This window comes from Arachis ipaensis, chromosome B6, assembly GCF_059453495.1.
Source record: "Arachis ipaensis isolate K30076 ecotype BB chromosome B6, ASM5945349v1, whole genome shotgun sequence".
Lineage (NCBI taxonomy): Eukaryota > Viridiplantae > Streptophyta > Magnoliopsida > Fabales > Fabaceae > Arachis > Arachis ipaensis.
In genome coordinates, this window is record NC_142441.1 from 123191059 (window position 1) to 123243287 (window position 52229).

The 52229-nt window shown below is 34.3% G+C and overlaps 4 protein-coding genes and 1 pseudogene across 7 annotated transcripts; 3 read left to right on the forward strand and 2 right to left on the reverse strand.

Moving 5' to 3' along the window:
• Window positions 1–403: 403 nt before the first annotated feature.
• LOC107647236 (arogenate dehydrogenase 1, chloroplastic-like) lies at window positions 404–4502 on the reverse strand (annotated as a pseudogene).
• An 18681-nt stretch (window positions 4503–23183) lies between these two features.
• LOC107647237 (protein LATERAL BRANCHING OXIDOREDUCTASE 1-like) lies at window positions 23184–30127 on the forward strand. The gene is made up of 3 exons (XM_016351339.3): window positions 23184–23428; window positions 23892–24219; window positions 29853–30127. Exons 1-3 carry the CDS (start codon window positions 23196–23198, stop codon window positions 30105–30107), a joined length of 816 nt encoding a protein of 271 aa, XP_016206825.2. The 5' UTR covers window positions 23184–23195; the 3' UTR covers window positions 30108–30127.
• Window positions 30128–38944: 8817 nt separating this feature from the next.
• LOC148562567 (uncharacterized) lies at window positions 38945–39542 on the forward strand. The gene is made up of 2 exons (XM_088489966.1): window positions 38945–39224; window positions 39385–39542. Exons 1-2 carry the CDS (start codon window positions 38945–38947, stop codon window positions 39540–39542), a joined length of 438 nt encoding a protein of 145 aa, XP_088346092.1.
• Window positions 39543–40614: 1072 nt separating this feature from the next.
• Window positions 40615–41814, reverse strand: LOC148562568 (uncharacterized). Its single transcript, XM_088490919.1, has 2 exons — window positions 41433–41814; window positions 40615–41213 (listed from the first exon to the last, which is right to left on the reverse strand). The coding sequence occupies exons 1-2, from the start codon at window positions 41812–41814 to the stop codon at window positions 40615–40617; spliced, it is 981 nt and encodes a 326-aa protein (XP_088347045.1).
• A 2474-nt stretch (window positions 41815–44288) lies between these two features.
• On the forward strand, window positions 44289–49124 carry LOC107604808 (co-chaperone protein p23-2). 4 transcript variants are annotated; one of them, XR_002349147.2, is made up of 7 exons: window positions 44447–44599; window positions 44866–45049; window positions 45804–45963; window positions 47321–47349; window positions 47433–47481; window positions 48235–48331; window positions 48546–49124. XR_002349147.2 is itself a non-coding variant. In XM_016306502.3 (6 exons), the coding sequence occupies exons 1-6, from the start codon at window positions 44400–44402 to the stop codon at window positions 48264–48266; spliced, it is 459 nt and encodes a 152-aa protein (XP_016161988.1). In that variant the 5' UTR covers window positions 44289–44399; the 3' UTR covers window positions 48267–48530. The 4 variants fall into 4 exon arrangements, 2 of the variants coding, with proteins under 2 accessions (XP_016161988.1, XP_020960425.1); XR_015886133.1 differs by having other exon boundaries at window positions 48700–49124; XM_016306502.3 differs by lacking the exons at window positions 44447–44599; window positions 48546–49124 and adding an exon at window positions 44289–44404 and having other exon boundaries at window positions 48235–48530.
• Window positions 49125–52229: the final 3105 nt, after the last annotated feature.

Genomic DNA, 52229 nt, shown 5'->3' on the forward strand with positions numbered 1-52229 from the left:
ATCTTGAGGCACTGGAGATAGTGAACTCCTTAGTTCTTGTAGTCAAAGTGCTGAGCGACGTCGATGGCATGCACTCAGAGTGGTTTGTAGGTGGAGGAAGATCAATAGTGATTCGATTTGTACAGTAGTGAGAATGTGGATGGGAGGAGAGAGTGACAGTTGAGGATACGGCAGACAGTGTAATCTGTAGAGTGATTGAATTGGGGCTGAAGGATTGAAGGTTGCAATGCAAAGCATGATTGCTTCGGCGGTGGTTCTGACTGGTTACCTGTGGCCGGTTTTCTGAAAATTGATCTAGATGACGTCATTTAATTTGTGTTTCGGCTTAAGCGGTTGCGACAGAGTTTAGAGAGCTGGCGCCGGCGAGACAACGGCTGCGCGACAGAGGTAGAGGGAAGGAAGTTCAAACGATGGTTGCGTGATGGAGCGGAAGGAAGTTCGTATTAATCGGCGTCAACTCCAGCTTCAACCCTTGAAGAATCCTTCCAACGGTATGAGTAATGAACTTCGAACTGGTGGCGTAAAGGTTGTGATCCTCGCAATTCATCTCCACCATGCAGTAACCTTCTCTGGCAAACGCATTGCAAAACTTCTCACGACGAGAAACACTGTGCTCTTCGTTGAGGGTACGAACCTTCTCGAACACGAAGGGGAGGCCGGTCCATCCGTCAAGTGCAGACTCAGGTCTAAACATCGGGTTAGTGCAGAGGATGTCAAAATCAGAGGGGAGGAGCTCAAGAAGGAGCTTCTTGGGGAATTCTTTGACGGAGAGGACATTAACAAAGAGAGTGTTGCACTTGAGGCGTTGGAGAGGGAGCGCGATGAGCATGCGCTCGATTTAGATTATGGAGGAGCAAAGGAGGATCACTTCGGGATGCTCCTTGCTTAGTTCGTCGAGTTTTGGAAGAGCGATACGCCAAGCTTTCTAGCTGCGGCATAGTGGTCGGAGCGTTAGTGGGCGAGGACAGTGTGGCCCTGCCTGACTAATGTGGCTGCAAGGAACTGTGCGAAGTTGCCAAAAATGTCAAAAAACCCATAACATCGCAATATTCTTGATTCTTCGTTCCTAATTCTAACTTTGTCATAAACAAGAGGAAGTTCTTTGCAGCCATTCTTTCCACTCTCCGGTCCAAATATGGGATGTGTGCAGAGAACATCAAAATCAGGAGGCAAGTGTTGAAGGAAGAGATTTCTAGAAAACTATTTGACGGATAGTACATCAGCAAATAATGTAGTTCTCTTCAACCTTTGGAAAGGTAATGATTTAAGAACTTTAACCATAGAAAGGATGAAAATGCAGAGTAAGATCACTTCTGGATGCTGCTTAAAAATATCATCTGCGTCACTGAAATATGAAACCCCCAACTCCTAGCCACATTAGAGTAGTCTGATCTAGAATACGCCAAAACTTCATGAGCTTGACTAACTATAGTTTTCGCAAGGAACTGACCAAAGTTTCCAAAACCAACTATTGCAATCTTGAGCTTTGTGTTCTCATCAGACGGACTAGAATTGTTTGAAGCAAAACCACTTAGAAGAGCAACATCATTGGATATGCATTATTAGTATCATTACTCATTAATCATTATTATGTATTAACATTTTTCCCATCATAAGAACAAAATCTTCCAAATTCAAAATGATTAAGTTGCATGCTCTCAATGTCAGCAAACACAAGCACTCTCTAAAACATCAATCGCAAATATTCACACAATGTAGCAAAAAGACCTGAGAATTTTTTTCAAGTACCAAATATCAAATACCTGGAATGCAACAATGTAGATCTATTATGAGCTCGCCAGAGCAGTGCATGGATGTTATTTCCATCCAACTACTGCAACCTTTTACCGTTCTTCATCAACTGATTCCTGACCACGTGATGCATCCGCGCAATGAGCTACTTCCTGAGATCCCAAAACGTCAAATCAAGCTTCTCCAACACCTCCAAAAAATTCTTATTAAACATGAACAAACCATAATACAAATCAAAGATATATCCAACAGTGTTCTCCACCAATCCCAACAAACTTTTGTACCCTTTCGTATTAATCGGCATCGACTCCAGCATCAACCTTTCAAGAATCCTTCCAACAATATGAGTAATGAATTGCAAACTAGTGGTGTAATGGTCGTGATCCTCACAACTCATCTCCCCAATCCTGCAACCTTCTCTGGCAAACCCATTGAGGACATTCTCACCACGAGAAACACGTTGTTCCTCGTCAAAGATACGAACATTCTCGAAGACGTATGAGAGGCCGGTCCATCCGTTAGGTGCGGACTCAAGTCTAAACATCGGGTGAGTGAAGAGGACGTCGAAATCGGAGGGGTGGAGCTCAAGGAGCAGTTTCTTGGAAAATTCTTTGACAGTGGCTTCGAGGTTGCGACGCTGGCTTCGAGGTTGCGACGGCGACGGTAGTAAGGCGGTGGCTGGACGGAGAAGGACAAGGAGAATGGTTGAGGCTGAGTGACGAGGGTAAAGACTGAAGAATGGCTTTGGCTATTGCGCGCTAGGGACTTAGGGTTTTTGGGTTCCCATCTTAGCCTAAATGATAATAATCTAAATATTTTAATTAAAGACAAGAAAAAAATTTTACTTGGGAGCAATAGATGATAATAATTTTTCAAATAATAATAAAAATTTATTTTTTATATACTTGTATAAATAAATATGTTCCAAGAATTTGGTTACATGGTGTGATCCTTTTATGAGAGCCACAAGCAAGGTCTTTGGTGGCAACCTCATGTTCAGTTCTCCATCTCCAACCCACAATACATGGTTTGTATATTATGCTACTCACTACTCTCTCTTACGAAACTAAATAATTTCCATTGCTTATTATTTTTTCTAAAAATGGAGAAATTCATGCTCAGAGCACACAGCTCAACCTGCTTCCTTCCACTTCCACACACACCAAACTCAATCAACAGAATCTCTCATCATCTTTTGCGCTTCCAATTCTATTCCTCACATTCAGGCTCAAGCTCAGGTTTAGGCTCAAGCCCAGGTTCAGGCTTAGGCCTAGAGTAGCAATAGCATCATCATCATCATCCAGCTCTAAGTCTAAAGTTTTCAATGGCCTTCGAGTTGACAACATTGGACGACGACAACAGGAACAGGAAGCTCCTCCTATTTTGGCTTTTGAGGATGTCTCCAAAATCGTTGGAATTTGGCCACCTTAAAAGAATATTCTAAGAATTTCTTTATTTCTTTGATTTAAACTTTAAAAAGTTTATTACATAATATATATAATATAATGCTTTTTCTTGCAAGGTTAAATTAGCCAAAGACATAAATCTTATTAAAGAAGGACAAAACGTATATTAACAAAATTAGATCACCAATTATACTAACTAGTTACTCCTTTACTCTTTTATTGATACATGCCTCAAATATTCGTAATATAAAAAGTTTAAATATTATTTAATTGGTATTAGTTTATATTTCTAAATATTAAAATATTTAATTTAATTTTATATATTTTTATTTATGTTTATTTAGTTATTAAATTGAACTTTATGTTAGTAGACTTAGATTTTTCTTATTTTATTTTGTTTTAATAAAAGATTATAAATATTTTTTAAACTATTGTAGTCAACATAAAGAGATTAAAGGAGTGCTAATTTGGCACTTATCTAATTTTTAAGTGTTAATTTAGCATTCTTTTAATCTCTGAGTGCTAATTTGACACTTCTGAAATCTCTCTATATTAACTATAATAGTTTGGAAGATATTTATAACTTTTTATTAAGTTATTATGAAGCATAGATACTTCGCTGAGTTAACGTATCCGTGTGTCGGACACATTTCGAACACGACACTCGTCTGACACACGTGTCTGTTGTATCCAACCGTGTCTTAATAAAAAATAAAAAATTCTTTTTTAGACACGCTTAAACATACCAAAATACCATCACGTGTCAGTGTGACCAATCTTATTCAACATGTATTCTTAAAATAAATTTAGAAATAGTATATATTATTATTTATTAAAACAAAAAATATTTTAAATACTTTATATAATTAAAATAAGACTTTAAAAATAATTAAAAAATTAATTTATATTTTAATATCAATAAAATATTAAAATATCATTACGATTAATCTAAAAAATATTTTATATTTTATATGTACGCTAGTTTTCGTGTCTTATAAGATTTTAAAATTTGCGTATCGGCGTATCCCATGTCGTGTCGTGTCCCGTGTACGTGTCTGTACATCATAGTTAAGTTAAAATAAAAAAAATTAAATTCGCTAACATAAAATTAAATCTAATAACTAAATAAATAAAAATTAAAATATATAAAATTAAATTAAATATCTTAATATTTAAAAATATAACCTAATAATTACTAACTAATATTTAAACTTTTATATTATCAACGTTTGAAATACGTATCATCTATTTATTGTTGTCATAGTCAGTCCACTATATAAATGTTTGTAAAACGTAACCATCTACCATATATCTTAATCTGTATACGTATAAATAATTTTGTTGAATTAAATAACATCAATAGTGCTGGTAATACTATACACTTTTCAAAAGATTTTGTGAAGCCAATCAATCAACGTAAAGTATACAAAGTTGAGGATAATAGATACTATACGTATACAATAATTGCTTCGCTTAATCAGGTGTTTTGAGCGGTTATATGAAGCAGATAATCTTTTTACAGATAGTATGTACAAATAGTGGCCAATAAAAGTTGCTGTACCTTTTAAGCATATAGTCGTGTGTGTTTTTATTTTATATGTATTGAGATATATATATAGTCGTGTGTGTGTTTTTATTTTATATTTTATATGTTTTTATTTGGTTTAATTATTCTGTTGGTCTTATAATTTTGTAAAATTTTTAATTAGGTTTTATACTTTTTTTTAATTGGGTCTTTGCACCAAATTTTTTTTCAATTAAGTCCATCTTAGTAGTAATTGGCTCAATTGTATAGCGATCCAACTAAAAAAAAAAATTGGTACAGGAACTCAAATAAAAAAAATGTAGAGATTCAATTAAAAAAAATTTTGGTGCAAGAACTCAATTAGAAGGAAAAAAAGTATAGAGACCTAATTAAAAATTTCACGAAACTATAGAGACCAATAGAGTAATTAAACCTTTTTATTTTATTTTATACACTATATTGGGAAAAATAGAAAATCCAAATGTGGTGGAATTAATTAATCACTTCGATTTTTATATATAGTTGGACCACATATACAATTGACACTTTTTAATTTTGATACGGAGCGCGAAATGGTGTAGGACGGCGATATGGGGTGCATGTGTGCTATACGCGAGTGTGGTGTCAGGATCAAAAAAATCGAACAGTCCAATTTAAGGATAGGTAATCGGACGATCCGATTAGAGTGGCACAAATCGGACCATCTGATTTGCGTCCTCCAGGCCACGTGTCGCGCATGCGTCCCCCCAATAGCGGTGCCCCTTATACGAATATGTTCTTTTGCTGAGCCCACTCTCTCCCTTCGAAGTCATTTTCTTCCTTACCACTCAGTCACTATTTTCTCTCTTTTTCTTCATCTTCACTACGTTAATTTCTTCTTCTTTTGCAGTAAAAAAAAATTACAATGCCAAAGAAACAAAAATATAAAGATGTTAATCGTTTTGAACTTCATATTATTAATTATCTCTGTCATTCTGATTATGTAAATTTATTTTTTAAATTTTTTTATATTTTAGAATTATTATTATTATTTTTAAAAATTTAGAAATATATGTTTAAATAATATACATGTGGCTGTGTTTGTTATTATTGTTAGAAATTTAGGAATATATGTTTAAAGAATAGCTAAAAAAATATATATATATATATATATATATATATAGTTAGTGAATATTTTAATCAATAATAATGTTTGAATTAGACTAATATGATTGATTAGTTAAAAATATATGTTTAGAATTTTTTGTAATAATTTTAGAAATTATATGTTTAGAGTTATATTAATTGTTGTATAATTGTTTGTAATAATTTTGGGAATTATGGTTAATAATTAGGTTTTATAAAATATAATATATTATATTACTCCGGTAATAATTAGTTATTTATTGTTAAATATTTAAATTGATACAAATATATTATTGTAGTTGAAGTTTTAATAAGTGGAATATAATTAGTTAAATAAGAATTAAATTTATTTAGTTATTAGTTATTAGTTATTGTTAATAGTTAGTTAATAATTATGATTTTTGGTGATATAGGAATTATTATTATCCGTTAAACTATGAATATATAAATAAATAATTATGTAAAAAACAATTGAATGAAAATTTAGGAAACCGTTGAATTATTAATATTTTGGAGTTAAATTATTAGTATTATTAATAATTTTGTTTATTCTGGATATAAACAGTTGAATTAGCATTAGTCTAATAAATTAGTTACTATTATTAGGAAATTATTAACTTTTAGTAGTGAATTAGTAATTATTATTAATTTATTAATAATTTGTTATATTTTTGTAGAGTTTACAGAATTTGACATGTAACCACCTATTGTCTCTGAATTGGTACAATCATGCTGTGGAGGAGCATTTATGGTTCACTGATTTTTATCATGTTTTCCAAATTGAAATAGTTCAATGCCAGAAAGCACTGGTAAATGCTCTAGTCGAGAGGTGGCACCCAGACACACACACATTTCACCTTCCGGTTGGTGAATGTGTTGTGACACTAGAAGATGTGGCTTTGATTCTTGGTCTTTCGACAAACGGTCTTCTAATGACAGGAGTGACTATAAGTAGTCACAAAGCTTTAGAGGCTGAGTGTTTGCACCATTTTAGGGTTGCACCGAGAAAGTCAGACTATAGAGGAAGCTGTGTAAAATTGACGTGGCTTCGGAATTTAAAAGAACGTTTACAGTGCGTTGACGAAAACAGTATTCAGAGGTACGTGAAGTGCCACATTATGTTGTTATTTGGTACGATCTTGTTTGGAGACAAGTCTGGGACAGTTGTGCATTGGAAGTTTCTGCCTTTGCTTCGTGATTTTGGCAGTATCGGACAGTATAGTTGGGGATTGGCATACCTAGCACACATGTACAGAGCGTTATGCAGGGCTTCTCGTTTTGACTGCAAGGAAATCGACGATCCACTAACACTTCTGCTAGCTTGGGCTTGGCTCCGTCTACCACACTTGCGCCGGTTCCTAGGGAACCCCATAGTTTTTTGCTTGCAAACAGGTGACATTATCGACTTACATCATAAATTCATATTTAGAATCCAATTATGTTGATGAAATAAATTATATTAGGTGGCATAACTGGGACCGTGGAGACAGACGATGTAGGTATCTTAGTCTTGCTCACTTTAGGAAGTCATTTGATGATCTTCAGGAATGTCAGGTTTGTTTTCATTAAAGGAGTAATTCAGTCACTTGTCACCTCTTGTGGTGTAAGAAAATGATGAGGGTAATCCAACAATTAGGGATAATGACAACCAAGAGTAGGAGAATGATGAGCCACAGTCACCGCCACCCCAACCTCAACCTCTAGAAGAACAACCACAGTCTTCGATTCCATATGTACCTCAAACACAGTTTACCCCGTCTTACCCATTACATCAGCAGTATTGGAGTACTCAAAACACAGGAGAAGGAGCTTCATTTAGCCAGTTATTTGGGTTTATGGATGTAGATCTAAGCCGATCACAATCTAGCCATCAGCCTGATATGATAATGGGTAGGTATTCCTTGGACGCGAGGCATCCATGCCGCATTTCCTCGGGTACTTCTGGAGGGGTAGTATCTGGAGACTCTAGTAGGAGTGACGGTGGTCGAAGAATTCTTAACAGCCAAAACCTACGACGTGTTTCAATGGGTCTAATTAAAGAAAATACTAAGGCAATTGAGCAAGAGACTGATGACTATCTAGTAGATGAACCAAATGACGAGGACGATAGATATGAGGATATGGATGATGATCAAGAATCCGACGACGATGATTCTGATCATAGTGATGATGCAGGTACAGATTTTCTTTTTTCGTTGTTTGATTGCTACTATTAGATTCATAATTAGAGGTTATGTTGATTGCTATTATTAGATTCATGTTTGGAGGTGCTGTTGATTACTATTATTAGATTCATGTTTAGATGGTCTGTTTAATAAATTATGTACAGGTGAGGCACGAACTCCAAATGAGACAGACAAAGGTTACAATCTTAGGGTTGATCTGCCACGTTGTAGTGCTAATCGATTCACACCATCCGTGTTCAAAAAGGCTGCCAAGAAGTGCAAGAGTTTTGTGAAAGATATAAAGTGGTCCATGAGAAAGTAGTAGTTGTGTACTTAACAAGTTATGTGTATCACTTAACTTTTCCATGTATCATTTAAGTTTTGTTTGTATCATTACTATGTTTGTGATAGAGTACTTAATAAAGTCACAAATGTCATAGAGTGATTTTACAAAATGCAATGTTTCAAATATCATAGAGTGTTTGGATAAAACATAAAGTCACAAATGTCATAGAGTAAGCAGGATAAAGATTCATCAAGTACTTGGATAAAATGTAAAATACATAACTCTAATGAGTATTATTGTCGGCACTTGCACCTCCTGATTGATGGCATCTACTACGGCTGTGGCCCTCGGCCCCACATTGCCTACACCACCTTGGACCACGTAACATTCACGTGTCCATCTTGTTCAAGAAACGCGTCATCCTTGGGCGACCTTTGGTAACTCGTCTCAGGAATGGATTTGGTACGAATCGAGACCCGTTGTAAGCAGGCCATGTAATAGGATTTCCCAGTGGCCTAAACCTAGCTCGGTATACTCGTTAAACTTGGTCCATCTTATAAACATCATGAACATACACTTGTCAATCTAGCCGTTGATTCGCACAATATACAAACACATGTCGACATGGAGGGCTGTGCACTATCCTCCTTAGCATCAATTGTAAATTCCTTGACGGAATTCTCCACAATTCTGGATTCCCATGGAGGTTCAGCATCTCCTAAATCTTCAACCAATTCTGTCTTCGATAATTTCAGCTTCCTCCACTTGTTCCAGTACAAAATCATGCTCCTTACTGTCCATTGGAGTTCCTAGTATCTCCTTCATGCTGCGTTCTTCATTAGATTGCCCACATGAAGCCATAGGGGTTCCTTGAGTGTCCGAACGTCGGGAAGGTAATCAATTGATTGCTTGCTCCAGTTGGTGAAGGGTTGCATGAAATTTTTCGTTGTCGACGGAGGTCGACGGCATACTCCATTCCACTTGGCATCTCACACACTTTAAAGACCTCATTCAGCCTGCCGAAGCAATTAACCTGGATGTTTCCTAATGCAAGTTGATTTGCGTGCAATTTGGAAGTCACAAGATCAGAAAAAACATGTCTAGCATTAATCCGAGCCTCCGCCTCGACTCTTTTTTGGGTGAACAAACTCATTAAGCCTATAGAATGTTGCTTTGACAAGTGTAGTGATAGGGAGATTGCGTGCACCCTTCAAGACTTATTTGATGTATTTCACTAGGTTCGTGGTCATGTGACTCCATCGGTAACCACCGTCGAATGCCAATGCATACTGTCCGCGGGGGATTCGGTTTAATCAGTTAATGTAAGTCTCGCCCCGTTCTCGTAAATGCTAATTGTGCTCAAATCCAGCTTCGAATGATCCTAAGAAATGGTGGCTCTAGTACAAGTGTGATTACCATTATACCTCCTTATAACCCAACAATACTTTCTGCTGATCATGCTAACCCTGATCAACCAATCACAACCTGATCCATACTGTGTACATTTGGCATAAAATGTCAACGGCTCGGACTCATACACCCGGTAGTCTACACCTCTTTGGATGGTATAAACTTTCATCATCATAATAACAGCTTCCCTGGAACTGAATTCCATTCCCACGGTAAATTCATCATCTGCGACAATAGGTATTTCTACCACGACGACAGCCATACGATAAATATTTAATAAATAAATATTTAATAAGTGAAATTAAAAGTAAATCAACATCACTACATCAATATTAATATAAATTAACTTTACATCAAGTTATTATCTCAATTTTAACAAAATAAAAACATAAACATATAAACACATAAATAAATACTAATTAATAAATACTAATTAATATTTAACTAAATCAATAACTAACTAAAAAGATTATTATCTTAAATTTAACTAAATAAAAACATAAACAAATACTAATTAAGTATATTTTCACATGTCACGTAACTATTTGGTCCATCGATCAATGTAAATTATTACAAAATTCTAATCCTTCGTATAAATTTAGGCAATTACGTACCTGCATTCATATATTCCGAAAACTTCAGAGCATGCATGGCTTCCAAATCTAAAGCTCGCATGAAAGATGGCTCCTCAAACGGATGTTCATTTGCGAGTGCATTTGTCACGTCTGTCACATTTGGAGCCATACTGCCGTCACTTTGATCTTCGTCTCTGTCTGGACCAAAAACTTTGTAATTGCTTTCAAACTCTTCCTCACTGTCACTATTGTAATCTTCCCGTTCAATATTTCGGTCAGCTTCAAATTGTTCGAACTCAATATACAACTCAATGAACGATATTTGAGTGCGACTTTCAATGTACATTGAAAACATCTCTTGCATGCTCGCTTCATCAGTTACATATTTAGTTTGAAATTGAACGAATCCACCAAATACCGGTATAGAATATCTGTATAAAATACATGATATTTTTCTTGACACTGCAGAACCTATATTCTCACAAATCATACCTTTTAGTTCTTCGAATGAGATTGTGAATGAAATAATAATATCTAACGGATTTTTACAAAAAAATTTTACTCCTTCATATGTTTGTAACAAAATCTGATCGAAATAATATAATTTTAGTAGGACTCTATCATCTATTTTTCTCACTCATATGAATATAAACTTCACTATCAAATTTTTTTACTTCATACAAAATAACAGATATAGAGAAGCTGAGGAAAGAAGAAGAAAAGAAGAAGAAAAGAGGAAGGAGAGGAGATCTAAGAACCCCTCTACGAGTTACACACACTTATATATAGCAAATTGGACCCACCGATTTGTATTCACAGATTCAAATAACACATATAATAATCAAATCGGACAATCCGATTTGATTTTCGCGAAATAAAAAAAATTAATCTATATGAAAATCGGACGGTCCGATTACCTTCGCCAAAATTCAAATTTTTCCTCTCACACAAATCGAACCATCTGATAGTGGGCTTAATTTTTTTTACAAAGAAATCGCATGGTCCGATTTCTTCATCCTTTGTTTCAGAAAAAGTTGTCCCACATCCATGTCTAACACCCACGTTTTTCATAACAACGCACAACACACACATGTTTCTCATATCCAAAAAAATGAGCCATACAATTGAATTTGTTTCTGAATGGCGGAATTAAATTGAATTTTAAGGAGATTAAAAAATTAATTCATTTCTATGGACTTTTCATGTAATCTGTTTTTCTTTATCTAATACTATAAACTGAATATAAAACTCATTGCTGCTTTTTACTTTCACATCAGTACTATCTTTTCATGCTAAGGCTAGTCCATCAGTTAATCCTCTAAGTTCTATACAATACACTTAATCATAGCCACATTCCTTTAACTTTCTCACCACAAATGAGGTTTGGTTTTTCGTTTCGCAAGGAAAAATCATATCGGGAGAGTGAGATTTTCTAATATCTTGTATCATGTGAACTATCAGGAGTTTTTCTAAACTCCGACTCTTTCATACGAGCATTTTCATGGCTCGTGGGGTGCCTTTTGTACATAATCACCTTCTTCCCAAAAAATTAAAAAAAAGTAAAATAATGCACAACCACAGTACCACGCATGATTCTTAGTTTAATGATATTTTTTTATTTGATAAATAATCATATTATTATTTCAGCAGTCAAATGTTAATTATATTATAACTATCTTAAATCTTGCCAAAAAAATATTGATACAGGTCTAATTGTTAAATTTCACATTATTTTAGAATTTTTTTTTTAAAACAGATTAATTTAAGACCCTTCTAACCACTCCACCTTGATCTATCCGAAAGATTTTAATAACAATGATGTACATATACATAAACTGCTATAGGGTACCAGGGATTAAGCTACCCAATGTTTCTTCATAAACCGCTATACACAACTGCATTTTATGTATGATTGCGTTCTTTCAGAAACTGCTACACCCTCTAAGTAATTCGTTTTATCCTGTAGCGGATTACGTTAAAGTTAGAAACAGTTACACATGCAACGATTTATATAGAATAAAAAAAATTGCAAATATGTTTGTTATTTCAGAAAGTTATAATATGATAAATTTAAAATCCAATTATTTTATTTCAATAATTAGTCCTATTTTTTATGTAAAATGTAAAAACCATAATTTTAACCTTTATTGTAATTTGTTAGATTGCTGCCATCTTCTGAACATGTGTGATTGGAATTGTATGTATTGGATTTTGATTATGTTTTATATTTTTTGGTCATGGTAAATATCTATTTTTTATTTTTTTTATTTTAGTTACTTCTCTTTTTCTATTAAAGAGTTTTTCGTTTTGCTTTTATTTTTATTTTATTTTTTGTTTTAACTTATAATTTTTTTTAGTTTTGTCTTCCAGAATTCAATTAAATTATTTGCTGCTGATGATTATAAGTATGGGTGATAAAACGGGTTGAACCAGTCGGGCCGACCCGCTAAAAAGGTGGGTCGGGCTAGAATTTGGAGCCTGCCGAATTAAAAAAATCTGCCAAATTGGCCAGTTTTAGCGAGGCGGGCCAAGTCGGTCCGCCGGACCGAAAATTTTATTTTTATTTTTTTAATTAAATAAAAGAGTGATTACTATTATAAAATTAATAATTATAGAATTTTCAAACACTTTTGTTTTTGTTTTTATTCTTCTTTTACTTATTAACATTATTTATTTTATTTTACAATTTTGTATATTTGCTTAAATTATGTGACTTATTTTTTAAAATAAAGATGGTTCTATTGACAAATATTATTTTCAACAATTTTATTGAAGTTAAAAATTAAAAAAAAAAGATAATAAAAAAATTATATTATAATTTGACTATTTTTTATCTGTATTTGATTTTTTAATTATTATTTTTTGGTTAATTTTAATAATTTTTTTTAAAAAAAAGTCAAGTGGGATAACCAGTTGACCCGCCAATCCACCATAAAATGGGACGGGCTAATATTTTGAACCATCTTAGTTGGCAAGACGGGCGGCAGGACGGGGCAGGTTAGGGCGGGCCGGCCTGCTTTGCCACCTCTAATTATAAGAGGGAAGAAATAGAGCTAGATTATTTTTTATCATTTTAAAATTACCAAAAGAGTGTATTCTAATCATTAAAATTAAATTTAAATTTTAACATTTTAATTTTTATTAAATAACATTAATCTTAAAAAGAGATTTTTGTCTTTTCAAAATTAATCTTAAAATAATATTTTAATAATTTAAACAACAATAATACTAAAAGAGTATTTTTGTTCCTTAAGTCCCACAAATTTGATCCTGTAGAATCTGACTTATTTTCTTATTTGAGTGAAAGTTACGAAATAAATCAGATTGATTTTTCGATCAAAAGTACTGTATGAAATCTTTGATTTTTGTTTCTCTTTCTCTATTCCTATTTCGTAGGTATAGTGTTTGAATCAATAAAGAACCTTTTTTTCTATATTTGTATAAGTCGATATTATTACATTAATTAACCTTTAAATGAATATTTTAGAATTTTAAAATAAATCTTTAAAAAGGATATTTTATCTTTTTTAAATCCAAATATTTTATCTTTTAACATGGCTTTGCGCAAGAAAACTTCATTTCAATGGCCCAGCAAAAGGTTCAACAACTGAAAAACAATATAAATGCACCAAAAATCCAACGATGAATAGAGTATCAATTTAAGGACATAAATTCAATTTGCTCCGTTCCTACAGAAACGAGGATTTTTTTAAAATAAATAAAATAAATATTTTAATTATGAATATACGTTAATTTAAGAATATTTAAGAATTTTTATTAAATGACTTATTTCGTTCTTGTTTATATTGTAAACAAGATAACTTTGGCCATATCTCATTTACATTATAAACGAAATAAGACACGAACATGTGACAATGTATCACGTTTACAAACATGATACATGAGAAATAGATGTTTAATCATATCTCGTTTACACTGTAAACAAAATACGTGGGAGTAAAAAAGATTTATACAGTAACGAGATACTACTATGAAGCACGGACACTTCGCTGAGTTGTCGTGTCTGCGTGTCAGACATATTTTGGAAACGATACTCACCGACACACGTTTCTGCTGTGTCCAACCGTATCTTAATAAAAAATAAAAAATTTTTCTCCGGACACGCTTGGACACACCTAAATATCATCACGTGTCAGTGTGTCCAGTCTTATTCTTAACATATATTCTTGAAATAAATTTAGATATAGTAATATTATTATTTATTAAAACAAAAAATATTTTAAATACTTGATATAATTAAAATAAGACATTAAAAGTAATTAAAAAAATTAATTTATATTTTAATATCAATAAAATATTAAAATATAATTACAATTTATCTAAAAAATACTTTACATTTTATATGTATGCATGTCCCCATGTCTTATAAGATTTTAAAATTTGCGTATCGGTGTGTCCCATGTCGTGTCATGTCCCGTGTCTGTGTCAATCTCCGTGCATCATAGTGAGTAGGACAAAAATCAACCCCTTATAAAAGGATCAAAAAATCGTTGGTATTCCTCAGAAATCTCTCAATTCTTTTTTCTCTTTCGTTTTCTTCGAAAAACTTAGCAAAAATGTATAGTGGTAGTGGTTTTTTTGTTGTGATGGTGTATCCCAACTATTAGATGAGAAACAATGATAGCAGGGTTATATTTGAGTATGAGAGTCCTGCGTTGTTCCGAACTCGAAGAGCAAATTCATAGTCCGAGTTAAAGAGTATGATATTGACGCACGTCGGTGGTAGTAAGAGAAATGAGGTTGGTAGAGTTGGGTATAGGATACTAGCACCAATGGGGAATGGTGTATTTCGATTTTGCCTATTCTAGTTCGATGGCGATGAACATGTGCGCCTAATATTTGATGTGCACGGTAGAATTATGGTTGAACAAGGAATGGAGCTTTTTGCGGAGTTCGTGATGTTGGTGGTGATGGTGCTAGCAGCTCGAACTTTGTATCGGATGACCCTCCGCTCGCACCACGATCGTTACACTGTGCTAGTCCAGTGCAGGACATGAACGTTGAGGATGAGGAATCTGACGAAGAGTACATTGTCGATAGCCACGAAAGTGGTTCTTCTGACGATGACGACGACGATGAGTTCATACCTGAGACTCATGTTGGTGGATCAGTTTGATACCTGCTGCATGCTCCGCATCCAATTCCAAAGTTATCATCTGTACCCAGTCACTACCATACATTGGATGCAAGTCTAGAAGTCACGCAGGCACCCACCCACCCACCCACTGGTACGCAACGTCCTGCAAAGTGATGGTACACTACCCCATGGCAAGTAAAAAGTGTGGGTCTTCAGACGCCAGCGCCCCACGAATCCAGTGATCAGGGAGTTGTCAAACATAAAGTCCTTGAGCTGCACTGTGTCACCAAATCCAGCCTCCCTCAGGTAAGGGACGATGGCGTCCAGGGGTGCAAGTGTATGACTAACTCACCTAAGTAGTAGCAAACGAGGCCTCTGTTTAAGAGAAAAACTTTTATAAAGATTCGATTCCAAACTAAGTTCATGTCCAAATCTATTCTCACAAATCTAAAATGCAACTCAAATAAACATCACAACATAATAAACAAGATACAAAACCAATCAATACTCAAAAATCCTCTCCGAATTTAAAGAAAATATTAACTAACAAAATATTTAATTAACTAATCAAATAAAAGTAATTACTTATCTAACTTTCACTATAAGTAAATTATACACCTAACTCATGTTACTAACTTGACAACTAACCTAAACTGTGTTACCTCAATATCATCCAGTCTATTCATGTGTTAAAACACTAACTCTATAAAAGTTCTCGAAATAAAATCGCATACACTTATTAATTTAAATAATAAAGACAACACTTACCTCAAAGTCAATAGCTCCCGCAATGTGTCAACTAGCATTGACACGATTGATGATAGGGTCCCGTTCATCCGTGCGTGCATCCTTGCATGTCAGAACATTCGGAGAACTAATAAATATCAACAAAACGGTACAAGAAAGAGAGAAATGAGAAAAATTTGGGAGAAATGTAGGGTCAGGAACGCTGTGAACTAACGACTTCTATTTATAGTCGCTCTCTGGACTTATCTCGTTTACAGTGTAAACTGTAAACGAGATAAGGTTCGTGTTATATCACATTTGTAAACGTGATATGTTGCCAAGTGTTCGTACCTTATCTCATTTATAGTGTAAACGAGATATAACTAAACTTATCTCGTTTATATTGTAAACGAGATAAATCACTTAATAAAAATCCGTAAATATCCTTAAATTAACATATATTTATAATTAAAATATTTATTTTATTTATTTAAAAAAATCCACAAAAACAAAGCATTCATATATAAATTTAAAATTTGTTCAATTTATCTCACCTTGCTAATTAAAAAAATAATTAGATAACAATAATGGATAATTTCATAACTATGCAATTTTCACTATAGTTTAAGATTGACAATGGTCTTAAAATAGAGCAAAGCCATGAAAGAGAGATCAAATTTGGAGAAGAAGAAAATGTGTTTTGTTCAATGGTGAAGAAAATTTAGGATAGAAGATTTTGTTTATTAATATTTTATAAATTATAAAATAATCAATTTTGACAATAAGTTAATTACAAGATGATATTATTATAATTAAATGAGAAAATGATAAATTGATCCTTGACTTTTTAATTTATAGATATTTAATTCTCTGAGAATTTGAAAAATACATTTAAGTCATTGACTTTTTCAAAATCTGAATACTTCGATCTTTGGGTCTGATTTGTCCTATTTAAAAAAAATTTTTACGTGGATATCTGTATCGACAAAGTCAGTATAATGGGAGTCACATTTGATTTTTCCGTTGAGTCTGACAAACTCAAATGAATAATAGGAATCAATGTGTCTAAATTTTGAGAAGGTCAAAAATTTAAATGTATTTTCAAATCTTCAAAAACTTAAATGTATGCGGACGAAAATGTAAAGGACCTCCAAGGTTCTGAAAACCGAACCGGTCATCGAACCGCTCTAGCTACTGGTTCACTGGTTCATAGGTTCAACCGGTTTGACCGTGGTTGAATCGAAAAAACCATTTTATAATAAAATAATAAATAAAATATAAATAAATACATGAAAATATAATTATAGTCTAATGTAAACTTTAAAATATCATTCAAATTAAAAGAACTACATAAACCAGAATGTTATAATCTCATTCAAATACAAATTCAAAAGTCAAAAAACAAAACAACCAATCAAACATAACATAGCAACATCAAAATGATCCAAGTTTGTCATCAATAATCAAAATCCTCCATAACTTGCTGCAGATTTGTGAAGATTCACATATTCGTTTTTCTTGTTAAATTCCAGTAACATAATTAATGACTCACCTTAAGATATCACTTCCGTGCTTCATCCACTCCATACAGTTGAGCTTCACAGAGAAAGCAGCATATGGACTCTTCGGTATCATTCGGATTTTGTGCAACATCTAGCCGAAACTGCTCAGCTCCTTCTTCAAATCTATGACAAAATGGGAATCCAATTCAGTCCCCCTTTTTACAGATTCATAAACAATACATTATAAATATGCAATTTCATGTGAATAGTAATTAAACTCAAATAAATAACAGAAGAGTGTAGAGTGAGTACCTATCAAGGTAGTAAAGGGAGAGGCCCCTTTGCCAAAGATATGGTAACAAACACAATGAGCACAACCAAATTTCATGTAACTTGAACTCAATTTACAATCATTCCAAACCAAAGTGTTGATATAACGCTTTTTTTTTTTCAAAATGCTTATAAACATACACGCCTTTTGACAAGGGTCCAACTCAATTGCCCTGTCAAACTCCACCAGAGACCCTGAAACATCACCCTTCGCAATTTCACAGGCATCAAGTCATATATTCCTTCAACAAAGTGTTCAACTTCACTTACCAATATGCCAAAAGTGTTTATGAATGCTAGCATGAAAACAGAGTTAACCTAATTTTCAATCCAAAACCATAACTTGAGGTTGATAGTAAATAAAGCAAAATCAAAGAGCTACTCAATCAAAGAGTTCACAGTCACAGTTTAGCAGTTCATCATGCAACAGTTATTCAATGATTCAATCAAACAATCATAAGTTCATAACTAAAACATATCAGTTCATAACAGTTTCATATCAGTTCATACTTCCATCAGATTTCAGTTTCACAGTTTCATCAGAGTTCACAGAGTTCACAACTTCACATATCAGTTCATAACAGTTTCAGAGACTCAGAGTTCAGTTCATCAGAATCAGTATCAGATTTCATCACAAAATCATGTTCATAACTAAATTAAAAATTACCTGAAAATGAGGAAATCTATTGCTTTCTCTCAGAGCTCAAAGGACTTCACCGCTTCAACGCTTCAACGCTTCAACCGAACTCTATTGCTTTCTCCTAGAGGCAGAGCTCGACGGACGGACGGAGGTGACTGGTCGAAGTGGCTGAGGGCGCGACGGAGCTGAGTGCGCGATGGAGCTGAGTGCACAATGGAGCTGAGGGCGCGACAATGCTGACTGCGCGAGGTATCTGACGGCGCGACGGACCCAACGGCACCACGGAGCTGACGGCGCAATGGTGCTGACGGCGTGACGGTGCTGAAGGCGCGACGGAGGTGAGTGCGTTCAGGGCTTCAGGCGTTCTCTATGTGGTGGCCTGGTGGGTGTTGTTCTGCTTCTGTGGGATGCTGGAGTGCTGGAGCCTGGACGAAAGTGCGAACTGCAAAGGCAAAAAGGGAATTAGGGTTCCCAAAACGCGCAAAACAGCAGCGTTTGCTGCAAGGGTAAAAAACCGGCCGGGTCCCGGTTCGGTTCGACCCACCGGTAACCGTCCGGTTCGTCGGTTCAACGCCGATTTTCAAATTCTGCGGTTTTCCTTATTATCCGAACCACTTCAGCTTCCGGTTTACGGTTCGACCGGTTCGACCGGCCAGTTCGAACCGGTTTTTAGAACATTGAGGACCTCTTTATCCTTTTTTCTTAAAATATTAATTTTGATTAAATTTAAACAACTCAAATTATTAATTTAATTAGTAATCAGATTAAAATATCAACTAATCAAAAGTTAATGTGTCACATAAGACAAATTATATATTATTTTAAAGATGGTTAAAAATTTATACATTTGCTTCGTTATGACAGTAAATTTATACATATTGGTACGATAAAAATATGGACAAATAAAAATATGATATTGAACTATATTATCCACATCAACATTTTGTTTTCTTTTAAAAAAATATATATCATATCATTACTTTTACAAACATCTTTATAATTTAATAAAAATAAAAAACATCTTTTTATTTAATTTTACAAAAATATTTCATTTAAATTAATTAAATTTTAAAATTTAATTAATTTTAATTTTATATTTTAAATTTCAAATAATTTAAAAACAAAACAAAACAAAAATACATCTAAAAAAATTAAAAAATTATTCTTCATCTCTATAAATTTTTTATTTTTTGATTCTTTCCTTATCCTTCTCTTCTTTTTTACTCTATGTCTATCACATTTCTGCTATTAACATCACTTATTTTAGGGAGACGAACCTTTTAGAATGAGTGGTATAATAATAGAAGTGGGAATAGATGTAACATGAAAGAGAAGAAGAAGATGTAAGAATTCGATAAAAAAAATATTAAAAAATAAAAAAAACAAAAAATATTTTTTTAGATGTTTTTGTTTTATTTTTTAAATTATTTAAAATTTAAAAATATGAAATTAAAATAAATTAAATTTTAAAATTTGATTAATTTAAAAAACTAACTTTTGTCAAACATAAAAAATTTAGATTTTTTATAAAATTAAATAAAAGGATAATTTTTATTTTTTATTAAATTATAAATTTTTTTTGTAAACATAATAATATAATATATATTTTTTTGAAAAAAATTAAATACTGATCTGAATAATATAATTTATTTGTGGTATTTTTATCTGATACGTATAAATTCATAGTCATACGAAGCAAACACCAATAAAAAGTATTTAAAAAAGGATGTTCCGCACTTTTATTTAATGATCTATAAGAAGGCGGCCACCGCTAAGGCTAACGATGGTTTGATATCAATATACGTATTTAGGTAGCGTTTGGTGGAGAGACAGAGACGGAAAGACCGAGACTGAGAGACAGAGACTAAGAGACAGGGGTTGAAATAAATCTCAGTATTCTGTTTAGTGAAAAATGGGAGACAGGAATTGAAACAAGAATGAAACTCTAATTTAATTTACACAAAGGGTAAAATTAGAATTAATTAATTGAAATGAAAGTATTTTAGGTATAAAATGTTATTAAAGTTTCAGTCTCCATCTCTAAAAATTTCAGTCCCCTGTGTCCCTACTTTTTGGAGGTACTGAAATACTGAAATTTTAGAGACAGAGACAGAAATTTTAGTACTAGTCTCTGAACTAACAAATACGATACTGAGTCTCAGTCTCTCAATCTCTGTCTCAGTACTTCAAAACAAACACTTCCTTAAAGAACAATGAATAGTAAAATTCAAATTTAAAAGTTATAAAATTATTATCCGAAGCTATTAGTTTAATTTTTTTGCTATGAAAAAAAAAATAAATATAATATATATAAGGGTTAAGTACTTTTTTCGTCCTTAAGATCTGGGGTGAAATCAAATTCGTTCTCGACCTTTTTTGTTATTAAAATCATCCTTAACGTTACAAAACGTTATAAAATCATCATTTTTTAAATTTTAGACTAAAATACCCTTCATCATCATCTTTTCCATTTATCCTCCTCACTATACCCTTTACCTCAGCCTCCTCTCTACTTCACTCTCTCCACTCAAATCTTCAACAACAACAATACCAACTATTTTTTTTTTAATTTCAAAAGAATTAAACAAAGCCAACACAGAATCAACAATAACAATATATCCAGATACAAAAATCCATCACAACAACACCAACTATTTTTTTTAATGTCAAAAAAATCAAACAAAGTTAACACAGAATCAACAACAATATATTCAAATTCAAAAATCTATTAACAACACTACATTCAAATTCAAGATAGAAAATTCAAAATTCCAATCCTTCAAACTTAGCAGAGAGAACACAGAAAAGAGAGAAAAAAGAGAGAAGAGAAAAACTCAGAGAAGAGGGGTGGTGTTGCTGCCGTCCATCGCCATCGCGGTTGAAGGAAAGAGGAGGAAGAAGCGACGGCATGGAAAGCTACTGCCGTCGCCGTCGCAGCTGTGGCTGAGGAGAGGACAGATCGAGCGAGGGGAAAGAGCAGAGCCCCTCACCACCAGAAGCTCGACGCCAGTGATGGAGCTCGACGCCGATAGAGCAGCTCTCTCTCTCTCTCTCTCTCTCTCTCTCTCTCTCTCTCTCTCTCTCTCTCTCTCTCTCTCTCTCTCTCTCTCTCTCTCTCTCTCTCTCTCTCTCTCTCTCTCTCTCTCTCTCTCTCTCTCTCTCTCTCTCTCTCTCTCTCTCTCTCTCTCTCTCTCCACGACACCGGCGACGGCAGCGGCCGCACTCTACCCCGCAGTTACCTCCCTCTTCTTCCTTTCTTTTTCTTTCTTCTTCCTCTCTGTTTCTCTCTTCTTTTATTCTGTGTCTTTTGATTTCTTTTTTTTTTTGTTTTTCTGTTTTAGGTGGGAAGGATGGGGTAAAGGGTGGGGTGGGGTGGTTTATTTTCTTTTTAATATTTTTTATTTTTATTTAAGAGTAAAATTGTCCGAAAAAAATGTTGTTTATAAACAAAAAGATGATTTTATAACGTTTTGGATGATTTTAATAACAAAAAAAGGTCGGGGACGAATTTGATTTTCACTCCAAACCTTAGAAATGGAAAAAGTACTTAACCTTATATATAATTATATCTATGATATTTAAAATTATATATAGATTATTACTTTTACGAAAGAATAGGTACTGTTTTTTTTTTTCAAAATATGAAACATATTCTATTTTTTAAAAAAAATTAGAGTGCATTTAGTTTATATTTTCGTTTTTTTTTAATATTCAGTTTTTAGGATTTCATAAAAAAAAAGTAAAATTAAGTGATGAAAATAAAAAATAGGATTTTATTATTTTATTTTTTTTTTGTTTACAAAATTTTAAAGACAAAAAATTCTAAAATAAAAAACACAATACAAACTAAACTCACCGTGATTACAACAAAATGATTGTTCACAGGCAATTATTTCATTTCTTAAAAACTTGGCCATGTTTCGAAATGGTGCCCATTACTATTAATAGCCACGTTTTCCAAATATAACATGAAAAGTGTGGCCAAAATTATGAACAAACGCCACCATCACTACTTTTTGGCTACACTTTTTGAACGTGATTTGAAAAAAAAAGGTACCCACAGGTCATATTTCTTGTAGCCTTGTTATAGAAACGGGGAACAATATCACAATTAATGTAAAAAATGTTATTCAAAAATAGGAGTATATACAACTATAAGTCTTTCTACGCTCCAATCAAAACAATTTGAGAATGCTGTAACAATGGTTTTTTAGAAATAAATTTAATTTGGGTAAGGATTTGAAGTTTTAATTCCGTTCTTTAATTATTTTCTTAATGCTTAAATGAGTAAAAATTTAAATATATATGTTATTTTTTTTAAAAAAATGAAAAGATAAAATTTTTTAACTTTCTTTATTTGAAAATTAGGAGCATAATTAGGAGAATGAATTAGAATTTCTAATAACTTTTTTTGTGCAAATTTTATCTTGTTTCCAGTATTTGTTGTTTTAGAATAATATAAAATTTTAAAAATAAAAGATTCTAAAAATAAAAAACTAAACCCATCCCTTTTCATTCTGAAAATGGCAAGTATGATATTCACTTTGATTTGTTCTTTTTTATTTTTTCTTTTGGGTCTAGATGATATTCACGTTTTATTTACGTGTTTAATAGGCCTTGTAATTTTTTGTGGGATTCAGGCAATAAACCATGGAATGTCAAGCTCTTTTCTTGACAAAGTTAGAGAAGTTTCAAAGCAATTTTTTGAACTTCCAAAAGAAGAAAAAATGATATATGCAAGGGAACCAAATGACATGGAAGGATATGGAAGTGATATTATATATTTCAGAGATCAAAAGCTTGATTGGACAGACAGAATATACCTCAAAGTGCAGCCTGAAGAACAGAGAAACTTCAAAGTCTGGCCAGAAAAACCCAATGATTTCAGGTATATTGTATGTAGATAAAAAGTTTAGGTAGATTATCAAAATTTTACTCTCATTCTTGCCTCTCCCAAAGACACCTATACCAACCATAGATAGTGACTCTGAGATAGAAAAAGTAAACCATCATTTCTAGCTATAAAATTTTAAAATGCTGACAAATTTAACTATAAATGAACAAAATTAGTTTTGTATCTACGAAAGATGGTTTTTATGTGATAAAATTGTCCAAACGTTAATTTTATTCATAGGTAGAAATGACAGATTTTCATTTTTTACAGGTACAAAATTAGTTTTGTTTATTCATGATTAGATTTGTCAAATATTCGGAACTTCTATGGATAGAAATGGTAGTTTACTCTACTAAAATTGTTCTTATATACTTTGTTTGGTTGTAATGAGGGATGGGATACAAAATATTTTAGGTAGACATAATTGTCCCTAATTTGAATGGGTGTCATGATGTAGGACAACTGTAATAGAGTATACTGAAAGGCTAAAATTGCTAAACGAAGTGATTTTGAAGGGCATGGCAAAGTCACTGAACTTGGAAGAGTACTGTCTCTTGAAGGAATGCGGAGACAAAGATACAATGCTCTTGAGATTCAACTACTACCCTCCTTGTCCCATGGCGGATCATGTCCTCGGCCTGAAGCCGCACGCCGACGGATCAACTGTTACTTATCTTTTGCAGGATAAAGAAGTTGATGGCCTCCAAGTCCTCAAAGATAATCGTTGGTTCAAAGTTCCCATCATCTCTGATGCTCTCCTAATTAATGTTGGTGATCAAGTAGAGGTAACAACTCGCACATCCTATATTCTTTGTTACTATGAATTAGGCAAAGCTTGTTCATGTTTACTAGTAAGTGATTGAGTTAACATAGGCGGCTGAACATGGGTAGTAGCTAGAGTGTGTGTCCTTAGAGCATCTATCTTTATTTTGGATCTCACAAAATGATACATTCATATTTGTAGGACCAAATGTTATAAATATTAATTTGAGATTATACGTGAAATTTGTTATTCTAATATTTAGTTTCAATTTAATTTACACTTTATATAAGGTGATAAAATTTAAGTAATTCTCTACTAAAGTGAAGCTGTCTCAGCTCTAGTCTCATTTCATTTCATCAATCATCTCTCTCTAATGCAAAGTAAAATTTGTAAATAATCCACTTCCTGTACATGTCAAATTTAAAATTCCAAAAGCACTCTATTAGATTGGAGATGCTCTTGCGTTAAATAGTTTGGTTCTTTCACCAGGATGGTCTCTTGGTATCATGTTTGGTTATAAACTTATAATAGATAGGACTTAAAATGAGAAACTTTTAAAGGGGTAAAGTAGGAATATTATAACAAAAGAATGAAGACATGGCAGAACAATTTCATCAATCGGCTTAAGGGTCAGTTTGGATATGTCCATATGGCTATGTTTGGTTTGAAGAATAGGAAAAGATAAGATATTAAGAATGTGACACAAAAAAATAGAAGAAAAAATAAAAAGTCTAATTTATTTTTATTTTTTTATTCATACAAAATTTAGAAGAAAAAATAAAATGATAAAAAATATAATTATAAAAATTTGATAATGATAATAAAAAAAATGAAAAAATAAATTGTGTTTCTGTTTAGTGTTTTTATGTTATTTCTGTTAGAAAAGACACAATATATACTAATTTAGTATCTCAAGACACAATGTCTCTTTTTATGTCTTACATGTTAAACACGGAATGGACCTTCTCAATTTTTTTTTCTACAATTGAGGAAATAAAGTGTGATCTCTCACCATTAATTTTATAAGTATGACCAAAAATAAATATGAGAGAGAGAGTAATGAATGGTTAGAGATCACACTTTACACTCAATTTTTTTTTAACAATTGAGAGGATCCATTCCCATATCTATATTTCAACATCATATCCTTAGTTATAAACAGACGCTACTTAAGTGACTTTTCTTAACTTTTAATTTATGAAAAGTTACAACATTAATGTTTGATACAATTTTCAAGACTAATATGCGATTTTCTAAAAATTTATTTAGAGTACTCTTATAGAAAAGTTTAAAAAAATGACTTCTTCTGTAATATATAGTTTTTTTATTACTCTTTCTTTAAAATAAGCACTTTTGTGATTAAAAAAAACAAACATAAAATAATTTATATATAAGTTATTTTTAATATAAGTTTTTGTATTTTAAACTTTTTTTTTTCAAAAAGCTTAATCAAATTGTTTATTCAAGCTAGTCTTTCTTCTTTCTCAATTCCGGTTCTCTTGTCTCTTCTGTCTTACAGCAGTACGGTACCCAAATTTTGTTTTTTTAGTGACTTAAGGTAGATTTGGATTGTGTTTTCATTTTTTAGTATTTTCTGTTTTTAAAATTTTATGAATAAAAGAATAAAAAATAAAAACAATAAAATATCATTTTCTATTTTAAAGGTGGGAACTTTGTCTCTCGAAGGGCAGAGCGGTTTGGAGCTCTCCTAGATGAGTGTGGTTTGATTGATTTGGGAGCTCATGGATCCTTGTACACTTAGTTCAGACATATGCAGGGTAATCGGTTCATCTCAAAGAGGCTGGATAGGGTTGTGGCTACTGATGCTTGGTGTTTTCGTTTTCCGGAAAGCTATGTGGAGAATTTGGCGAGGATGCATTCTGACCACTGTCCCATTATGGTGCGATGTCAAGGTAATGATAGAAGAGTCGGGGTAAAATCTTTTCGTTTTCAAGTAGCTTGGTCTTATCACCCAAGTTTTTCGTCAGTGGTCAGGGGTGCTTGGGACAAGGGTAGACCCAATCCTATTCGTTGCCTTTCTCAGGTCAGAGATGATACTTTGGCCTTTAACCGAAATGTCTTTGGGAATATTTTTAAAAGAAAGAGGGAATTGGAGAGGCGTGTGACCAGTATCCAACAAAGAATAGAGAGAGTTGATGCTTTATCCCTTATACAGGAAGAAAGGGAGTTACAGGCTGAATATAGTAATCTGCTTATGCAAGAGGAGTTGTTTTGGTATCAAAAATCCCGAGAGCACTGGGTCAGATTTGGAGATAGGAATACTAAGTTCTTTCATATGCAAACCATTATGCGGAGGAAGCGTAACAAGGTTCAGGGGTTGTTTTTGGAGGATGGAAGATGGAGTACTGATCCGCAAGAACTCGAAGAATGTGCAATTGGATTTTATAGAGATCTTTTTTGTAATGTGGAACATGTAGAACTTGATGTGATGGGGGATCAGGAATTACCTTCTTTATCTCGTGAAGCTATTGAAAGTATCACAAGAAATGTTTCTAAAGAAGAGGTTAGGAAGGTGGTTATGGGCATGAACTCTTTTAAGGCCCCAGGTGCCGATGGTTTTCAGGCTTTTTTCTTCAAGGAATATTGGGAAGTGGTTCGTACAGAGGTATGGAAACTTGTTAAGAAGGCTTTCGCTGGGTTTGATCTGGATAGTACTCTATTTGACACTTTGGTGGTGCTGATTCCTAAAGTTGATAACCCGTCTCGCATGAAAGAGTTTCGTCCTATCAGCCTCTGTAATGTCATATACAAGATTATAACTAAGGTGGTTGTGGAGAGGTTACGACCTTTTCTACAAGATATTATTGGCCCTCAGGGAGGGTTTATTCCTGGAAGGGGTGCCCCAGACAATATCATTGTAGCTCAGGAAGTTCTCCATTTTATGAAGAAAACCAAATCAAAGAAAGGTGTTCTTACTTTAAAATTGACCTAGAAAAGGCTTATGACAGGGTGAGCTGGGAGTTTTTGGAGCAATCTCTCCTAATGCTTGGCTTTCTAAGTACTATTGTTTCTCTTATTATGAAATGTGTAAAGTCTTCCTCCCTTTCTCTAATGTAGAATGGTAACCGGTTGGATGGTTTTCAGCCAAAGAGGGGTTTGAGGCAAGGAGACCCGATGTCTCCTTATTTATTTGTTATTTGTATGGAGAGGTTGAGTTGCCTCATTGCTAGGCAAGTGGAGGTTGGTAGATGGAAACCAGTGACCGTGTCTAGGGGAGGTCCTGTAATCTCCCATATCCTTTTTGCAGACGACCTTATCCTTTTTTGCAAAGCGAAGAAATCTCAAGTGCTTCATGTTTTGGACACTATGGCCACCTTTTGCAGAGCATCTGGTATGAAGGTGAATTTTGACAAATCTCGTGCTATCTGTTCTATGAATGTTTCTAGACAACGCAAGGATCTCTTCACTGGTATTTCTTCTATCCGATTTGCTAATTCTCTGGGAAAATACCTTGGTGTCCCCCTCAAGCATGGCAGAGTTACTAAAGCTGATTTTAATGATGTGGTTGATAAGCTTACTAATAGGCTAGCATCTTGGAAAGGTCGCTTCCTTAATAAAACTGGTCGGATTTGCCTTGCTAAATCAGTTTTATCTTCTATACCTATTTATAGGATGCAAGTAAGCCTTTTTCCATCAGGTGTGTGCTCTAACATTGATAAGATTACTAGAAGTTTCATTTGGTGTGGTAGTCATAATCACCGTGGTCTTCATTTAGCATCTTGGAGAGTTTTGACGACTCCGAAAAAGTTTGGAGGTCTTGCTTTGCGGGAGTTGCAGTTGGTCAATTTTTCTTTATTAGGAAAGCTAGTTTGGCAAATTTTGATGAATCAAGAGAAACTGTGGGTCAAGATTATGCTTCAGAAATACCTCCAGAATAGAAACCTATTTGCAGTTAAAGCAATGGGTTCTTCATCGTATATATGGAAGTCTATTGTGCACTCAGCTTCCGTATTAAAGGAAGGGTTTGTTTGGGAAGTGGGAGCTCTTTCTAAGAATTTTTTGTTTGACTCTTGGTTGCACTCTGGGCCAGTAGGAGCGAGGGTTGAATTTCTTGATATCTATGAGGCTGCTTTGACCATTGAAGATGTTTACCGTGATGGAGTTTGGCATTTGGAGAGGATTTACTCTTTTATTCCTAGGGACTTGAGGGAAGACATTCTTAGTTTAGTACATATTTCGGCTTCTGGTCGTGATTTGGGTTGGAGTTGGGAGCACACTCTTTACTCTGCTAAACAAGGATATTTATGGTTAATTCAGAATAAGTTGAATTGGGATAGGAATATCAATTGGCTTTGGCTTTGGAAGGCGCGGGTCCCTGAAAAGTTGAGGCTCTTAGTGTGGCTTTGCCTTCATGATACTGTACCAACTCAATATTTGCGTTTTCGGCGACATCTCTCCTCCTCATCCTTATGTACACGTTGCAATCAACTTCCGGAGACAATTCTTCATTGTTTTCGGGATTGTGAAGTGGTGCGATCAGTTTGGGTTTCTCTAGGTTTTTCTGATGTGTGTTTCTTTGGCTCTCACGAGGTGCACGATTGGTTCAAGCATGACCTCCTCAATGAAGGTTGTTCCAAATTTGCAGCTATAATATGGTCAATTTGGCAAGACAGAAATATGGGTAATTTTCAGGGAGTTTTTGGATTTGCTGGGTCAATTGCATACAAGGCTCGCAGGTGCATGGTGGATTTTGAATATACAACTCAGAATCGAGTGTGTTGCATCCAGGAATTAAAACCTCTGTCTTGGTCTCCGCCAGAACCTGGTGCTTGGAAGTTAAATTGTGATGAGAATGTGAACTTGGGGGATGATTGTGCTGGTTTTGGGGGGGTAATTCGCGATAGCTCCAGTCAATGGGTAATGGGATGCTCAGGAAATTCCTTTGGATCTAGTGTCATCAAGATGGAGTTGTGGAGTATATGGAAAGGTTTGGCTTGGGCTTGGGAGGCGGGTCTTAAGCTTGTTGTCTGTGAGACAGATTGCGCAGCAGCTTTTGAGCTAGTGACTGGTTGGCAAGTTCCACTCTGGCATCTTGAAAAAGAAGTAATACAACTGATCTTTGACTTGAAGTTAAGAAGGGATTGGGATATTCGTTTTGAGCTTATCCCGAGAGAAGCTAATGTCGTGGCAGATCGGTTGGCAAAGATGGGATCTGGAGGTAGCGGAACTGATGAGGTTCACCTTTGGCACCAGCCACCAGAGGTGGTTTGTCCTCTCTTACTGTTAAGAACCTGATTTCTTTTCTTTTTCTTTTCTGCTCTTTTGTTTTTTTCTCTTGGTTGTTCACAAAAAAAAAACCTCTGATCTCGTTTTTGTTTACAAAATTTTAAAGACAGAAATAGCTGAAAATGATAACAGCCCTTGGCAGTTGGCATCCATAATCAAAAGTATTGAGTCTATCTGCGCTGTTTTGAGACAATAAAAAACGCAGCCTTGATTCTTAGTTGTATAGTAATTTTTTCTTGCTTGGGGTTCTGTCTTGAAGGTCCGAGTCTTTACACCTACATGCTGATGGGGTTTTGTATTGGTAATTTACTTGTTTATGATGATGTACTTGCTTGCCTGTTCAGATTTAAGCCTTCTTGATATTTATAAAGAAAAAGTTTAACATAGTCTGCTGAACATAATGAACAGATCATGAGTAATGGAATATTTCGTAGCCCAATCCACAGAGTAGTTGTAAATGAAGAAAAGGACAGGCTTACTATAGCTATGTTCTTCACTCCGGATTCAGATAAAGAGATTGGACCAATTGAGCAGCTAGTGAACGAGTCAAGGCCAAAATCATACACACCAGTGAAAAATTATACCGATATCTTCTTCCAGTATTACCAGAAAGGAAAAAGAGCAATCGAAGCTTCCAAGATTCCACTATGTGAAGCTGAATAGTTTTCCTAATTTAAGTCTTATATATAAAGAACAATGAAACACAAATTTTGTACCTTTATGGGTCTGCCAATTCAAGGTATGTAAAGTTTGATATTCTTGTATTTGTTTGGAAAGAGTTTTGAGGATGAATGATTTGAATAATGGCTGGATACTTCCTTAATAAATATCTATATTAAAATAATTACTTTATTTAATTCATTGAAAATTAATATTTTTTAATGGATAATTCTAAAATCAAATGTGATTTCTAGAGGATATTTTGACGTGGCTTGTATCAGAAAACTAAATTTTAGGGAGTAAAACTACGCAGGGTTCCATCAGCTAGGAAGCAATTATTCTTCAAAAATAAAGATGGAATTGCTTTAAAATTTGGTTAGAACAAGCGTCTCTAACAATATTGGTGATGAGTTTGTATGTTGGCATGGTTTGGTGTGGCAATGATATTTCCCGGCAACGGAGCTAACAGAGAAGATGAAGTACGGCGCGGTTAGGAGTAGGAGTGGAAAAAGAGGTACAGTTGTATTTTTTTATTTTCACGGTGAGTAATAGTGAGTAATCAAATTAGGGCTAGGTTTGAGTAATGTTCTGAGATTTTTTTTTTTTTTGTGTTATTAGGCTTTTTTGTTGCAACCCACATTGTAGTTAGTAGAGTTGGCTGGTACCCTAATTATTTCCCTAGATTTTCTCAAAAAAAATTAGCTGAAAAGAATGGAAGAAGAACATGGAGGAGAAGAGAAAGTACAGGACCAACTCATCCTGCAACTAACTTAAACAACTTGTTTAAAAATTAATTAAAAAATTAAAAAATAAGATTTTTAATAATTAAGATTAATCAGATTTTGAATAATGAGATTAGGCAACATAACCTCTTTTAAACACATATGAAGAACTTAATAGAGTAACCATTGTGTGAACATTAGGAGCTCTCTTATCGCATAATTCGGCCGTTCTCTAGACATTGTGCCACTTCTACAGTGCGCTGCACTGTCGCTACTGTAGGGAGTCCTCAGGCAAGTTGCGCGTGTGTTCCTTCACGTTGCCGCTGCAGGCAGGGGCAGAGCTACAAATTTTTTTGGGAGGGGCTAACATGAAAAATATAAGTTAAGAAAAAAAAATTTTAAATTAAGAGGGTCAAACTAAAAAATTAGAAATTTAGTATGTACAAATTATTAATTTAGGGGGCCACTGCCCTCCTTTTCATCAATGTAGTTCCGCCACTGGCTGTAGGAAGTTCTTGCGCAAGTTGCATGTCCTCCCTCGCATTGCTGTCCTCCATCGTACCGTGCCTTCGCCCTCGCACCATCGTCCTCTATCGCGTCGTCCTCTCTGCCACCATCATTTTTCTTCTTCTTATTTGATTTAGATGTTTTTTCTATGTAATTTAGATATTTTTTGATATAATTAATTTTTTTTGTCTATTGTGGATATTTTTTCAAATGTATTGAGATTTAGAACGTAGATATTTCTTTTAAAAAAAATTTCAATTAAAAAAAAGAAATATCTACAATCCTTTAAAAATTAATTTAATATAATTTGGATTTTTTTCATGTAATTTAATTTAGATATTTTTTTGTATATTACGAATAGTTTTTTGTTTCTTAATAAAAAATATACAGCCCAACTACACATCTAAGTATATTTTTATCCAAGTCCAACCAAGCAGGCCCAAATTCAACAAAAATCACTTTCATTACACCCGCGTGTACACACGCACATTTCAATAACGCTTCTTCATCTTCGTCTTCGTCTTCGTCTTTGTCTTCATCTTCGTCTTCGCCTTCGTCTTTGTCTTCGCGTTTTTCCTTCTTCTTCGCTTTTTTCCTTCTTTGTCTTCGCCTTCCTTCTTCTTTTCCGCGTTCCTTCTTCTTCTTCATGTGTTTTTCTCTCAATTGTCATTCTTTTATTGTTGTTGTATTTTTTTTTCTCCTTTTAATTGAGGTTCATTTGGATCCAGAAATGAACCGAATTTGGTTCAGATTTAGTGAATACTTAAAGTAGTATCAAGTGAACCTAACTCAATTCATTAATGAACCGAATTCTGTTTAGATTTGAACAAAAAGTGATAAACATTCAAATAGAAAGAAAAGCACATTTCAATTCATTTCTACATGCAAATAAACTCAATTAAACTAAGAGATGAACCGAATTTCTTAAGGAATAACAGATTTGGTGAATACTTAAAAGTAGTATCAAGTGAACCTAACTAAATTCACAAATGAACCGAATTCGGTTCAGATTTGAACAAAAAGTGATAAACATTCAATCAACAAGAAAAACACATTTCAATTCATTTCTGCATGCAAATGAACTCATTTAAACAAAGAGATGAACCGAATTTCTTAAGGAATAAAGATTTGGTAAATACTTAAAAGTAGTATCAAGTGAACCTAACTCAATTCATAAATGAACCAAATTTGATTTAGATTTGAACAAACAGTTAAAAAATTACTTAAAGAATAAAATATTTGGTCAATACTTACCAGTAATATCAAGTGAACCTCAATTAACACACAAATAAACCGAAATTATTTAATGATGGCATCAGAGAAAATCAGAACTAATAAAGTTGTTAGCAAAATGTTAGTGTTATTGGTGATGACGATAACAAAAAAAGAAAATAAAAAGAAGAAAACGTAATATTGGGGAAGAAGGAGGAGGAGGAGAAGGAGGAGGAAGAGGAGGGAAGGAGAAGAACCTGCGTGTGCCAATTTGGAAGAAGAAGAAGAAAAAAATAAGTGAAAAAAATCGCGCAAGCGAAGCCGGGAAACGGACCGCAGCGCAACGACTAGGACTCGTGTAGGAGACTTTGTCGAAAACACGAGGCGGGAGTGCGTCGAAGCATGAATTGACCTAGCGACGTGAACCGATGTAGTAACCAGTCCGAGCCCTAGGTTAGCATTTCAGTTATTCGTATTAACAGCTACTCTAGGAGGAATGTTTTTATGCGGCGCTAACGATTTAATAACTATATTTGTAGCTCCAGAATGTTTCAGTTCACATTTGTGCATTCAAAGGTTATGTGGTCTCTCTCCCCTACTCCACCAAAATTGCAGACATCCTGTTATTTTTCATTTGCATTCTGTTGTTTGAGACCTTGTTCTTTGAAAAGATCGAACGAATGCAGCTATGTTCGACTGATTTTAATTGATTTGAAGAAGAAGAAGGAGGCATATAATTTAAAAAAGAGTAATTACCTAAATCAGTCCTCAAGGATTTTAAAAGCGGACATTTTAGTCCCTAAGAAAAATTAATACATAGATCAATCCCCAAGGTTTTACTCCGGCAGACAAATCAGTCCCCAAAGATTTTAAAAACGAACATTTTAGTCCCCAAGAAAAATTAATGTGCAAATCAATCTCCAACGTTTCTCTTCATTAGACATAACAGTCTTCCGTCCAAAAATAAAATAAAATAAAATTATTATTATTAGATTATTATTATTAATTGCATAATAATATTGTATTATAATTTTTGTATTTTTTGGACGAAAATAATGATAAATTTATTCATTAGATTCTTATGTGTGTGTGTATATATATATATATATAGTCACTTAATATTATATATATATATAGTCACTTAATAATAATAATAATAATAATAATCAATAAAATTATTAGAGATTATTTTACAAGAAATTTAAAGTTAAAATCGTTAGATATTTTTGTATTTAATATAATAAAAAGATGTCCTATTTTAAAAAACATGTTTGTATTAAAAGAAATATGTATTTAATATAAATTTAAATTAACATATTTCTTTTAATACTTGTTTTTTAATACAAATATATATATATTTTTTAAAATATGACATCTTTTGATTATATTAAATACAAAAATATCAAATAGTTTTAATATTGAATTTTATTATTATTATTATTGAGTGACTACATATATATAAGAATTTAGTGAATAAATTTATCATTATTTTTGTCCAAAAAATACAAAAAATTATAGTACAATATTATTGTGCAATTAATAATAATAATTATTATTTTATTTTATTTTATTTTTGGAAGGAGGACTATTTTGTCTAAAGGAGAGAAATGTTAGAGATTGATTTATATATTAATCTTTTTTGAGGACTAAAATGCCTGTTTTTAAAATCCTTGGGGACTGATCTGGGTAATTACTCTGCCGAAAAATGAACTGGAGACTGATCTGTCTACCGGAGTAAAACCTTGGAGATTGATTTGCGTATTAATTTTTTTTTAGGACTAAATCTCCACTTTTAAAATTTTTGGGGACTAATTTGGGTAATTACTCTTTAAAAAATTGTTATAACAACTTAGTTAATTTTAATTAAATATTTTGCTTGAATGTAAAACTTTATTCAAAAGTATATTGTGTATATTTAATAATGGATTTTGAGGTGCAACCCAATTAAAAATGGGCTGAAATTAAATGCACCTTGCTTGGGTTTTTCACTAAAATAAAATAAAAAATTTTATTATTTATCTAAACCCTATCTTTCAACTTTAATTTCCTAAATACGATTTTTTTTATTTAGGGAGAGTTCGCCGGGTTCGTCGCACCCGGCGAACTCCACTTCAATTATTTTCAAAATACACGAAACTCAAATGTTCAAGTCATTATCATGGTATCCAAGGTAGCGTTTGGTCGAGAAACAAAGATGGAAAGACAGAGACTAAGAGACAGAGACTAAGAGACAGATATTAAAATAAATCTCAGTATTATGTTTGGTGCAAAGTGGGAGACAGAAATTAAAATAAGAATAAAATTCTAATTTAATTTGTACAAAGGGTAAAATTAGAATTAATTAATTGAAATGAAGGTATTTAGGTATAAAATGTTATTAAAGTTTCAGTCTCCATCTCTAAAAATTTTAGTTCCTTGTATCTCCACTTTTTGGAAGTATTGAAATACTGAAATTTTGGGACAAAGACAGAAATTTTAGTAAGAGTCTCGGAACCAACAAACATGATAGTGACAGAGACAGAAATTTTAGTACGAGTCTCTGAACCAACAAACATGATAGTGAGTTTCAGTCTTGAGTCTCTGTCTCAATACCTCAAAACAAACGCTACCCAAGAGTAGATAAGAGTACATAAAAATACACAAAAAACAAGGATAACTTTTTTAACATTGTTGGCAGTAAGGACAACCATTTTCATACTCTCTAGAAATTTTCAATAGTTGCCATTATCCATTGTAAAGTTTAAAAATTTGGGTTTTTTTTTTTGAAATAAAATTAAAAAAATTATTATTTTTTCAAACACTATTTTTTAACTTTAATTTTTCAAATACGATTTTTTTTCATAGCAAATTCGTCGCACTATGAAAATGGTAGCAATGTTAAAATTATCTGTATATTTTTATGTATTTCTATGTATTCTTAGATACCATGATAATGGTTTAAAGATTTAAGTTTCGTGTATTTTAAAAATAATTGAAGTGGAATTCACTGAAAATTAGGTGAACTCTATAAAATTTATAGAGTTTGCTTATACTACAACGAACCGCTTTTTAATTTACATATTGTACCGAAGGTGGTGTATGAGAAGGATATGGGGGTGGGAGGTGTGTAACCAAGTTGTGGTGTCAGGGGAAAGGGAGTCGGACCCTCCGATTTCAAGCGACAAAATGCACGGTCCGACTCCAGTGCATGTGCGTCAGGCTGCTGAGGGACTCGGACCCTCCGAGTTGGCTGGGCTTGGACGAATCGCATGGTCCGAGTATGTTCATCAATGGACACGCGTTGCTTCCCCGCCGAGTCCCTAAACGGTTCCCCTCATAAAGACAGAAAGGAATATGACCTCTCTTACCATCCGAAACCGAAACCACACTTCACTCCCACTAACCTTTCACCCTCACAGCCTTCTTCTTTCTTTCTCTGAGTTTCTCTGAGTTTTGCATGGTGGAGGAGCAACAACAATGCCAAAAAAATACAAAGTTAAAGATGTTGATCGATCTGAGTTTCATATTATTCATTATCTCAGTGATCCTGATTATGTAAGTATTTTTTTTAATTTTTTTGAATTTTTTAATATTTATAATGATTAAAATATAAAATTTGAATATTATGATTATTGTTAGACACACAGTTGACGAAGCATATAAATGGAATGATTATGACTAATTTATGAATATTAGTTAGATTATTTTAAAATATTTTTAACAGATTAATAATTATATTTATCATAATAAAAAAATTTTTTATGATTATATTGTTGTTAGACATGCACTTGAAGAATATAAATGGAATGATTATGACTAATTTTTGATTGTTTGTTAGATTTGTTTAAAATTATTTTACAGATTATTAGTTATATAAATCATGATTAGGAAATTTGTTATGATTATGTTGTTGTTAGGCGTGTAGTTGAAGTATATAAATAGAATGGTTATGACTAATTTTTAAATATTTATTAGGTTTGATTTAAATTTTTTTTTACAGATTATGAATTATATATATCATGATAAGGAAATTTTTTATGATTATGTTGTTGTTGTTGTTGTTTAGTTTTGTGTTTTTGGGTGTAGTAGTAAGTAGTAGATAATGTAAATTTTTTATAAATTTATTTATTTTTAGTATAATTATTATTTGTAAGCCAATGTTATTTAAATGTGTTTTTAATAAATTAAGTATAACTGTTATCAATTTTGGTTAAATGTTATTATTATTGTGATAAAGTGTTAATGCTGAGTTGATTAGAAAGGTTATTTTAATTAAGCCATGTTAGATATTTCTTTATGAGAATATTTAAATAATCTTAATTGTAGTAATTATTATTAGCAAGTTAATTATTACCGTTGTTAGAATATGAATGATGGCATATAGAGATTATTAATATTTTGTACTGGAGGAAAAAAAATTTTTAACAAAAGAGTAATTAACGTTCGATATTATTGTGGATGTTGCAATATTGTTGAGATTTATGATTAGGAATATATGTATTTGTAATGAGTTTCATTAGCAGTTATGAATAATTTTGAGGATTAATTAAATAAATTTAGAGGTTACAAGAATTAGTTGTATAAGGATTCAGTCAAGAGATTGATGATGGTAAGTTAGTAATTCTTAATAATTTGAGTAGTAATTTGTTATGTTTTTTTTTTGTAGAAATCAAGAATGTTGACATGTAACCATCCACTTCCTCCGGATCGGTATAACGAAAGGGTGGAGGATCATTTGCGAATTACCGGGTTCTATCATGCATCTCAAATTGGGATAGTGCAGTGTCAAAAAGCATTGGTAAATGCTCAAATTGAACGTTGGCACCCAGAGACACATACGTTTCACCTTCCCATTGGTGAATGTGCTGTGACACTTGAAGATGTAGCTCTGATTCTTGGTCTTCCCACAGATGGTCTTCCAGTCACAGGGATGACAATGAGCAGTTTCGAAGCGTTGGAGGCGGAGTGCTTGATTCAATTTGGAGTTGCACCGCCTAAGTCGGATTGTAGAGGTAGTTGCATAAAACTTACCTGGCTGCGGAATCTAAAAGAAAATTTACAGTTGATTGATGATATCAGTATACAGAGGTATGTGAGGTGCCATATTATGTTGTTGATCGGGACGATCTTGTTTGGGGATAAGTCTGGGGCAGGAGTGCATTGGAAATTTCTACCCTTGCTACGTGATTTTGTTAGTATTGGTCAGTATAGTTGGGGAGCGGCGTGCCTAGCACATCTCTACAGGGCATTATGCCGGGCATCCCGTTTTAACTGCAAGGAAATAGATGGTCCACTAACACTTCTACTCTGTTGGGCTTGGATCAGGCTGCCATATCTATCGCCGCTACCTAGGGAACCTCGAAGTTTTCCGCTAGCAAACAGGTAATAATTTGTTTCAATGTACCCGTATCTTGATAGTTAAGATTCATTTAATGCTAGTTGAGGTAATTGAGTATATCATATTAGGTGGCGGAACTGGGAGCGTGGTGACCGGCGATATAGATATCTGAAGTTAGGTCACTTTAGGAAGGCATTTGACGAACTTCAGGAAGGGCAGGTGTGTTTTAATTAAAGTATTTTTAGTTTTCGGTTTAGGGTCTGAGACATAATTATACAGCATTGTTACTGTAATTGGCGTTCTGGACTGTGATCATGAGGTTCCTTTATTTTTTCCAGTTTGTTTGGGTTGCTTATGTTGTGGATCGCATGGATCCAAACATCATTCCTCCTGAAATCTACATGCAGTCGGTTGTTTAGAGCGCTACAGTTCCGTTGGTATCATTTGAATGTATCGAGTGGCATGCTACAGATAGGTTTAGGCGACAGTTTGGTTTTGTTCAAGGACAACCTAGTCAGGAGCGGAATCTAGAGAAGGCGCATGGAGAAACCCTGAAGGGTCCCAAGAATCTTAATTGGGCCACGGAACCGAGTCATTCAAATTTGGTGATGCATTGGTCAAACAGGTATAACTACGTTCTATCTGAGCTTCCCATGCCTTCACATCATCTACTAGATAGTTACATGCATTGGTACCGATCAAAATATGGGGACCACTTGAACTTGTCAAATCTTGTGGGTCAAGATAATGATGAAGGTGATCAGGATATGGATGAAGGTGATCAGGATTTGGATGAGGATAATCAGGATACCGATGAGGGTAGTCAGGATATGGATCATGACAATGAAGGACAAGAGCCACATTCGCCGCATATATTACCTCCAAACCCGATTCCAGAAGAACAACCTCAGTCCTCAAGCCAGTATGTACCTCAGCCACATTTACCCTCATCATTTCCAATAAGTCAACAATATTGGGGAACCTCACAGTTTGAAACAGGAGAAGGAGGTTCTTTTAGCCAGTTGCTTGGGTTGATGTCTGCAGATCCTGGACTATCACAATATGGACATCAGCCTGAGTTTATGGCAGGTAGGTATTCATTGGATGCGAGGTATCCGGGCCATACCTCATCGGTTGCTTCTGGAGGGTTTGTGTCGGTTGACTCTAGTAGGAGTGACGGTGGACGCGGAGCTTTTTTTAGTCAGAACCCTAACCGTGTTTCAATGGGACTCATTGAGGAAAATGCTAACACACTCGGACAAGAGACAGGTGAGTATCTAGTAGATGACCCGGATGCCGAGGAGGATCATGAGGATGATGAAATAGAGGAGTTCGATGAGGATGAGGAATCTCGTAATGATGGTATTATGTTTTGTATTTTACTTTACATGTTCGATTGCTTACTTATTTTTTGCTCTTAACTGGGATCTCTGTTTGACTTTTAGTTAATGATATGTGGTATATGTCTTGCTTTGATTACCTGATGCACTACATTTAATTGTTTTTTATAAATTGTATACAGGTCAGGCACGCACTCCGGATGAAACATCCAAAGGGTACAATCTGAGGATTGACCCACCACGTCGCAGCGCTAGTCGATACACTCCATCTGTGTTCAAGAAGGCGGCGAAGAAATGCAAGAATTTTGTCAAGGATGTGAAGTGGGCCATGAGAAAGTAGTTGGGGTTTAAATTATTTATTTAAGTTGTAATCACCTGGACTGTGTTTATACTAATTTGTATCTATTGGACAATTTGAATTAGTGAGAAGGACTTTGGTAACATTTATATTGTATGTTTATAGTATTTAAACCCCACGGACCCTACTCAGGTATTATTGATCTTGACTACGTATTAAGCTACAGGTGTTGTATATGTACTGAATGTGAAAATTGGTCCTGACTGGCAGGTTCTGTTAGGAAACATTTGATCCGGACCGGCCGGTTCAACCAGGAGACTTGTGAAAAGGACCGGCCGGTTCAATCATGATAGGTTTTAACCGAACCGGCCGGTTCAATTAGAAAACCTCTGACCCGGACCGGCTGGTTAACTCAGAAAAAACTAAATGAACCGGACTGGTCGGTTCAATTAGAAAACCTCTGACCCGGACCGGCCAGTTCATTTAGATAAAACTGAATGAACCGGACTGGCCGGTTCAACTAGAAAACCTCTGACCCAGACCGGCCGGTTCATTCAGAAAAACTGAATGAACCGGACTGGCCGGTTCAACCAAAAAACCTAATAACCAGACCGGTCAGGTCAACCAGGAAAATTGTGACGCGAACCTGCCGGTTCAACATGTTCGCAGATTATAATATATTGTTGTGATACGTATCCGTTTTATGTTTTAACACATACATCTAGCATACATTAAAATAAGAACAACTGAAGAACGTTACAACATAAAAACCGTTTTGAAATAAAAACATATTAAAAACGTTATACAATATTACACATGTCAGGTCAAGTTACCTCAAAAGGAGAACCCATGCCATACTAGTGACGTTCTACACCTACCACAATGTGACCCTACTGAGCATCTCCGTTGGCATTTGTACCAGCTGACCGACGGCATCTACTACGACTATGTCCCTCGGCTCCACATAGCGTACATCGCCTAGGACGACGTAACATTCGCGTGTCCATCTCATTTAACAAGCGCGTCATCCTCGGGCGCCCTTTCGAGACACGTCTCAGATACGGATTCGGTACGTAGCGAGGACCGTTGTATGCAGGCCATGTCGTCGGGTTACCTAGTGGCCAAATCTTGCTCGGTACACCCGCCGAACTTGGTCCATCTTATACACATCATGCACATACAGTTTCCAATCCAGTCGCTGGTTGGCGCAACATGCGAACACATGTCTGCAGGGGATCCGGTCCACCTGGAACTCTCCACAGTCACATCGAAGGCCACGTAGATCAACTGCAAACTCCAGTCCGCTTGGCATCTCACGCACCTCGAAGACCTCATTCTGCCGGTCAAAGCAACTGACCTGAATGTTTCCTGATGCAAGTTGGTTTGCATGCAACTTCGAGGTCACGACTTCGGAGAACACATGGCCAGCATTAATCCACGCTTCTACCTCCGCTCTTTTTCTGGTGAAAAGCTCGTTCAGCCTGTAGAATGTTGCCTTGACAAGAGCAGTAATGGGAAGATTGCGTGCACCCTTCAACACTGAATTGATGCATTCCACTAGATTCGTTGTCATGTGACCCCATCGGTATCCACCATCAAACGCCAGTGCGTACTGTTCGCGAGGAATTCGGTTTAACCAGTTAGTGTACGCTTCCCCCCGTTCCCGTAATCGCTGGTAACGCACTTCGTACTCCCGCACCGTCCTCGAATATCCTAGAGAATAGCAACAAAAAAAATAGATGAATTATAGATGTCAAAAACAAATATTAATGTTTATTTCTGTTATTAAGTTACTTAAATTTAGTAAATGGTTACCTATGTTGACGACCAATTTTTGGAGGTACGGTGTCTTGAATTTTCACAGAAAATTTGACTCTATATGCTTGATGCAGAACATATGAAAAGCTCTAGGAGGTGACCAGGCTCCGTTACTCCGTTCCACAGCTGCATTGATGGATTCGTGTCGGTCGGATATTAGTCCCACACCATCCCGAGTGACAACATGTTGACGCAAGTTACTAAGGAAAAAGTGCCATGCATCAGAAGTCTCTCCATCGACAATAGCAAACGCAATTGGGACGATGTTGTTGTTGCCATCCTGTGAAACTGCGACTAGTAGACAACCCTTATACTTTCCGTACAAGTGAGTCCCGTCCACCTGGACAAGTGGCTTACAATGTCTGAATGCCTTGATGCAGGGGTAATAACTCCAGAATACTCTATGCAGTACCCGAATATGACTGACCAAGTCATCGCCTTGATATGCAGGCATAGTCTCAAAATGGACAACAGCTGATGGCTCTTTATGACACATGGCCTCAAACCATATAGGCAACGCTTCGTACGATGCCTCCCAACCTCCAAATATTTTTTCTACTGCCCTTTGCTTAGCCAACTAAGCTTTCCGATAACTAATGGTATAGTTAAACTTCGACTGCACTTCTGCAATAACCGATTTTACCTTTAAGGAGGGGTCAGCCTCAACCAATGGCTTTATTGCTTCTGCAATTGTGATGGAGTCTAGCTTCGAATGATCCTGTGAAATGGTGGCTCTGGTACAAGTGTGAGTACCATTATACCTCCTTATAACCCAACAATACTTCCTGCTGATCAGACTAACCCTGATAAGCCAATCACACCCTGACCCATACTGTGTACACTTGGCATAAAATGTCAACGGCTCAGACTCATACACCCGGTAGTCTACGCTTCGTCGTATAGAATACTCTTTTATTGCCTTAATAACAGCTTCCCGGGAACTAAACTCCATCCCAACAGCAAATTCACCATCTGCGACAATAGGAACTTCTGCCAGGACAACCAGCATGGGAAAAATTTCAATAAATACAAATATGTTTCAAAACCCTAATAAATCAATATTCACTGCATCAAGTATGATATAAATCCAACCCTAACATCATGTTACTGTGTAACTTTTATCACAAATACGAACATGAACGTCAGATGTAAAAAACCGGTCCAAACCGATCGGTTCGACCGTCAACCCCGATGAACCAAATACTAACCGGTCCGGTTCTCTAAGTCATTTCGACAAACACACGTTAACTTTCATTTTCAAAATGTAGAGAATTTTATTAATATTTTTTACCCAATACCTATAATGTATAACATAAATAATAATAAAATAGTAACTTCTATGTTCTATATTAGTTTAAAATAACGTTATATGTTTTCCAATGTTAGTAAACACATATTTTGACTTCTATTTTTTTAACTTCTTACTATTTTTTAATTTTTTTTTACATAGGATCTTATAAACCGGTTCAATGTCTAACACATACATGACATCAACGCATGCTAAAATAATGGTTAATAAATACTAATTCAATCATAAATAATTCAATAACTAAATAATCCAAACTATTATTTTTTATAACGTACCTGCAGTCATATATTCCGGATACTCCGGAACATGCATGGCTTCCAAGTCCAGAACTCACATGAATGAAGGCTCCGCAAACAGCATATCGTTTGCGAGTGCATCTGCCACCTCTGTCACATCTGGATCCATAGTTCCGTCACCATGAGCTTCAACTCCATCTGCACCAACACATTCGTAGTTGCTTTCGAACTCTTCTTCACTATCACTATTATAATCTTCCCGTAGAATGTTTCGGTCAGTCTCAGATTGTTCAAACTCAACATACAACTCGATAAACGAGATCTGAGCCCGGTTTTTAATATACATTGAAAACATCTCCTGCATGCTCGCTTCGTTCGTCACATATCTTGTTTGAAATTGGACGAACCGACCAAATACCGGTAACGGATATCTATATAGAACACATGATATTTTTTTTGCCCTCTCAGAATCAATCTTCTCACAGATCAAACCTTTAAGTTCTTCAAACGAAATAATAAAAGGAATAACAACATCTAGTGGATTATCACAAATAAATTTTACTCCTTCAGACGTTTGTAATAAAATCTGACCAAAATAATACACCTTTAGTAGTACTCTGTCACTCATTTTTCCTACTCACAAAAACAAAAATCATAACATTAACTACTAACTTCTGTGATTTAGATCAACTATGGAAGAGATTGAGAAAGACGAAACAGAGGAAGCGGCGCTGAAGAAGGGGAAGAAGACGGTAACCTAACACTAACTCGTTGCACACTTTTATATAGACCCTTTACTCAACTCGGACCATTCGACTAGGTTAACTTCATTCAAAAATATATTAAACAACCAAATCGGACCATGCGTTTTCATAAACCGGTTCTGACATCCCTACCCAAACCGGACGGTCCGACTCCATTCATCTTCAGCTACATGCAACTCGGACCGTCCGAGTTGCCCTTCCAACTCAACCTTATCGGAGGGTCCGTTTTCTCCGCACCAAAAGTTTTTCCCTCCCCACCCCAAATCGGACCGTGCGTTTTCGAGTTTACGAAATTCACAACAAAGAACTCAGACGGTCCGAGTTCTTCTCCCAAAAACTGCCAAAATTCTGTCCCACATATATGTCTAGCCCCCTTGATTCCATATGGATGAAAAGCTCACATTCAGGCTCCATTTCCATAAAATTGAGCCACGACGAACTCTCCTTAGATCCAAAAAGAATTAAAGTTAAAGATTAAGATTTGGGTAAATAATAAAATTTTTTATTTTATTTCAGGAAAAAAACTCACCTTGCTTACCTAACGGAGTTACGACTTACGAAGAGAAAAAGAAACCAAGGTCCAACCGAAGCTGACTCGACCTTGCTTTTTGACGTCACACACAACGAATTATTATAATAATAATATTCCATTTTTGTCACTTCTTCCTTCTTTCTCTGTCTCCGATACACCCACTCCCATTTTCTCTGTTTCACTCACTCTCTCTCTCTCTCTCTCTCTCTCGCTATCACACTCTTCTCTCAACAACGCCAAATGAGGTACTTCTAACTTCCCCCTCTTTCATTTTTTCCACTTTCTGCTCCTCTGCCTGAATCTCATATCACTATTTTTCTTGTTCTTCCTAATATTTTTAACTTTTAGTGAGAAAAAAAAAGTAGAGCTATGTTCAATCCCGGTATTGCTTATTGGACTCATCAGGGTTTTTTCAATGCCCCCATTGTAGTTATTGTTGTGTATGATTATGTTTTATTGTTTATTTATCATAAAAGTAATTTCTTTAGACTTTGTAATGTGGTTGCCCCATTCTTTTTATTCGTAAGAATTAAAAAAAAATCAATTGAAAAAAAAAATAAGAATTTAGGAATGTTATAAACCTATTCTTTGTTGTCAAGAATTTGATTTGTTCAATCATTTAAAAGAAAAGAAATCATAGATGTATATGGTATGATTTTGATTTAGCAATTGAAAAAAGTGATTTGTGTTTTGTGTTTGTATTCAGTCACCATCCTGAAGTACTGTGGGCACAGCGTTCTGACAAGGTTTATCTGACTGTGGCACTGCCTGATGCAAAGGATGTCTCTGTCAAGTGTGAGCCTCATGGTTTGTTTACTTTCTCTGCTTCTGGTGCTCAAGGTGAATCTTACAGCTTCACTTTAGAGCTTTATGGCCCCATTGCACCTGAGGTGAGCTCTTAACTTCTTGTGTTGCATGCTTTGTGTTTATCTAAGTATTAGCACAATGCAGAGATTTAAGGATGGCTATTCTTCACTTGCATTTCGAATTCCGATTATCCGGGACCTCTGTATAGATATACATATCTCTGAGTTTAACAGACGTGTACAACAACTTTTTTAAAATCAAGTGCTGCCAGGGAGATTAAAGTGATTTCTCTATAAGATAGTTGCACGGAAGTTAACTGTTTTAGTCTATGCTGTAGCACATGATTGAATGTCTGTATAAAAATATTTATATTAATAGTACGTAGAATTTATTTTTCAGTGAGATGCGGTGTTGCATACTCCTTTTACACTTTCGAACTGATGTATTTGTTAGCTTCTTTAACCTTATGGATTGTTTTAGATTGATCTTGTTCTTTCAATTAGGAGAACTTGAGATACATGTTATGTTCTTCCAAACAATGATTTTACTTAACAGCTTTTCTGCATAAACCACAGGGTAGTAAAGGGTTGTATAAAAGGGCAGCCAGGTACACAAGCATCCCGCGTTAACTCAGGGTCCAGGGAAGGGCTGTATCCACGGCTTGAACCTGTGACCTTGAGGTCACCAAAGGGTGTTGTTTTGGTGTTTAGGGTTGCAACACATTATATGCTGCTTTTATGGAAACAATAATGCTTTTTGTATTATTCTTTAAATAATATCAAGCTTTTGAAAATTTGGATGGTTTTAGCTTAAAATTTGTTGTGGTGCGGTGTGCAGCGTTGCAGAACTAAAGCTGGTTTAAGAAACATACTATGCTATGTTCAGAAAGCAGAGAAAGGTTGGTGGAAGAGGCTACTGAAGTCAGAAGAGAAACCTGCTCCATACCTGAAGGTTGATTGGCACAGATGGTGTGATGAAGATGATGAAGAGTCAACTTGTAAGATTGCGTAACTTGTCCTAAGATGTATCTGATTGGCATTTGTTCGGTGTTTTAGCTCTAAATCAAAACACGAGAAGAGTTTACATCTTTATGCATCTGTTTATCGTCAACTTGTTTCTAACTTTATAATAATTCATACTCTTTACAATTTTGTCCAAGGTTTTAATTTAAGAAAGCTTTTTTTTAACAAAAATTCCTTTGCACTGGTAACGCAGAAGATCCTAAGTTTTGTGAAATTGTGATAGATTTGTTTTCATCTTGACACATTTGGTTAGAATATTATTTCTTCTTGCTTTTACTGTTCCATTACTTTGCATGTTCAATTCATTTTAGGCATCTAAAAACTTGTCCAACTTTTTCTCTTGATTACGAAAAGATGTTTGCAAAGAAGATTTCCTAATTACTCTCTTAGTTGCTTCATCTGTTTATCGTTGTTGTGCTGCTTCATAGGCGTTTAGACTTCGACTAATATAGGACAGCAAAAAGGCTTGGTATTTTATGGCTTAGATTTTGGCTTGCATTGTGACGTAACCAAGGGTAGCAAACTGAGTTAAGTGGGGTTATTGTTATATTTGTGCAAGTATGGTCTGAACTCTAAAATTACAAAATGGGCTCGAAGCTTTACATGTTCAAATAAAGCTAAAATATAGTGACATATATACTACCATAACTGGATTAAGAGTAGCTGAGTCCAGAATTAAAACTGAATCCATCAGCATCTGGTTTTTCTAACCCCATACGGTTAAACACTTAAACCTGTTATTATATAGTAAACCTGGAAACGGCAGAAACTTGCTTAGCCAAACATATTGAAATTCTTAGAAAAATATTGCTCACATAACCATCTATTAGGCACTTCCTTCAGCAATATTTATTTATTTTTGGAGATTGGTGCTTTAATATTGGCCTCACTACCTTGTACTGTTTAATATTGGATGCTGTCTATGGTAACTGGTAAGTAGTACCTATATAAGAATCGATCCCCATCAAAACCCTTTCAAAAGTTTAGTACTTCTTTAATGTCTCCTTCTAACGTAAGTTATCACTTCACTCGCTGTACGATCCCTTGCCTTGTACAAAAAGCACTTTGGTTGGTTGAGTAGGCACCTTTTGCACTTTAGATTTGGATGGCAGAATCCTAAAAAAGATAGGGTCTAAGGATGACTACCCCAGGGGCACCGCTCTGATAATCTGAACATTCCCCTGATCCTGATTATTGACTCTCATGTCAGATGGCTTAGACAACTATGTTTTCATCTTTTTGTTTGGTCCTTGATGTTTTCATTTAAGTTGAGTACTTATTGTAAGTGGTTACCTCCGCCTGCCTAATTGAGCTTTTCTTGAATTTTTGCAGCTGATTTGGCATCTGACGATGATACTCGAGTAAGCTTTTTCTTTCTCTACTTGTCAATTTTAATATTAAGCAATATAGGTCAAGAAACTTTCTGGTGTCTTCTTTTTCGCAGTTTGTTGCTCAGGACGAGGGAAGCAGTGATGAGGATGAAGGAATGTTGTGTAAGTGATCTACTTGACCACTTGTATTTTTACTTAGGTCAAAATGATGCTTTTGATTGCAGGCTGAAATGATGCTTGTTGGTAAGGTTGACATCTGTCTACAGCTATGCATTGTTTCTTTACCTTTCGCCTTTCTGCATTCTGGTGCATGTTTAATAATGCAACATGCATGACCTCTGCTTCATCTCTATTGTTTGTTCAATATATAAAAGAAATTGTAGTCTTCCCCCACAGTTGACATTTTTTTTATTTTTTTAAGTATTTTCTCTTTTGTTTTCTTCGAGAGTGAACCTTAGTCAAACTCGAAGTTACTATTAGCTTCTGACCAGATGTCGCAAGCTCAAATCATGAAAATAGCCTCAGGTTATGGGGGTAAGGTTGCATACATCTACCTTCCCTTCACCTAATTAGGTTAGTGCCTCATGGAATGTGTTTCCCTTTGTATCATTGTTCTAGGAAATGATCTCATCATCAAACCATATTCTTTGTTTCCATTCTGCCCTTCATTTGCTATTTTATGTGTTTATCGATACATTTATTGTGTAAAAAAAATTTTTCTCGGTGCTCAAATCAAATTGATTTTTCTTTAATGACCATTATGGTCGTGGGTGTCAAAGTTTGTTACTTTTGCTAATATGGTAATACATAATTAGATATATGTTTAAAACTTTCTTACACAAACACCGTGAACACAAATTAAATTAATTTTATATTCCCATGTTAATAGCTGACACAATTGAAAATTATTTGCAGATCTCCCAGACTTGGAAAAGGCTAGGGGATAGCAACTCTGACTGTTCTCTAACATGGATTTACGGAAACATCTTGGAGATGGAGTCTACCTAGATAGGTAAATTTGGGAGAAGTAGTCTAATATGGTTGTCTTTTTTGTATATATTATCCTAAGTAAAGCTCTAAAAGCTTAAAGAACCTTTGAACTTTTATGACATTTTGGCACCATTTCTGGTATCTAACTAGGCTTCTCTCATGCCCTTGCTGATTTCACAACATGCGTCACATAATCTAACTTTTCTTCTTCTTTAACAAAATCATATCAACTCTAGAAATCTTAAGGCTGGAATCCTTTACTACACAGTACACCCCATTCAACTTTGAAACTTATTAAGATTTCATGGTTCTGTTCGGCATGGCATGGTGTATTTGGCCCTTTCCTCTGAACTGACTCCTTCTCTGCCTTGAACCTGTCAACTGGGAAAGAGCGTTGACGATAAGGGTGGTGGTAACTACATATGGGATAGCTAACTAATGTCAACTTTATTGCCATGATCACTCAGTCTCCCAAGGTAACTAGATATGGGATAGCTGAAGCCATAGACCTTCAGCTCCAAGGTATGGCCTCTTTGGTAGCGTTGTATCTACCGGTAACATGTCCGCCGGAGGATGAGTTGTAAGTTGTAATATGGTGATGTTAGAGAGGATTGCAGGGTGTTGATTCGGGGTGCACCTACAATTAATGGGTGTATAAGTGTCTTAGTGACATTTCAAGCATTGATATTAGAATAATAGTTAAGAGTAAAGTGATGTGTGGTGCATTTTATTTCATTTGCTAAACCACATTCTTGGACTAACTTCAATCATTATCTTTTCCCAAAATTAAAAACAAAAAGGTAAGATTGTGAGTATGTGACATGGTACCCCTCAAATTGTTGATACACTTTTTTAAAAAAAAAAAATTATTAAAGAACAATATTTTGGCATTAGCAACCATACTTTTAAAATTAGGGGTGAACATATATTAGATATGACTAAAATTTTGATATCATCTGCACTAAAATTATCGAATTAGATTGGATTCAATATCCATAATTTTTAAGCTTGGATCTGATCCGAAATCTTGAATATATTCACAAAATATAAAAATATTTTAAAAAGCTTATTTTTATTAAAAAAATATTTAAGATTTTTTTTCACTCTTTTAAACATGTTTACACTTAGTATATTATTAAACATATTTTTCTTAAATAATAAAAATAAAGTAATATAATATATATGATAATTAATTAATTATTAGTTGAAATAAACATAAAAGAAATATTTACTTATTTATGTATTTTTGCAAATCTGTGGATATATTGATATTTACATAAAATTTGCTATCCGATCCTATTAGTGTGCATATCGAATCGGATCGGATAGCTTTGTAGATTGGATTGATATTCGTAATTTTTGGATTGAATTTAAATAAATACTATGAATATGCATATCAGATCCAATTTATAAACACTCCTAACTAATTTAAAATAGTGCCTTGTACACCAAGAATGTTGGCTATTTCCTAGGATAGATATACTCTATTGGTTCCTACTATTATGATCTCAGTTTGATCTTTGGAAGGATAATCAAATTGGACTCCACACATTAAATGCATTTTCCAATAATAATAATAAGGGAGATTGGATTGGAATAAAATGCACCTTGTCCTATTTGTAATTGTGAATAATTTTAATTTTGGTTTAGTTATAAGAAAGAAGAGTCCCGTTAATATATAGTCAACATCCAAAAAAATGTAAAATATAATAATTTATATGTGTATATTTCTTGATTATATATGTAAAATTTGGGAGGATCTTTTGTCAGTGTCATTTTATCTATAGGTAAGACGGTGATAAATTCTTAAAAACAGTAAATTCGTTCTAATACTTTTTCAATTTATATCTACAAAGTTTATTCGAATAAAATAGCCCAAATATTTTGGTTTGCTTCATTTAAATGTACAAGAAAATACAAAGGCCATATAATAGATGACACTTTTTGTTTTTGTTATTGGAATAGTAATGGTGGTTTTCTGAAATATGAAATATAAACTGATAAGGTATTATTCTCAAATATAGAATTAGTTAATTAAAGAAGTAGAAATTAGAACGTTCGATTTGTGAGAAGTACAGAAATCGAACCGTCTGATTTGTGAGAAGTACTAAAATCGGACCGAGAGATTTCTATTAAAAAGATTAAAAAATTTGGGATACAGAAATCAGACCTTTCGATTTGTGTACCTTCCACACTTTTAAAAAACACCAAAAATTATAATATTATAGTATATCACTACTTTTAATTTCATTAAAAAAAAGCCAATAAATGAATGTAAAAGGTTCACGGACTTGATTCCTAATAATGTTGGAAGGAAGCTTTAATAGTTTTAGGATTTTTAAAGATTAATTTAATCATAAAAAATTAGAGATAGTAACATAATTAAGTAGGTTACATCACAATAAAAACTAATAAATATAATTAATATTTCTTAATATATACTTTAAGAGTACAAGATAGCAAAATTTATCAATTTCAAAATATTAGCATATTTTGCATGAGATAAATGTTTAAAAATTGTATTTTTGAGAAAAATTTAGTAAGGGTGTGCATGGCCCGTCCCGACCCGAAGATCCGGCCCGGCTCCGAACACTTTAGGGGTTAATTTGGTGTGATTTCACCGGGTCTAGGATCGGGTAAGGGTCTCAAAAATAGACCCAGTCATTATTTTGGGTCGGGTCCGAGCCATGGCTCGGGTCACCCGAACTCGACCCGGTGGCCCAGTCATTATACATAATTAATATTTTGTGTTATTAGTGATGGATGATGGCTATTCTTATGTAGAATTTAAGTATTGTAAACCTTAATATTTTGTTATTAGTTATTATAAGACTATAAGTTAATGTTTTATGTTTAAAATGCATAAGATTTTAGACTAATGCATAATATTGTGTTATTTGTATTGATTTAAATATTTGGTGTTATTAGACAATATTAGTATTGATTATGGTTATGCTTTAATTTTAGAGAAGAGTTGGTTCTTGTTATATTTTTTTAAGTGAATTTTACCATGTCAAATAATGGTTGGAGTCTTGAAAATTTGGATATTTTCACATGCTAACTTATAAGAAGGTATCAAGGTAATGTAATGTTAACGGCCTGGTTTTCACCCGGTTTTTACCCGGTATAATCGTGGCCCGAAAGTGTATAGGTTTCATCGGGTCTAGGGTCGGGTTCGGGTCTAATAAATAGACCTGGTATATATTTCGGGTCGGATTTGAGTCACATCAAACCCGGTTTCACCCGACCCATGCATACCCCTAAAATTTAGTATTGATATAAAATCCTATCTTAAATATTAATATAATATACATAAATCTTTACAAGTTCAAATATTTTTGTTATAATAGAAATATGAAAGATTTGGTATTTAATTTTTTTCTTTTAAAATTAATTATATATATATATATATTAAAATAGTATAATTATTTTAATTTCTAAAATTTAAATTCAAAATAATTTAATAAAAGCTTAAAATACTTTCATGTGAACTATACTTACATTTATTACTATACCTACATTTATTGTTATGCCCTAGGAGAGATATGAGCGAAGGAGAGAGCGGGCGTGTGACGGGGGAAACATGGGGAGGATGAGGGTCATGTCGTCGAAAGAAATAAAAGGAAGAGTGTGGGTGGGTGTGTAAGGAGAATCTTTTTCGGTTGATTTTCAGAAGGTTTCTAAGTCTCTTTTTGAGATAAGGTCATTGGTATAATAAAGTCGAAAACCTTTGCACTCGTCGGATCACTATCAGAGATGGTATTGCAACGGTGGTAGGCAAGCAGGGTGATTCTCCTAGAGAAGCCTTAGTTATCAAGGTCCTGGATAGGAAGTATAGTTATATAGCTCTTTCTCATAAGTTAAGGGTAGTATGGCGCATCAAAGAAGGTTTCATTCTGCTAAATGTGGGATTTGGATAT

Coding starts and splice junctions, on each gene's coding strand:
- LOC107647237 (XM_016351339.3), top strand. CDS start 23,196: ATGTCAAGCTCTTTTCTTGACAAAGTTAGAGAAGTTTCAAAGCAATTT. Junction 23,429..23,891: donor GAAAAACCCAATGATTTCAG/GTATATTGTATG, acceptor GTCATGATGTAG/GACAACTGTAATAGAGTATA. Junction 24,220..29,852: donor ATGTTGGTGATCAAGTAGAG/GTAACAACTCGC, acceptor CATAATGAACAG/ATCATGAGTAATGGAATATT.
- LOC148562567 (XM_088489966.1), top strand. CDS start 38,945: ATGGCAGGTAGGTATTCATTGGATGCGAGGTATCCGGGCCATACCTCA. Junction 39,225..39,384: donor TGAGGAATCTCGTAATGATG/GTATTATGTTTT, acceptor AATTGTATACAG/GTCAGGCACGCACTCCGGAT.
- LOC148562568 (XM_088490919.1), bottom strand. CDS start 41,814: ATGTGTCATAAAGAGCCATCAGCTGTTGTCCATTTTGAGACTATGCCT. Junction 41,214..41,432: donor CAATGCAGCTGTGGAACGGA/GTAACGGAGCCT, acceptor GCTATTCTCTAG/GATATTCGAGGACGGTGCGG.
- LOC107604808 (XM_021104766.2), top strand. CDS start 44,529: ATGTTCAATCCCGGTATTGCTTATTGGACTCATCAGGGTTTTTTCAAT. Junction 44,600..44,865: donor CCCATTGTAGTTATTGTTGT/GTATGATTATGT, acceptor GTTTGTATTCAG/TCACCATCCTGAAGTACTGT. Junction 47,482..48,234: donor TGAGGATGAAGGAATGTTGT/GTAAGTGATCTA, acceptor AATTATTTGCAG/ATCTCCCAGACTTGGAAAAG.